The 64,504-nt window shown below is 66.6% G+C and overlaps 8 protein-coding genes and 1 long non-coding RNA gene across 10 annotated transcripts; 1 reads left to right on the top strand and 8 right to left on the bottom strand.

The window, feature by feature from the left end:
- The first annotated feature begins 1,957 nt into the window (after window positions 1-1,957).
- On the top strand, window positions 1,958-2,991 carry LOC120764313 (uncharacterized). Its single transcript, XR_005704203.2, has 3 exons — window positions 1,958-2,001; window positions 2,762-2,782; window positions 2,871-2,991. It is a non-coding gene; the product is annotated as an uncharacterized LOC120764313 (long non-coding RNA).
- Window positions 2,992-7,830: 4,839 nt separating this feature from the next.
- On the bottom strand, window positions 7,831-13,639 carry LOC120764162 (cilia- and flagella-associated protein 45-like). The gene is made up of 12 exons (XM_040087967.1): window positions 13,604-13,639; window positions 13,073-13,200; window positions 12,606-12,747; window positions 11,999-12,172; window positions 11,672-11,850; window positions 11,410-11,539; window positions 11,023-11,169; window positions 10,297-10,410; window positions 9,903-10,096; window positions 9,525-9,749; window positions 8,737-9,360; window positions 7,831-7,846 (listed from the first exon to the last, which is right to left on the bottom strand). Exons 1-11 carry the CDS (start codon window positions 13,637-13,639, stop codon window positions 9,282-9,284), a joined length of 1,548 nt encoding a protein of 515 aa, XP_039943901.1. The 3' UTR covers window positions 7,831-7,846; window positions 8,737-9,281.
- Window positions 13,640-14,142: 503 nt separating this feature from the next.
- Window positions 14,143-17,286, bottom strand: TAGLN2 (transgelin 2). Its single transcript, XM_040088224.1, has 5 exons — window positions 17,205-17,286; window positions 15,091-15,304; window positions 14,843-15,017; window positions 14,634-14,736; window positions 14,143-14,555 (listed from the first exon to the last, which is right to left on the bottom strand). Exons 2-5 carry the CDS (start codon window positions 15,280-15,282, stop codon window positions 14,414-14,416), a joined length of 612 nt encoding a protein of 203 aa, XP_039944158.1. The 5' UTR covers window positions 15,283-15,304; window positions 17,205-17,286; the 3' UTR covers window positions 14,143-14,413.
- Window positions 17,287-21,893: 4,607 nt separating this feature from the next.
- Window positions 21,894-35,872, bottom strand: IGSF9 (immunoglobulin superfamily member 9). Its single transcript, XM_058423769.1, has 20 exons — window positions 35,769-35,872; window positions 32,488-32,679; window positions 28,920-29,072; window positions 28,640-28,791; window positions 28,408-28,525; window positions 28,169-28,310; window positions 27,863-28,008; window positions 27,615-27,757; window positions 27,396-27,536; window positions 27,199-27,315; window positions 26,667-26,817; window positions 26,463-26,586; window positions 26,214-26,389; window positions 25,879-26,129; window positions 25,720-25,804; window positions 25,218-25,388; window positions 25,039-25,084; window positions 23,417-24,580; window positions 22,183-22,328; window positions 21,894-22,087 (listed from the first exon to the last, which is right to left on the bottom strand). The coding sequence occupies exons 1-20, from the start codon at window positions 35,854-35,856 to the stop codon at window positions 21,894-21,896; spliced, it is 3,900 nt and encodes a 1,299-aa protein (XP_058279752.1). The 5' UTR covers window positions 35,857-35,872.
- DUSP23 (dual specificity phosphatase 23) lies at window positions 35,770-38,556 on the bottom strand. Of its 2 annotated transcripts, none has more exons than XM_058423770.1 (4): window positions 38,410-38,556; window positions 36,800-37,072; window positions 36,010-36,122; window positions 35,770-35,898 (listed from the first exon to the last, which is right to left on the bottom strand). In XM_058423770.1, exons 2-4 carry the CDS (start codon window positions 37,067-37,069, stop codon window positions 35,871-35,873), a joined length of 411 nt encoding a protein of 136 aa, XP_058279753.1. In that variant the 5' UTR covers window positions 37,070-37,072; window positions 38,410-38,556; the 3' UTR covers window positions 35,770-35,870. The 2 variants fall into 2 exon arrangements, with proteins under 2 accessions (XP_058279753.1, XP_039944161.1); XM_040088227.2 differs by having other exon boundaries at window positions 36,010-36,191; window positions 38,410-38,548.
- A 1,443-nt stretch (window positions 38,557-39,999) lies between these two features.
- On the bottom strand, window positions 40,000-41,581 carry LOC120764161 (mucosal pentraxin-like). The gene is made up of 4 exons (XM_040087965.1): window positions 41,518-41,581; window positions 40,976-41,066; window positions 40,723-40,892; window positions 40,000-40,595 (listed from the first exon to the last, which is right to left on the bottom strand). Exons 1-4 carry the CDS (start codon window positions 41,579-41,581, stop codon window positions 40,000-40,002), a joined length of 921 nt encoding a protein of 306 aa, XP_039943899.1.
- A 432-nt stretch (window positions 41,582-42,013) lies between these two features.
- LOC120764160 (serum amyloid P-component-like) lies at window positions 42,014-42,883 on the bottom strand. The gene is made up of 2 exons (XM_040087964.2): window positions 42,820-42,883; window positions 42,014-42,634 (listed from the first exon to the last, which is right to left on the bottom strand). The coding sequence occupies exons 1-2, from the start codon at window positions 42,881-42,883 to the stop codon at window positions 42,015-42,017; spliced, it is 684 nt and encodes a 227-aa protein (XP_039943898.1). The 3' UTR covers window position 42,014.
- Window positions 42,884-44,450: 1,567 nt separating this feature from the next.
- Window positions 44,451-46,347, bottom strand: LOC131378718 (atypical chemokine receptor 1-like). Its single transcript, XM_058423756.1, has 2 exons — window positions 46,321-46,347; window positions 44,451-45,425 (listed from the first exon to the last, which is right to left on the bottom strand). Exons 1-2 carry the CDS (start codon window positions 46,339-46,341, stop codon window positions 44,451-44,453), a joined length of 996 nt encoding a protein of 331 aa, XP_058279739.1. The 5' UTR covers window positions 46,342-46,347.
- Window positions 46,348-47,460: 1,113 nt separating this feature from the next.
- On the bottom strand, window positions 47,461-63,770 carry CADM3 (cell adhesion molecule 3). Its single transcript, XM_058423755.1, has 9 exons — window positions 63,648-63,770; window positions 56,628-56,811; window positions 56,372-56,524; window positions 56,128-56,265; window positions 55,874-56,044; window positions 54,932-55,022; window positions 54,502-54,671; window positions 51,328-51,453; window positions 47,461-50,657 (listed from the first exon to the last, which is right to left on the bottom strand). The coding sequence occupies exons 1-9, from the start codon at window positions 63,768-63,770 to the stop codon at window positions 50,539-50,541; spliced, it is 1,275 nt and encodes a 424-aa protein (XP_058279738.1). The 3' UTR covers window positions 47,461-50,538.
- Between the last annotated feature and the right edge of the window lie 734 nt (window positions 63,771-64,504).

The following is a 64,504-nucleotide window of genomic DNA, read 5'->3' as shown; positions in this document are numbered from 1 at the left end:
GGCTTCAAGGAGGAGCAGTTTGGGAGCTCCTTCCTGCCTGGGGCTCCATTCCCAGGCTGCTCTTGCCGGCTCAGATCCTGCAGGGGAGGAGCGAGAATGGAAAAGCCTGGAACAGGATTTCCCCCAAAACCCACAAAACCCAAAGCGTCCCAGTCCCTCAGGACAGAAACCACTTGGGGGATATAGAACGAAGAAGCCTGGAACAGGATTTCTCCCAAAACCCAAGAACCCAAATCATCCCAAGCCCCCAGGACAGAAATCCCATGGGAGGGGTGGGGAGAAGGAGAGGGAGGGGGCAGCCCCCAACAGCTTCATCCCCCCCCAAGTGTCTCAGCCCTGTGGCAGCAATTCTGGGACCAAATCAGCCATTTTTCCAAAGGGAAAAAGCCGCAGTTTCCCATCCCATCCTAAAAATCTAAAAACGGAATTGAGGGCTCCCAAAGTGGGTGGGGCCGCGTTTGTAGAGGGGACAGGGCACCTCCCAATTTCCAACACCCCGGGGGTCGCTGTGTCCCACCGGGGAGAGTGGGGGTGGGCAGGGCCCCCCCCAGGAAAAGGGTTCGCAGGGTGTTCCACCCCTGGGACGGTGACACCACCCCCCTTCCCTAAGAACTGCCCTCCACAAGGACAGGACCCCCCCCAGCGGGAATGTGGCACCCCCGGGACAGGATCCCCCCAGGACGTGTCACCCCCAGAAGAGAAACCCCAACAAGAAAGGAACTCCCTGGATGTGCCCAGCCCCCCGAAACAGAACGGCCCCCCACATCTGAGTCCCAGCACAAACGGTCTCTTCCTTCTGCTGCAGGAAAAATGAAGTGAAAGCGTTGGTGGGGCACAGCTGGACACCCCCAGCCCCCACAGCAGAGATCTGGAACTTTCTGGGAGCCTCCTGTGGTGCCCCCCCTCACCCCCCATCCCACCCCAGCCCCGCTGGGCTCTGGGACTCCCCAAAATCTGAGGCACCCAGGGAAGGAGCTGCGACCCCCGTGCCCACCCCGTCACTGCACATCCAATCCCAATGCCCATTCCTTTGGGAACCCAAACATGGGACCCCAGTTCTTTAGGGTCACCCCTCCCTGGGACCCCCATGGTGGCACTCTCATTCCTCAGGACCCCCACTGTCCCAGATCCACCTTCCCTTCTTCCCATCCCATGGGCCCCCATTCCCCCAGGACCCCGACTCCCACGGGCCCCCATTCAGCTGGCACCCCCATCCTGGGGACCTGCATCCCACAACCCAAAGTCTCTGGGGCCCATGATCTCCTAAGAACCCCATTCCTGAGCCCCCCACCCATGGGGACCCCCATTCCCAGGCACCCCGGCCCCCTGAGCCCCCTCCTCAGGATCCCCATTCTCCGAACCCCCATTCCCTTGGGACAACACTCCAGGACCCCACTGCGGGGCTACCCCATTCCCTGGGACCCCCATCCTTCACTCCCCACATTCCCTGATTGCCCCAGTCCTGGGAACAGCCTGTCCCTCCCCGTGCCGCCCCCCCAATGCGCCACCAACGCGTGGAGACGGGACGTGACCTCGCTTCCTTCCCCTTTGGCCGAGGAGCTGCCACCTATATTCCCCTGGGACCCTCATCCGTGGTCTCCCCCCACCCAATGGGACCCACATTCCCCAGGATCCCCATCCCCTGGGTCTCCCCTTCCTCAGGCGCCCCACTCCCATGGCACCCCCATTCCCCAGGGACCCTATCCCTGGGCCCCCCTGCTCCTCTGGAAATCTCTCCTTAGCTCCCCACATCCCTGGAGCCGCCAGATCCCGGGAGCCCCGTGTCCCACCAGCCCCACCCTGTCCCAGAGAGTCCCCCCACATCCCCAGCCTGCCCCCCAATGCACCACCAACACATGGGAACGAGATGTGACCTCACTTCCTTCCCCTTTGGCCGAGGAGCTGCCACCCAGGGGACCGGTGGCCACAGCAGCGAGTGACAGCCAGTCCACATGGCCGGGGACACGGGGATGGCCGGGAAGGTGGCACTGCTCCTGTGGGGTGAGTGCCCCGGGCATGGGTCTGGCACCCCTGGGATGGGCCCTGGTGGGGCAGAGAGTGGTGGGGAGGGGGCCCAGGGGGGCTGTGGGGTCCCCTGAGGTCCCCAAGGCCAGCAGAGCCGGTGCATGGGCATGGAGTGAGTGTGACCAGAGTCATGGGGTGGCTGTGGGGACAGGAGTGTGGCAGCTGGGATGTGGGAATGAGACGCAGGGAGAGCAGTGCAGGGAAGGGGTTGTGAGAAACGGAATGTGGGGACAGGAGTGTGGGAACAGGAATAGGGGATAGGGATGTGGGAACAAGGATGAGGCGACAGGCACCTTGGAGACTGGGGACATGCAGGGACAGGGACAGGTGGACCTGCAGCATGCAGACAGGCCGTGGGGACAGGTGCCATGGGAATGGGATCATGGGCACAGGGCCGTGGGGATGTGGCTGTAGGGACAGGTGCCATGGGGCTGGTGGAGATGACCTGTGCCAGCACTGAGGGTCTGTGGTGGCACCACGTCCTGCCTCCACCCAGGGCGGCCACACTGTCCCCATGCCCAGGGAATCCGTTCCCAACAGATGTGGCTGTGGGCAGCTGTGACACAAACACGTCCCCTGGCCTCTCCAGACCTGTTGGGAACAATCCCCGAGCAATTTCATGAGAGAATCAGTGTCCCAAAGGGAACACTTTGGGGACGACTCCCACACCCTGCCCCCGCGTGCCGCTGTCCCCGCGGTGCCACCCCCACCCAGCCCTGTCCCTTCTCCCTTCCAGCCCAGACCCTCGGCCTCGCTGGTGAGTCCTCGGCAGATGCCCTGTCCCCAGCCCGCTGTCCCCAGCCCCGCGGTGGCCCTGGCAGGCTGGTGTCCCCTGTCACCCGCAGGAGCCCAGAGCACCCAGCTCCTGGTGGAGCCCCCCTGGACACCGGCGGTGCTGTGGGACCGGGTGACACTGACCTGCCAGGGCTCGGGGACAGCCGGTGCCACCACCTGGTACAAGGACGGGCAGCGCTTGGGGCAGGAGGGACGCGACCGCATCACTGTCACCGAGAGGGGCACCTACAGGTGTGACAGACCCGGCACCGGGCTCAGCCCCCCCGTGCTTGTTACGAATGGTGAGAGTTCTTTGTGCCCCCACCCTGGCACCTGCGGGAGCCCCGAGAGCTCTGGGTGAGCTCGGCTCCACGCGTCACACCCCTCTGGTGTGACCAGAGCCCGTCCCCTGCCCTCGGGGACATCCCAGAGCATCACTGGAGCATCCCCCGTACGCACCAGTGCGTCCCAGTGCGACGAGACCACCCTGTCGCAATGGGGGACCCCTGGTTCCTCCCGCTGCTATCGGGACCCTCCCGTGCCACAGCCAGCCCAGTGCTGCAGGTGCCGCTGTGGCCGCTGCTGGAGGGGGACACGGCGACACTGCGCTGCCGGGGCTCGGGGGACAAGTCTGTCACCGGGGTGACATTCTACCATGGGGACGAGGAGGTGAGGAGGATGTCCCTCCGTGGGACCGAGCAGTCCCTGTCCCTGTCCCCGCTGCAGCTGCACCACCGCGGCCGCTACCGCTGCGGGGGCTCGGTGAGCTCCTGGGGGCTACAGAAGTGGAAGGAGTCACAGCCGGTGACAGTGACAGTGCGCGGTGAGCACCCCACACCCCCACAGCCCCACACCCCCACAGCCCCTCCGCAGCCACCGGGGGTCACAAATCCCCCTCCCCATCTCCTTCCCAGAGCTCTTCACCGTGCCGGTGCTGGAGGGTCCCCCCGAGATCACCGAGGGGTCCCCTCTCAATCTCAGCTGCCTCAGCACCCCCAGCCCCCTGCGGCCCCGAGCCCCCCTCCTGCACCTCTTCTACCGGGACGGGCAGAGGGTGGGGGGCCCGCAGGAGTCCCCGCAGCTCCGGGTGCCCGCCGTGGGGGTCTCCGACACGGGGAGTTACTGGTGCCAGGTGCGCTCCGAGAGCGGAACCGTGCGGAAGAACAGCAGCAATGTCCACGTCACGGTGCGCAGTGAGTGCGGGGATGGGCACGGGGACCCCCAACAGCCCCCTCGGGTCCCCTGCCTGGGGACCCCCAACCCTTCCCTGACACCCTCCTCAGGTCCCTCATTCATTCCCGCACCCCTCCCCGGGTGTCCACATGCTCCCCCCACATCTCTCCCTGGCATCCCACACCCTTTTCCAGCTCCCTGCTCCATTTTCTGCTCTCCTTTCGCTACCTGGGTCCTTCAAACCTCGCTTCCCGCACCCCTCTCTGAGGAGCCTCTTTCTCTCCTCTGGTCCCCGTTGTCCCTCCCCTGGCCTCAGCCCCGTCCGTGTCCCCGCAGTGCCCGTGGCCAATGCCACCATCACCCCCGGTCCCCCGGCGCTGCGGGTGCGCGCAGGTGAGCCCGTGACCCTGCGCTGCTCGGTGCAGGTGGGCTCGGCCCCTGTCACCTTCACCTGGCTGCGCGACGGGCAGGAGGTGGCCCGGGGTCCCCTCCTGGAGCTCGGGGACACCGAGAGGCGACATTCGGGCACCTACCAGTGCGTGGCCACCAACCAGCTGGGACGGGACGGGCACCGCGTGTTCCGGGCGCTCAGCGCCGAGCTGGCCCTGGAGGTGACCCCCGACTCACCCTGGATCACAGGTGGGGTCACACGGGGTCACGGGGGTGTTCAGGACCCCCGGGGCTCAGGGTGACCCCGATGTGTCCCCCTCTGTCCCCGCAGTGGCTGTGAATGTGGGCAGGACCCTCCTGTTCCTGCTGCTGCTCCCGGCTGTCATCGGGGGCTGTCACTGGTGGCACCGCCGGGGTGGGTGACAATGGGGGGGGATGAGGCCCCACAAGAAGTGGGGGGAAGCCCCACAGACAGGGGGTCCCATTGGGGAATCACTCAAAGCTCCTGAGCTGGGGGGAAGCTGAACCCCCAGCGACCTTTGCTTGGGGTGCTCACAGGCTTGGGGACATTTCGGAGGGTCCTGGGGTCTCTCAGAAGGGTCCTTGAGGAATATTGGGGTGTCACTGGGAGCTCCTGGGGGCTTTAGGGAGGTGCTGGAGAGTCCTGCAGGGATGTTGAGAGATCTTCAGGGATCCTGAAGGAGTTTGGAGGGTTCCTTGCATTCCGTCCTCGGGGTTCTTGGGGGTTTGAGGGGTGCTCAGGGGCCCTGTGAAGAATCAGGGGTCCCAGGGTGGTTCAGGGGTCCTGGGAGGGGGGGTTTTGGAGTTCCTGGGTGTCTCAGGTGCTCTGGGGCTCCTCGGGGGTGGTTTGGGGTGCGGCGGGCTTGGACGTCCGGTAGGAATCGGTGCCTGATGGGGGCTCAGGTGTCCAAGGAGCGTTTAAAGTTCCCAGGTGGGGTTGGGGGCCCAGGGGACCCCACGATCACCCCCTCCCCTTTTTCTTGCAGCTGCCAGGAAATCCCAGCACAGGTGAGTGGGGGGGGGTTCCAGCCATCTCTTTTCCTTTCCCCCCCACTCCCCAAACCCCCCTCCCACACCCCCTTATCCCCTCAGGGACCCCCCGGAGCCCCTGGAAGCCCCGGAGGAGCGGGAGGCGCTGCACACCCACACCGTGAGCGCCCAGCGGGCAGGGGGTGAGTATGGGGGTGGGTGGGGACACCGACAGGTCACCCATGGGGGCCAGGTCCCCAAAACCGATGTCTCTTACAGGGCCCCCCCACGCTGTCCCCCCCAAGGACCCCCAGGTCCACGCAGAGCTGCCGGGACCGCTCGGGAGGCTGCAGGACACCGGTGACATCTACGAGAACCTGCCCTGACACTGGGGGACGCCCCGCGGCTCCTGGGGTTCTCCATCCTGCCCAACACCCCTCAAATCTGATCAGGAGCCAGGGGTCTCCTCAGGACAGCCTCAGCAAGGGACCCTCAGCCCCCTCAGGATCCGCCCCAAATTCCCAGCGTGGGCTCATCTCCCCCCCAGTCACACCCTCACCAAGGACCCTCATCCCCCTCAGGACACCCCAAACCTCACCAAGGGACCCTCAGGTGACCCCAAACCTCACCACACCCTCACCAAGGGACCCTCAGGACACCCCAAACCTCATCATACCCCTCAGCAAGGACCCTCATCCCCCTCAGGACACCCCAAACCTCACCACACCCTCACCAAGAGACCCTCAGAACACCCCAAACCTCACCAAGGGACCCTCAGGACACCCCAAACCTCACCACACCCTCACCAAGGGACCCTCAGTCCCCTCAAGACCCCCAAATTTCCAGCAAGAAATTGGGGTGGGTTTTTTGGTTTTTTTTTGGTTGGTTGGTTGGGGGTTTTTTTTGGTTTTTTTTGGGGTGTGTTGTTGTTGTTTGTTTTTTTCTTTTGGTTGCTGTTGTGTTTTGGTTTTTTGGGGTCTTTTTTTGGTTGGTTGGGGACTTTTTTGTTTGTTTTGGTTTGTTGTTGTTTTGGTTTTTTTTTTTCCCCTTCGTGTTTTCCGTGGAGTAAGGTTGCCACCTTCTGTTCGATACTCTCAGCGCCAGCGGCTCTTTTGGGTGGTTTTGGGGCACTTTCCTGGATTTTTACACGATTCCATCGCCGTCACGTCCTTTTGGCGGAACCTCGACCCTGGCAGGTTTGAGCTCCTGCGCAATCCTCCCGCGCTGATGTGAAAAACGAGCTTCGCTTTCTGAGAAAAAAATTTAAATTTGACAAAAAGACAACCAGGAGACAGAAATAAAGCAAAAGTTCTCGGCCAGGGTGCCGAGAGAGCACACCTTGACTCAGAAAAACATTCCTTTAAATGTACCAGGTTGTTAAATATTCAAAAAAAAAACCCTTAATGCATTATTCAAGCACTTCTCTTGAGTTCTTAGATATTCCCTTGGGTTTAGCCCCCCAACCTGTCCTATTTCACCAAATTAACATTTTAATACTCTTTGTAGATAAAGTCCTCGGTGGCGTCTCTTTGTTGTCCTGTGTCTTATTTTTCTCCTACCAGGGGATCAATAAATTCTTCCGTTGGGAACGTGGGGGTCCGTCCTTGTTATCTTCATTTAGATATTCCAAGAATGAGGGGAAATTCCGGATTATCTTTCTTTATTTTCCTGGTTTGGTTTCTAAAAAAGCTGGTTTTCAAAATTTGGTGCAGTTATGATCGCGGCCGGCAGGGGGCGCTGCGGCGAGCCCTCCCGGCCAGCAGGGGGCGCTGTAGGGATACCTCCCGGCCAGCAGGAGGCGCTGTAGGGATACCTCCCGGCCAGCAGGGGGCGCTGCGACAGAGGCTCGAAGCCCTCAGGGCGCCATGGCGGCCGCAAGGAGGAAGGTGAGGGCGTAGCGAAGGTGAGGGTGTTACCCCCGCACACTGACGCCCTTGGCACCAGCTGCCAGCAGCAGAGGAGGCGGCAGCGGCGGCTGGAATCCCCTCACAGCAGCGGGCACAGGTGGGGAAGGTGGGCAGAGTTCCATCGCAGTGCCGACTTGCAGCCCAGCAGAAGTTGTGTCCGAGCCCACAACCTCTCATGGCCCCGTGAGGCAACTCCTCCAGAAAAATCCCAAGTGGAAAGAACCGCTCCCCAGCCAAAACTCCCAAACCCCTCTCTCCTTCCCCAGACCGTTTTGTTGGTGTGCCAGAGCTATCAGCCGGCTCCATTGGTTTAACTCACTCACCACCCATCCACCCCAGAGGAGCCCCTCTCTCCCTCCTCCCAGTGCCTTCATGTTGACAGTGGGAAAAATTCACTCTGAAACCAAAACGCATACCGGGGGCTCTTGAGGGCTCAGCAGCTGTGGCTGAGCGCTCCCAGCTCTCCAGGTCACGGTTCATGCCAGGGATGGGGTCCTGCAGTCCCGGTCGGTGCCGTGTTGCCCTGTTCTGGTGGCCGTCGGTCCCTGTTGTTCTTGCACCCTGAGCAGCCCCACAGCAGAAGGGTCCTGGGAGAGCCCAGGGCAGAGATTGAGCTGTGGAATTGCCTCTGTCTCCACAGCAGCTCTGCCAAAGCCCAACGATGCCCTTGGGCTCCCTGAAACCCCTTCTCCTGAGGGAATCTGTGCCAAGGATTCCGGGAGCCTCAAGATGAATCCCAAGGGAATCCCAGCCAGTTTCGGCCATTCCCAGCTGGGGTCACTTCATCTCCCTGTTGGGATCTCTCTGTCAGGCCAGGAACAGAGATGGATTCTGCCCCTATGGATCTCGATGGCATCAGGGGGCATCGTGCCCTGGGGTCACCTAAAGCCGTGTGCTGCCGTGGCTCTGCTGTGCCAGGCTGTGGATCCACACAGTCCAAGGGATCCCAGTGTCCCTTTGGCCACCTGGCAGGAGCCAGGGCCCCTCTAGTCCTGCTCATGGCACTCGCTGCTCACTCCTTGTAAATATGACCTGGAGGTCCTTTCCAGAGAATGGGAAGCAACATCATCCCTCCTGTTCTGCCCACAGGGGACTGGAGCAGATTTAACCTTGCAGAATTTCCTGTGGTGGTGGTGGTTGTTCCTTTTAACTCCCATCCCTGTGCTGCCAGGGCACAGGTGGGTTTTCCATCCCGTTTCCTCTCCATGGTCCTGCAGGTAAACCCACAGGTTTGGGAGCACTGGGAGGAGGAGGAGAGCAGAGCAGAGCAAGAGCCCCGTGGAAAACACTGCTCAGAAAATGTCATTTGTTGAAAAACTCAGTCAATGCGTGTGCTGGTTTGAAAGTAAACCAGCAGGAGAAATGAACACCACACCTTGAGAGAGATTTCAGCTCAGAATTACAATTTCATAGAAAGATTACCATAAATGCAATGATACAGAAAAACTGGCTTAAAACCGCAAAGGCAGAGTACAACCTGTCAGTCAGGGTGGTGGATGAAGTCCCGTTGAAGTGATGGTTGCAGAATTGTCGGAAGCAGTGGTCCTGGGGAAGGTCTGGCCCTCCTCTAGGTCCCTCGAGCAGCGGTGGTGTCCCAGGTCCCCAAAGAGCCCAGGTAATGTATGGTCAGATTCAGGCAGGAATGTTCAATTCCTTCAGGACAGGGGATTTCACAATGGAATTCTGTATTCCTGAGGCTCAGGGGATCCTTGATGGCCTCCACAGGCTGCCCACGGGGACACTGAGCCATGATGGCCCAGGTGAGCCCTTAGGCTGGGTGTCCTCACCACAGCTGAGTCACTTTGGGAACACAGACACAGAATTCACCTCCTTCCCTTTTCTAACACCCAGCCTGAGGGGCCGGCTGGGAGTGACCCATCCATGAACAGATCAGCAGGATGCTGGGGATGGGAGCAGAATACAGCGTGGTTACACCTACAGCCTCGTCCTTGTAACCCAGGACAACGGAAATGGAGCCCCAAACCTGTGGGGAATCCCAGATGCTCCCTCATGAGGCTGGGCCTAGGAGGAGGCTGCACTGGCTCTGCTCTGAGCCCTGCGCTCCACGTGGGCACGATATTTGTCAGGAATTCCGGTGGCTCTGCAGAGGAGAGAATCCATCAGGCTCCCGATGGATCTGGCGCCCTGCAGCAGGGCCCGTGTGCTGGGGATGCAGAGGGAGCCGGGAGGTGGCCCGGGCTGGGACACCAGCAAGGACTCAGGGAGCCCAGGGAGCCCAGGAGAGCAGCGCTGGCAGCGCCTGACCTGAACTCCTGCAGCTTCTGCTGCCTGAGCTGGGCGAGGCGCTGGCGGCGCTGCCGCAGCTCCTGCTCCTGCTGCCGGCCCTCCTCAATGACGGCCGCCCGCTCCCGCTCCCGCTGCTGCTGGAGCTCCTGGATCTGCTGCCGGAGATATTGGGCGTGGGCGCGCTGCCGCAGCTCCCTCTGCTCCCGCTCCAGCTTCTCCCGCTCCAGCTGCTCCTGATGGGCCCTGCGGGAGAGCCGGGCTGGCTCAGGGACCCTGCCACGAGCCCTCACACCTGGCACAGCCCCCGGGCTGGCACCGGAGCCCCCAGAGCCACCAGCTGGCACCGGGAGCCCCCCGGCCACGGCCGCAGCAATCCCTGGGTCCCGTGGGCCTCACTTGAGCACCCTCTGGAACTCCTGGCGGTCCTGCTCCACCTGCATGGCCAGGTACTGCTCCTTCTGGGCCACCTGCTCCAGCCGGTCCTGCCTCAGCTGCTGCTCCAGCTCGGCCTTCTTCCGCGCCTTCTCCAGCTCCTGCCGGCGCCACTCCCGGTCTGCGACCTCCTGGTTCCTCTTGGCCCTCAGAGCGTCCTGCCCAAATCGGGGACACAGCCGGGCTTCCCTCAGGGGCAGCTCTGGAAGCCCTCGGCCACGGCTCTGGCTCTGCCGGCACCGCTCCAGGACATCCCCCGGCTCCGGGGGCCGCTCCTGCAGACCCCCCACATCCAGGCGCTGCCTCTCTGCCGGCCTGGGGACAGGGACGGTGACAGGGGAGCACCCGGGCCACTCACCAGCTCTGCCTGCCAGTCCTGGGCCTGCTCCTGCATGGCCCTGAGCCGCGCCAGCTCCTTCTCCTTCTCCAGGCGCAGCTGCTCCTGCTCGGCCTCCCAGGCGGCCTCACGCTCCTAAGGGGTGGGACAGAGCCCTGGGGTGAGGGACAGAGCCCTGGGGTGAGGGACAGAGCCCCGGGGTGAGGGACAGAGCCCCGGGGTAAAGGACAGAGCCCCGGGGTGAGGGAGAGAGCCCTGGGGTGAGGGACAGAGCCCCAGGGTGGGACAGAGCCCCGGGGTGAGGGACAGAGCCCCGGGGTGAGGGACAGAGCCCCGGGGTGAGGAACAGAGCCCCGGGGTGAGGGACAGAGCCCCGGGGTGAGGGACAGAACCCCGGGGTGAGGGACAGAGCCCCGGGGTGAGGGACAGAGCCCCAGGGTGAGGGACAGAGCCCCGGGGTGAGGGACAGAACCCCGGGGTGAGGGACAGAGCCCCGGGGTGAGGGACAGAGCCCCAGGGTGAGGGACAGAGCCCTGGGGTGAGGGACAGAGCCCTGGGGTGAGGGACAGAGCCCCGGGGTGAGGGACAGAGCCCCAGAGTGAGGGACAGAGCCCCGGGGTGAGGGACAGAGCCCTGGGGTGAGGGACAGAGCCCTGGGGTGAGGGACAGAGCCCCGGGGTGAGGGACAGAGCCCCAGGGCAGCTCCTGCAGCCCCTGCCCAGCCCACCAGGAGCTCGCAGCTCTTACAGCCTTCTGCCGCTGCTGCTCCAGCACCCGCTCGTCCTCCAGCCTCTCCCGCTCGTGCTGTTGATCCTTCAGCCTCTGGCTCTCCACGTTCAAACGTCGAATCTCGGCATGGATCTGCTTTAGTTTCTCCTGTTTCTGCTCCCAGGCCTGGAAATGCCACGCAGGGTTGAAGGCCACCAGGCTCAGTGCTCCTTCCTCCTCCTCCTCCTCGCTCAGGGCAGGCAGGCTTTGGCTCATCTCCCAGGGATGCCACAAAGTCCCCATGGGACCACAGCTCTGATCCCGCTGGCTGCTGTCCCTGCTCCCTGAGCGTGGCTGATGCAGCACTGCCAGACCCTTTCCAGCCAGGTGGAAACCTCCCTGCAGCCCCCTGTTCCCTGCTCCCACCTTCCGATCCTCCCTCTTCATCTGCTCCAGGCGCTCCAGCTGCCTCTGGCCCTCCTGGTACAGCTCCTCGGCCCTCAGCGCCCTCTCCTCTGCGTTCTGCTCCATCTGTTTCACAATGTCCTGCCTGGCTCTGCAGTAGGAGAGCACCAGGTTCCCCCCGGCTCCATGCTGCTCCCCAGCGTGGCAGCGCTGGCACGGACGGGGCTGGTGTGGTGGGAACGGGCCGGATGCCTGCGTGGGGAAGAGGGAGCCCTGTGCCCACCTCATCAGCTCCTGCTTCCTGTGGCGCTCCAGCTCCTCCTGCACCTCCGTGCCCTTGTCCCGCTCCATTTCCATCATCTTGTCCAGGCGCTTCTCCTCCTCGGCCAGCTCCTTGTGGATCATCTGCTTCTCCAGCACTTGCTTGTCCCGGATCATGTTGCACTTGGCACTGAGGAACAGCTGCGGGGACCAGAGGTGTCTGTGGCTTGGAGCCGCCGCGGGGCACAGGGAGCACGGAGGGCACGGGAAGGAGAGGAAGAGCCTGGCAGCACGAGGAGCAGGGGAGGCTCAGGCAGCGCCAGGTGACAGCGGGGAGCGCCGGCCCTACCGCGTTCAGTGCCCGCATCTCTTCATCCTGCTCCAGCCTCATCCTGGCTGCCCGCTGCAGCAGCTTCTGCTTCTCCTGCTGCTCCTGCTGCTCCTCCCGGTCACTCCCACGGTCCCTCTTGTCCTCCAGTTCTGCCTTTCTCTGCTCCTCCAGCTGGGCCTTTTTCAGGGTTTCCTGCGGGGACAGAGAGCGCTGCCCAGTCCGAGGGCTGGCCGGGCTCTCGCTCCAGGTGCCGCATTCCCGGCACAGGGTGGGGACGTGACGGGCTCCTGGGGCCCTGGCACGGCCGTGGGCACCCCTTCCCACATCTCTGGGCAGACACTCCGTGCCTTTGGGAGGCTGGAAGCGCTGGGCACAATCCCAGGGTTGCTGCCCGGCTCTCAGTGCAGCCCCGAGCCCTGCAGCCTTTGCTGTGCCCCAAACCGGGAGGGACAAAAGGGAGCCCCTCGGTGAAGCCCCCCACCCCAGAGCCTGGCCGTGGAGCAGGAAAGGAGGGAGCAGGGAAGGAGGGAGCAGGGAAGGAGGGAGCAGGGAAGGAGGGAGCAGGAAAGGAGGGAGCAGGGAAGGAGGGAGCAGGGAAGGAGGGAGCAGGAAAGGAGATGCCTACGAAAGCAGCGTCCTGTCTGGCTCTCAGGGTCTTCAGCCTGTCCCAGTGCTCCACCTCAGTCGGGGCTTGAGCTGATTCCTTGATCCTCTCATATTCCTTTTCCCCAATGATGAGACACGGCTCAGGCTTCTCCTGGGGAATGCTGGGGAGCACAGGGACAGAGCTCAGCGGCACCGAGCCCCCAGCAGCTCCCTGTGTTCCCTGAGCTGCCCGAGCTGCCCACTCGGCCCCGGCCAGCCCAGAGCAATGCGGGAAGCGCTGGGGAAGCCCTGGGCACCCGGCTCTCCTGATTTGGGGTGAGGCAGGAAGGGAAAGCGTGGTGAAAGTGGCACCAGGGGTGCAGGGGGGGCAGGATCCCCGTGGGTGGCCAGGGCACACTGCCAATCCCTGCTCCCCAGAGATTTTGGGATGGTGCAGTGACACCCACGAAGCCCCAAACACCCCTCAGAGCTTGGCCAGACCCTTACATGAGATCCCGGATCAGGTCCTTGGTGATGACTCGGATGGTCTTGAGCTTGGGCTTGACGGAGAGCTGCTCTCGAGGATGTTGTGGCACATCCTGAGAGATCGCGGCGGGGTCGCGGGAGCCCGTGACCTGCGGAAATAAAAAGTTTGAGGGACCCGATCCCCCCCACCCGGCGCTCCCCGGACAGCCACCGATCCCGGCAGGAGCTCTGGGCCGGGATCGGCCGCGGGGCTGCCGGGGACACTCCCGGAGGGGACAGAGGGGCCGGGGGGCAGCGGGAGGAGCTGGACATTCTGCGGGGGGTGGGAGGGCTGGGGAGCTCGAGGGGGAGACTTCGGGACGGACGGACTGAAATCCCGGCGGGGAAAGCTGGAGACTGCGGGCGAGGAGGGAGCCCCGGGAGGAAGCCCCGGCACGGAGGGACCGGGATCCTGTGCCGGCAGTCGCGGCTGCCATCGCGCTGTCCCGGAGCCGACCGTCACAACGTGGCGGAACCGACGGCTGAGATGTGTCTGCGACAGCGTGGCCGGACCCGCTGTCGCGATGTGTCGGGACAGATTGTTGCCATGGCGACACCCTAACAGCTTGCAGGGCGTCCGGGCACGGGCCGGGGCGGGGCGGGGAATTGGGGGTGGGGTCTCAGGCAGGAGGGGCGGGGCTGGGCGGAGCAGTGTCGCCGGTGCGCTCGCACCTGTCCCGTGTGCCGTGTTCCTTGCACAGACCTCCTTCAAGTGTCGCTACGTGAGCACGACACACGCGACCCCCCCTCTCCCTGGGGGTCCTGGGGGTGTCGCCAGTGGTGCCCCCTCCCCTCCCTGCCCCGCCCTCTCAAGCCCCACCCCTCTCATTGCCCCGCCCCATCAGCACCTTCCTCATGCCCCGCCCTGTCCCTATTGACCCCGCCCCATCGGTTGTGTCCCCGCCCCTCCACGTGGCCCCCGCCACCGAGGCCGTGGGGGTCCCTGCACCCTCAGAGCGGGGTCCCCCCTCGTAACCCAGCAGGAGCCCCCCCGCCCTCCCCCAACCCCAAATCACGACCCCATCCCCAAATCACGACCATCCAGGCCTGGAAAGAAAAGGAACTGTTTTATTGGGGCACAGGGGTTGCTCCCCAACACGCTGGGGGGGCCCTCCAGCAGCCCCCAAGGCACTGCGGCACTGCGGCACCCAGCCAAATAATAATAATAAAAAAAAATGACTTTGGTCCTGATAAAACTGGCGGGGGGGGGGGGGGGCGGCTGCCCGGGCCGGGGGACACCCGGCTGGTCCACGGCGGCGGGGGTTAAGGCAGTTTGGGGGGGGGGTCCCCGGCAGGCGGAGGCCTGGGGGGGTCCGGAGGGGCTCAGAGGATCTGGCGGGGCATCCCGTAGCCCGTCATGCCAGCCTGCGAGGCGCCCCGGTTGGTGCCCATCTGCAGCCCGATGACGCTCTGCCCCTCCTTCAGCTTGTCCTCGGAGAAGACGCGCCGGTTCTCCTGCGACTTCCTGCGGGCACGGAGAGGTGTCAGCATCCCCCCGGGACCCCACAGCCCGGCCTCCTGCTCCTGCAGCACCCACACCTACTTGGGGAACCAGTTGGGGTCTCCCACGAAGAGCCCGTCGCCCTTGGCCACGGCCAGGCTGCCCAGGTTCATCAGGGTCCTCTGCACGCACGCCATGTTCTTCCCTGGAAGATCCACAGCAGGCTCAGCTCCGTCTCCATCTCCATCTCCATCATCTCCATCATTTCCATCTCCATCCCCGTCCCACCCCACAGCCTCCGGGTCACTCACCTTCCCACAGATCCACGGTCTGGAAGATGTCGGTGGCCGCGATGCCGTAGCGCTCAGCCGCCTGCAGAAACTGCGAGATCTGCTCCATCTGCTTGAAGGCCATGGTCGATGCCTGGATTTTGGCCACGGGCGCTTGTCCCCGCGGGTGGAGGCTGTTGATGAGCCGGCACAGCACCTGCAGGCAGGGACGGGGGCTCAGGCGTGCGGCACCGTCACCCCCTGCCCCGGCTGGCCCCAGGGCTACTCACTGTGCCATCCTTCAGCCACTGCTGGAAGCCGTCCCTGCCGGGCGCCGGCTGCGCCACCGCGCTGCCGCCGTCACCGCCGCACTGCGCCAGGATCCAGCGCACCAGCACCTGCTCCAGCTCGGGGTCGTACTGCCGGTCGATCTTCTGCTGCACCTCCCGGCTCAGCCCGTACGATGGGCCCCGGTTTGCCATGCTGACGGCGGGGGGTGGGGGTCTGCAGGGATGGGACCCCCCATCAGCGGCACTGGTGGCACTGGAGCACCCAGCGTGGGACGGAGGGAGCCCCGTGACCTCGGCGTGGCAGAGCCCCATCCTGCCTGGACGTCCGGCACGGAGCCTTATCACCCGTGCCAGGCGCTGCCCAGGCTCTGCCCTCTTCCTGCCCAGCTGGCCGGGAGCGGGCGCCGGGTCTGTGCCCACCCAAGGGGCAAATGTCCCCGGGCAGGGTGGGCAGCACTGCGTCCCCTCTGTGCCCGAGCGGGCTCCGCTCCGAGCATCTCGGCCCCGCCGCCGCTCACGGACTTGGCAGGCGCTGGGGGCCGGTCGGAGCTTGTTTGCGGATCTCGCCCGTTTGCTCGGGCCTGGAGCCAGATCCGGGACTGGCGCAGGAGCGTGGGGCCAGGGCCGATGGCGGCAGCGTCCCCACCCCGGCGGGGCAGCCAGACCCCACCCCTGGCCAGGTGCTGCCTGTGCCAAGGTGCCGCTTGGAGCGGTGCCACCCGTGCTGGAGATTATGGAGGTTGTGCCCACGGGGGGACGTGAGCTGCGTGTGCAGCCAGGGCGTCCCGAGCCCGCTGGGTCCCTCTGTCCCCTCTGCCCTCCAGGGTCGTGGTGGGCACAGGGCGCTGCCCACCTGTGCATGGCCCCCATGCCCTGCCCTGCCCTGCCGCGCTGGCATTTGGGGGCACTGAGAAGCCGGAACACATGCAGGTGCCTTGCCTGTCCCGGTGTCCCTGTCGCAGCTGGGGACATGTGGCAGCTGCCGCCCGGGGGTTGCCCAGCTCACACCCGGGGGTGCCAGGCTCAGCTCGGGGCGGAGCTCGCCCCTGTCACACACCGGGCTTCAGGTCCAGGGGTGCAGTCACCAGGAGCAGCCCCAGGACGTGCTGCTGGTAGGGACAGGAGGAAAACCAACCCCGGCCAGGGGTGCCCCCGGAGCCAAAGCCTTGGGGCGCCGTGGGGATCTCCGGGGCGAGGCCTGGGGCACGGGAACCCCGCGGGGGATGGTGCGGGGAGCGCCCGGCCGGGGGCCAAGGCGTTGGGAAACAAAGAGGAGCTGGAACTGGGATCATTTCCCGACCCAGCCGGGGCTTGCCCAGGCGGGGGGGGGGTGGGACGGACACACCCGGACCCAGCCGCGCTGCCCCGGCGACCTCTGGACCCCGCGGCAGGGTGCTGCGCCCAACCCGACTGCGGCTGCGGACCCTCCGGCCATCGTGGGGGCAGCCAGGGTCACAGTTAGGGGGGCAGCCACCCGGGGGTCTCCAGAGACAGCCTGGGAACCCCTGAACTCCCTCCTAGGACCGGCAGGAAAGGGGCTGCACCCAGCCCCGCTGGGACCGAGCCACCCTGGGGACCCCCGAGACCCTCCAGTGCCAGCAGGGAGGGAACCTCAACCAGCAAAAGGCCACTTGGGGGACCCCTGACACACCCCAGGGACAGCAGGGAGGGGCTGTACCCAAGGCTCGACCACCATGGGGTCCCCAGAGCCCCCCGGGGCCAGCGGGGAGGGGACCCCGGGGGGCACACGGCCACCCCCGGCGGTGGCGGGGAGGGGACGGGTGCCAGCCCCTGCGGGCGCGCCCCGGGGCTCCCTGCACGGCGGGGCCGGAAGCCGCACCCGGGTCCCGTTTCCCGGGCGCGGCCGCGTGTCCCGGCGGCTCCGCGGGCGCGGTCCGGCCGCAACGGCCACCGGGGCGAGCGGGGGGGACAGCCCGGGGGACCCTGGGCGAGCCCCGGGGGCTGAGCGGCCGCTCCCCGGCCGCTCCCCATCTCCGCCCCTGTCGCTGTCCCGGTCCGCATCTCTCGCGTCGCTCCCGGTGCCCGGTACCACCCCGATCCATCACCTGCGCCCGGTGCCCGGTACCCGGTACCCGGTGCCAGCCCCTCCCTACCTGCGGCGCCGGTCCCGCGCTCCCGGGGCGGCAGTGCCGGATGCCGCCGCCCGCGCCCTTTTCACGGCTGATGTCACCGCGGCCGGGGGCGGCCCGGGACCGCCCGGGACCGCCCGGCACCGCCCGCCCCCGGGGCGGGATCCGCCGGGGCCGCGGCCAGGGCAGGGACCGAGCCGACACCGCGCCCCGGGGCAGCCCCGCCCCGAGGGGAGGACACGGGGGGACAGGGGGACTGTGGTGGGGACAGGGTGGCTGTGATGAGGACAGGGTTGTCATGGTGGGGACAGAGTGACTGTGATGGGGACAGGGTGACTGTGACAGGGACAGGGTTGTCATGGTGGGGACAGGGTGGCTGTGATGAGGACAGGGTTGTCATGGTGGGGACAGAGTGACTGTGATGCGGACAGGTTGGCTGTGGTGGGGGCAGGATTGTCATGGTGGGGACAGGGTGACTGTGACTGTGATGGGGACAGGTTGACTGTGATGGGGACAGGTTGGCTGTGGTGGGGACAGGATTGTCATGGTGGGGACAGGGTGGCTGTGGTGGCCAAGATGAGGATGGGGTGGCCACAGTGGCGAGGGGACAAAGGGGTTATGTGGGGACACTTGTGGCTGTGTTGGCCGAGGTGAAGATGGGGTGGTCATAGCGAGGAGGGAACGGCTGTGGTGAGGACGATGGTTACGGAGGGGACAGGGTGTCCGTGGTGGGGACAGGGTGTCTGTGGTGGGGACAGGGTGTCCGTGGTGGGGACAGGGTGTCTGTGGTGGGGACAGGGTGTCCGTGGTGGGGACAGGGCAGCCCTGCTAGCAGGGGGATACAGTGGCTTTGTGGGGACAGACCGGCTGTGGTGGCCATGCTGGGGTCAGTGTGGTCATGGTGGGGACAGAATGGCCGCAGTGAGGACGGGGCGGCCGCAGAGGGGATACAGAGCTTGTGGGAGGGACAGTGTGGCTGTGGTGGGGACAGGGTGACCACGGTGGCAAGGACAGGGTGGCTGTGGTGGCAGGGGGACACAGGGGGATACGGGGGCAGGGTGGCTGTGGTGGCTGAGGTCAGGATGGGGGATAGCTGTGGTGTTCAGTGTCACACAGGGCGGCTGCGGTGACAGTGCCACACAGGATGAGGGTGGTGGCTGAGGTGGGGAGGGGGTGGCTCCTGTAGGGACACGGTGGCTGTGGTGACAGGCAGACACAGGGCTCTGCGTGGGGACAGTGTGGCCGTGGTGGCTGAGGTGAGGACACGGTGGCTTTGGTGGGAGCAGTGTGGCTGCAGTAACAGGGACAGAGTGACCATGATGCGGACAGGCTGGCCAGAACCCCCCTGAGGATTTTGGGGGCGGTGGCTGTGGTGACAAAACCTGTCATGGTGGCAGTAAGGAACGAGGCTGTGATGGGGACAGAATCCCCACAGTGACACGTGGTGGGTGCCAGGGCCCTGCTGCGACGATGATGGGGACAACCAGGGCCTGGCTCTGGTGGCAGGGGGACAGCTCAGGGCTGGGGGGAGGACGTGACCTCCCCAGCACCCGCAGTGGCCCCGGTGGCGCCGGGAGAAACGATGGCGTTTGCACAAGTCCCGTCTCCATGGGAATCGCGACCAAAACAACAAACAAAACCTCGGCTCGAGGCCACCGGCCGCCTCCGGAACCGGTGGCAGGGCCACTGCTGCCGTGCCCCCGTCACCCCGCCCACCCCTCAGCACCCAGCTCAGCGCCCGCCGTCCCCAGCCCACCTGGAGCTCAGCTGTGGTGCCACCAGAGCTCGGCTGTGGACCAGCCCAGGAGTGTCCCCTTGCCCTGCCCGGGCCCCTCCCGCACCCATGGGTGCCACAGGGTGGGGCGCGTGTGGTCACTTTAGCCCTCTAAGCGTTGTGGGTGTCCCCTGGGGATTTTGGGTGGTGTTTCCTGTGGCTGTGGTGACATGGGTGGGGGACACATGGAGGAGGGGACCAGGGCAGGGAGTGGCACCTGGGTGACCCATGGGACTCGGGTGACATGGGGGGAACAAGGTCAGGGGGTGACAGAGAGGTGCAGGAACAGGGGTAGGGTTAGGGGGTGACAGGAGGGAGGTGACACAGGGGCAGGACCTGGGGGTGACAAACAGGTTTGGGGTGACACGTGGGGGAGGCCCAGGGTGACACAAGGGTGACGGGAACAGGGACACTGGGGCGGGATCCTGGAAGGTCTCAGCCAGAGGATGATGATTTGGGGACAGGACACCCGGGGGTGGCACAGGGCAGGAGCCAGGGGGACAAGGAGCATATAGAGGTGATGGGGTGTCCCGTTCTGGGGGGACACGGGTGGGGACAATGTGGGGGTCACCCAGGCAGGACCCCCAAAGGGCACAGTGGGGGTTGACACAGCAGGGAGGGGACCTTGGGGACAAACTCAGGCAGGGACATAACAGAGCAGGGGGCACAGTGTGATGTGGGGCAGGGCCGGGGGACAATGGGCAGGGGGACACGGGGGGGACATCGCAGGGGGACATCACGGGGGGGGGACAGGAGTGGGTGTGGCAGAGGAAGAAAGGGGGAAGTGATGGGGGACATGGGAGGACACGAAGGGAGAGTGGCAGGGGGGACAGGGGAACGTCACGGGAGAAGGGGGAACACGCGGGGAAATGACGGGGAGGGGACACCGAGGGACAGGGGTGGGTGTGACAGGGGACACGATGGGAACACGGGGTGGGTGTGACAGGGGACACGATGGGAACACGGGGGGACATGGGGTGGGTGTGACAGGGGACACGATGGGAACACGGGGGGACACGGGGTGGGTGTGACAGGGTGACACGATGGGAACACGGGGGGACACGGGGTGGGTGTGACAGGGGACATGATGGGAACACGGGGGGACAGGGGGTGGGTGTGACAGGGTGACACGATGGGAACACGGGGGGACACGGGGTGGGTGTGACAGGGTGACACGATGGGAACACGGGGGGACACGGGGTGGGTGTGACAGGGTGACACGGTGGGAACACGGGGGGACATGGGGTGGGCGTGGCAGGGTGACACGATGGGAACACGGGGGGACACGGGTGGGTGTGACAGGGTGACACGGTGGGAACACGGGGGGACACGGGGTGGGCGTGGCAGGGTGACACGATGGGAACACGGGGGGACACAGGGTGGGTGTGACAAGGGGACACGGTGGGAACACGGGGGGACACGGGGTGGGTGTGACAGGGTGACACGATGGGAACACGGGGGGACACGGGGTGGGTGTGACAGGGTGACACGGTGGGAACACGGGGGGACATGGGGTGGGTGTGACAGGGTGACACGGTGGGAACACGGGGGGACACGGGGTGGGTGTGACAGGGGACACGATGGGAACACGGGGGGACACGGGGTGGGTGTGACAGGGGACACGATGGGAACACGGGGGGACACGGGGTGGGTGTGACAGGGGACACGATGGGAACACGGGGGGACACGGGGTGGGTGTGACAGGGTGACACGATGGGAACATGGGGGGACACTGGGTGGGTGTGACAGGGGACACGGTGGGAACACGGGGGGACATGGGGTGGGTGTGACAGGGTGACACGAAGGGAACACGGGGGGACATGGGGTGGGCGTGGCAGGGGACACAGGAGGAAGAGACGTGGGGGACACGGGGAGACAGGGCCGGACGTGGCGGGGGGACACGATGGCCGGACGTGGCAGCGACACAAGGGGACATCAGCGGGGGGACACGGGGTGGGCGTGGCAGGGGGACACGATGGGAATACGGGGGGACACAGGGTGGGTGTGGCAGGGGGACAAAAGGGGGACGGGACGAGGGGGACAAAAGGGGGACGGGGTGACCCCACGGTCCGTGACCCGACGTGACCCCCGCCGGAGCCCACGCGCGACCCCCGGTGATGTCATCGTCTGTCCCCGCCCCCCGTGACGCGCTCGCGAGCCATGGCCATATAAGGGCACGAGCGAACGGGCCACGCCCCCCGCGCGCGGGGCCGCCACCAGGCCACGCCCACCCACGGGTGGGAGAGGGGGGAGAACGGAGGGGGGGACACGGGGGGAAGGGGGGGGGGGCTGCGGAAAGCGGGAGGGGACAGGGACATCGGAGAGGGGACAGGAATGGCGACCACCCGGACAAGAGGGGGAGGACACCGCTGGGGAGGATCCCGATAAGATGGGCGGGGGGAGCAGGAAGATGGGGGGGTACCGGAGCGTGGGGAGGGGGGGGGGAACCCCAAGGGAGGATGAGGGGGAGACATGAGGAAAGTGGGACAGTGAGGAAAACGGGGGTACGGAGCGATTCGTGGGGGGACACGAGAAGATGGGGGGCAGAATCGAGGCTGGGAAGATGCGAGTGGGGAATGGGGGAGCTGTGGGGCCAGGGCGTGGGGAAGATGGGGACAGAGGAGAATGGGGGGAGCCCGCACGAGGGTCCGGGAGCGGGACGAGGTGGGAGGGGGACACCGAGAAGGTGGAGCGGGGGTAGGATGGAGACGTGGGACACAGGGGCCGGCAGGGAGATGGGTGATGGGGCGGGTGGTGATGGATGGGGGGGGATGAAGGGGGTCACGGGCCCTGCAGGGAGCACGAGGAGGGGAAATGGGAGAACCCCGGATGCCTTGGGGACGCTGGGCGCGCCCCCCCCGCCAACAGGAGCCAGAGCTGCTCTCACGCCTCTTTATTCCCCTCCTGCCCATCCTTTCAAACCCCTGACCCGGGGGTCCCTAGAGCAGCGTGGCCAGCTCGAAGCGCTCGGAGCAGCACCCGCGGGTGCCCACCCTCTGCCGCCGCTGCTGGGCCCCCTCCCTGCGCCGCCGCGCCCCCGGCCCCTCGGGGCGGGGGGTCTGGCCGCGCTCCGGGGGACCCCCCGTCCCCAACGCCTCCGCTGACACCGAGCTCACCGGGGCCGAGCCGGGCTCTGCAGGGAGATAGGCAGCGTCCGGCCCCGCCGCGGCACCCGCCGGGGCGGCCACGGGGCCCGGGGCACGGGGGGCGCGGGGGGGCCGCACTCACTGTGCCGCTGCAGGTCCCGCAGGGCGATGGAGGAGCCGGGCCGGGCCGGGGCCGCGCCCCGGTAAAGCTGCAGCGCCTCCAGGAGCTCCGACTCCAGCGCGAACTCCGCGTCCCACTCGTAGTTCTCGTCCACCGAGGTGTTTCTCCTGCGGGGAGGGGGGCGAGGGGCACGGCCCGAGGGCGTGAGACCCCGGAGATGGGTGTGGGACCCCCGGGCATGGGCCCCAGGGGAGACCCCAAAAAGTGAAACCCTGGGGATGGATATGAGAGCCCAGGGATGGAAGCCAGGGCACAACCCTGAGGTGTTGGTCCCCAAGGATGAATGTCGGGAGAGACCCCAAGCTACAATTCCCCAGGGATGGGTGATGGGGGCAGATCCCAGGGATGGGTGATGGGGGCAGATCCCAGGATGGGTGACGGGGGCAGATCCCAGGGATGGGTGTCGGGGGCAGATCCCAGGATGGGTGATGGGGGCAGATCCCAGGATGGGTGATGGGGGCAGATCCCAGGATGGGTGATGGGGGCAGATCCCAGGGATGGGTGTCGGGGGCAGATCCCAGGGATGGGTGTCGGGGGCAGATCCCAGGGATGGGTGATGGGGGCAGATCCCAGGGATGGGTGATGGGGGCAGATCCCAGGATGGGTGATGGGGGCAGATCCCAGGGATGGGTGTCGGGGGCAGATCCCAGGGATGGGTGTCGGGGGCAGATCCCAGGGATGGGTGTCGGGGGCAGATCCCAGGATGGGTGTCGGGGGCAGATCCCAGGATGGGTGTCAGGGGCAGATCCCAGGGATGGGTGTCGGGGGCAGATCCCAGGGATGGGTGATGGGGGCAGATCCCAGGATGGGTGATGGGGGCAGATCCCAGGATGGGTGATGGGGGCAGATCCCAGGGATGGGTGTCGGGGGCAGATCCCAGGATGGGTGATGGGGGCAGATCCCAGGGATGGGTGTCGGGGGCAGATCCCAGGATGGGTGATGGGGGCAGATCCCAGGGATGGGTGTCTGGGCACTGCCCTGAGGGACGTGGGGACACGGCAGGGAGCTGGCAGGGATGCTGGGTCGTTCTCTCGGGACAGGGACAGTGCGGGGATGTCCCCAGGGCACTGCAGGGCTGGGAGGCAGCGAGGTGGCTCCGTGCCAGGACACCCCATCCCAGCTCCCTGGGACAGGCCCGGAGCTGCCCCGGCACGCTCCAGGAGCTCATCCCCAGCGAGCCCTGCCCACGGCTCACCTCTTCCCGGCGCCAGGATCCATCCTGCCCCGTCCCTCCTCTGCTGCCGAGCCCGCGCTGTGCCAGCTGCCCCCGTCCCCGAGGGGGGTGCCCAGGAAGGTGCCCCCCAGGGATGGTGCCAGCGAAGGGGGCCGCAGGAAGGAGCCGCTGCCCCGGCCGCTGCTCTGGCTGGTCAGGCTGCCCCGAGGGAGCTTCTCCGGGGCCGCAGCGTCCGGCGGCCGCCCCGGGGCCTCAGTCCGGAGATGGGGGGCGGCGCCGGGGCTGGGCCAGGAGGGGGAACCGGGCAGCGAGGCCTTGGCGGGGCCCACCAGCGGCCGGGGGGGCTCAAGGAACGCGGCGGCGGCGGGTGGGGAGGTGGCGTTGGCACTTGTGTCAATGCAGTCCGGGCACAGCGTCCGCCCCGTGCGCGGGGGGCTGGCGGGGGGCTCCGGCCGGGCGGGGGGCTCCGCCGGCTCCTCGGGGGGGGGCCAGTCGCCGTCCACGCACATCTCCTTGAAGAAGGGCAGGCTGAGGTACTGGAGGATCCCGCTGACGGCCGGGGGGCCAGCGGACACCGGGGGGGCGGCGGGCGGCTCGGGGGAGCCCCGGAGGGGCGGCGAGTCCCAGGGGGGGCCGTGGCGGGGCCCGGGGGGCTCCTGGCCGGCGCTGTAAGGCAGGGTGGCGGAGGCCACGGGGCTGACGTCGGTGATGCTCAACGCCACGGCCTCGTCCACGGGGCTGCTGCTGCTGCCGTAGCCGAAGTAGCGGCCGTGGCGGTGGCTGGAGGCCCGGGCTCCCCGGTGGGGCTGCCCCGCGGGCCGGGGGCGCAGCGAGACCCCCCCGTGCCACATGGGTTCGTCCTCTTCCTCCTCTTCCTCCTCGTCCTCCTCCTCCTCGGCGGGCAGCTGGCGGTAGGGCTCCAGGGGCTCCCGCCGAGGGTCCGGCGGTGGCCGCGGGTCGGTCTCCACCACGAAGCGGCCGTCGGGGCCGCGGCAGATGCGCTCCAGTGGGACGTGCTCCCGGCCGTGGCTCTCGTAGCCGGGGTAGCGGGAGCCGGCGATGCTCAGCCCCAGGCTGGTGCCGGCTTTCTCGCCCCACAGCAGCGTCCGGCGCAGGCTCCGGCACGGCGACGGCTGCAGCTTCAGCTTCACCGTGCTGTCGGGGCTACCAGGGCCACGAGCGTTGCTGCAAGGGAGAGGCGGCAGCTGCGGCACCCCCAGCCGTGCTCCCGGGCACTCACAGCCCCGCTCCTGCGCTTCCCGATCCTTTTTCCAGCCAAAAGCGGCCAGAGGGAGCCCAGGGGAACCCCAGCACCCCACACCTCACACCCCTGGTCAGTGGCAGCAGGGGGTGGCTGTCCCCAGCCTGTCCCTGTGCCCCCAGCCGGTGGCAGAGGGATGATGAGGAGGGCAGTGGGATGGGAACGTGGCATGGCCGGGAGTGGGATGAGAGGGAGTGGAACCGGAGGAGTGACAGGGCAGGAGTGGCACAGGGAGGGAACGGGATGTGGAGGAGCACAGCACAGCAGGACAGGGACAGGGAGGGAACGTGGCATGGTGGGAGCAGGACAGGGAGAGAGTGGGATGGAGGCGATGACACGGCAGGACAGCGAGCGAGCGTGGCAATGGCGTGGCGTGACTTACTGTGGAGGTGGGAGCTTCTTGCTGGGGGAGAAGACGAGTGGTGGATCTGGAAGGCCATGAGAACACAGTGGGGGGGGATCACACGGCGAGCAACTCAAAAGGTGATGAGGAGGAGACGGCGGCGCCCACTCGGTCCCCACCCAGGCCGGCCCGGCCCTCGTCCCCCGCCCCCCCCGTACCTTGGCGGCGCTTGCGGACGCGCGCGGCGCGGCGCCGGTTCATGATGCAGGCGGCCGTGGTGCTGAAGATGACGGCCACGCTGAGGAAGCAGATCCCCCCGATGACCCCCGCCAGCACCGGCTGCGGCAGCAGCTCGGGCAGCTGCGTGCGGGACGGGTACACCTCCATCCCTGCCACACACAGCGCGGCCCGTCAGGCTGGCACAGCCCCCCTCGTGTCACCAGCGTCACGGGGACGCAGCAGAGCCTCAGCTTCTGCGTCACCGGGGCTGCTCTGCCCTTGGCGGGACCAGGAGAGGGGATGCTCTGGTCCGTGAGGCTGAAACCAAGGCAGATCTGTGGCTGCTGCTCCAGCTTTAGCCTTGGGGGTCCCGCTCTGTCCCTGACCCCAGTTTAGCAGCGGGGACGTGGAGGTGGGAGCAGAATGAAGGGGGTTCTCCTTTGGGGATTTGGACGCTTCGCCCCTCTGGTTTGTGTCCCCGGCGTGGCAGCCCAGCCTTACCTGCCGTGGAGACGTTCACCGTGTTGCTGGGGTCGCTGATGTAGCTGCCAGCAAAGGCCACCAGTCGGAACTCGTAGAAGGCGTCCTGAGGGGACACGGGGCCCTGAGCCACAGCGGCCACCAAGCCCTAACCCAGCCCAGCACCCGGCCAGACCTCACCTTGATGAGCCCTGGCACCAGCACCTGAGTGTCAGTGCCGGGGATGGAGCGCTCCAGCACCTCCCAGCCGCCCTTGTCCTGCCGCAGCTCCAGCGCGTAGCCGCTCAGGGCCACCGAGGCACGGGCGGGGGGGTCCCAGCGCAGCAGAACCCCCCGCACGGTCTCGTTGGCCGTCAGAGCCTGGGGTGGGGACAGGAAGACGTGCACGGTCATGGCCGGCGGCTCCGGAGGCACTGTGGTCACTGGGAAGCCTGAGGAGAAAGCGGCACAAGGTGGGAACGGGAACGTCCCGAGCGCTTGGGGGCACCGGGGGTGTTCTGGGGAGCCGCCCTCACCCCTGGGCACGGAGGTGACGATCTGGCTGAAGGGGCCGCTGCCCAGCTTGTTCTGGGCCAGGACGCTGAACTGGTAACTGGTGTCGGGCTGCAGGTTCTCCACCAGAAGGTGTTGAGCCCCCGCCGGCACCGACAGCGACACCCAGTCGTGGTGCGCCCGCGGCGGGTGCCGCGCCCTGGGGACAGGAGGGAGCCGTGAGGCCGGGGCTGAGGGCCCCGAGGGGGACACGGCAGGGGTGGGGCACTCACAGCGGCGTGTACCAGACGCTGAACCTCTGGAAGTAGCCTCCGTCAAAGCCTGGCTCCCAGGAGATGTTGGCTGCCAGCAGCAGTGGGAGCACGGAGACGTTGGTGACAGCGTGGGGGCTGGTACCTGGCGGGCAGCAGTGTCACACCGCGGGGCTCGGACCCAGCCCCGGGTCCATCGCAGCCCACCAGCGACGGGCAGCTCACCCAGTACGTGGACAGAGGTGGCAGTGGTGACACTGGCCACCTGGTTGGTGGCCGTGCATTCCCAGACTCCGTGCTGCTCCTTGATGAGGGGGTGGAGGACGAGGCTGCTGTTCCCATCCACCTGGGCACTGCTCTTCCCCACGCTGCCCACCTGTGGGGCAGGGACACGCTGATGGCGGGGTCACCACCAACCCAGCCCCGTGCAGAGCTGGAACCGTGACACCGCCACGCTGGGGACAAGGGGACTTGAGAAGGGGGACGTGAGCCACCGCCCTGGGGCTGGTTTGGAACAAGGGACAGGGGTTTCACTTCTGTGGAGGGCAGCCAAGCAAAGTGACCTTCGGGAGCCATGTGATGGGACCCCAATTTGGGATGGACCCCAGCATTCGGTGGGGACATTCATGGGACAGGAATAGCCACAGGAGGGACGGAGGGACAAGGACGCTGCCCCAGAAATGATACCCTGGAGGCCAAAAGCAACCTCTGTCCCCAGTGGGGGCTTAGCTGGCCCCCCCAAAGCAGCAGCCCCTACCTTCACCCAGGTGATGGAGGGGGGTGGATCCCCACGAGCCGCACACGGGATCACCAGCTCCCGGCCCACCTCCTGGAAATATTCCTCCTTGGGCCGCACCGTGAAGGCGGGAGGGTCCTGCAAGGCAGAAGGACGGTTTGGGGGGGTGCTGGGCAGGGGGTGCAGAGCCAGGAGAGGACCCCCGAGGGGCTCCTGACCTTCAGCAGGACGCGCGTGGGCCGGGACTCGCCGGCGGTGCCGTAGCTGTTGTAGGGCGTGCAGCGGTACAGCCCCAGCGCGTCGTCGTTCCCCGTCGCGATGACGATGGAGCCGTCGGGCTGCAGGGACCAGCCGGGGAGCTGGGAGAGGGGAAGGGGTGAGGAGGAGGGGTTCGGGAAGGATTTGGGAAGGGTGGTGAGGGGCGGGAGCCGCCGTACCTTGTCCAGCTCCAGCGGGCGCCCGTCCCTGGTCCAGGTGACGGAGAGCAGCGGGGGGTTGGCTCTGGAGGGGCAGCGGATGACGCCCCGCATGCCCTTGGGCAGGTGGGTCTCCGGGAGCATGGTGGTCACCTGCGCTGGGTCTGCGGGGACACACGGGGCTGGGGTCCCCACGGGGCGCCGCTCTTCCCGCCACGGCCCCCACAGCGGGGACCCCAGCGGCTTGGGGGTGCAGGAGGGGGCCTTACAGAGCACTGTGACGAAGGCCGAGGCAGAAGGCGGCTTCCAGAGCCCGTTGCTGGGGGTGCAGGTGTATTTGCCAGCGTCCTCCGGGGTCGTTCGCTGCAGCAGGAGGCTCCCGTCCACCAGGACGCGGACCCGAGCCTGGAGGTGGCTGGGAGGGGATGGGACAGCGGTGAGTGGCACGGTTGGGACCGTCCCTGCTGCCCTGGGGTGATGGATTTACCCTCACCACACACCCAGCCCGTCCCTGGCACTCGGGGCCAGGTTTGGGGGGCACAGCAGCCCCGGTGCCGTCCCCACTCCTGCCGTACCTGAGGTGGAAGACGTTGCTGCTGCCCTGGAACCAGGTGTAGGTGAGGTTCCCCGGGTACGCCTCAGCCTGGCACGCCAGAAAGGCATCTTGGGAGATGTTGACGGTGACGTTCTGGGGTGGCACCACGATGACGGGTGGCCCTGGGGTGCGGGGCAGAGGGGCAGTGAGGGCTGGGGACAGGGGGACGCTCCCAAAACTGCGTGTCCCCGTGGGATGAGGGGCGTCAGCTGTCCCTACCCTGCACGAGCACGCGGGTGGTGTGGGTGGCGGTGCCCTCCTTGCTGGACGCGTGGCACGTGTAGGTGCCCGCGCTGGCGCGTTCCACGGCGGCGATGCTCAGCGTCCCGTTGCTCACCTGCAACGGCACCGGCTGTTGGTGGACGGGGTGCTGGCAGCAGGCGGGTGCCAGCGCAGTGGGGCCGGGCACTTCCTCTGCAGCCAAGCGCTAAAGCCCGTTTGTCACCCTCACCTGCAGCGTGTCCCCGCTCTGGACGGGCTGGTCACTCCTCTTCCAGGTGACAACAGGCTGCGGGTTGCCAACAGCCCTGCAGGTGAGGCTCAGCGCAGCCCGGTCCCGCACCTCTACGTACGCAGGGGGGGTCTCCAGGAAGGTGGGGGGTGCTGGAAGGCAAATCCAGATCCAAACCCTCACCCCCACATCCGGCTCAGCTCAGCGTGGAAGCCCAGCGTTTCCAGTGCCGGCGCTGGGAGACGCGGGCGGAGCGGCTGAGGGTGGGACGGGCCGGTACCGTTGACGGTGAGGTGGATCCAGGTGCCGTTCTGGAAGTCGGCGTCGGTGCTGTGGCGGTCGAGGAAGAGCACCCGGCACTCGTACCAGCCCTGGTCCTCGGCCCGCAGCAGGTCCAGGCGCAGCGAGGCACCTTCCTCCAGCCGCACCCGACCTGCGCGCCCGGCAGCGGCTCAGGGACTGCCACAGCCCCGGAACACCCCCTCCCCCGGGACACGCTCTTTCCGGGGCACCCTGTCCCCGGATCACCCTCTCCTTGGGACACCCTCTCCCCGGGGCATCCCCTCCCTAGGTCGTCCTCTCCTCGGGTCACCCCCTCTCCTCGGGTCACCTCCTCTCCCCGGGTCACCCCCTCCCCAGGGCGTCCGCCCACGCTGGCACCACGGGGTGCTGGGAACGGCGGTGCCAGATGTTGGTGACACGGAGAGGAAGCGACAGTGGCTCTGTCACCCGCCCCCGCGGAGGGTGGCCTCGGCGGGCTCCCCCAGCACGGCGGGTCCAGCGTCGCTCCCCGCGGCCGGGCAGGACTGGTCCCAGCACCCCTCTCCCGAGCCCCTTTCCCCCTTTCCCGAGGACTTTTCCCCCCCCCGGCGCTCTCACCCTTCGGAGCCCTGCTAAGCCCCGGCACCCCCGCACCGGCCCCGCTCCCCGCGGCACGGCGGGGTCACGGCGAGCCCCCGTTTTCCTCGCAGGAACGAGCTCTGCATCTCCCCGGGGGGGACGCGGTGCCCGGGGCTCCCCCGGGCCGTGGGGCGCTCGCCCCGCGCCAGCCCCACGCCCCGCGGCCTCTTTGATGAGGAGAGGGATAAGGGCCGGAGCGAGAGCGGGCGCAGCCCGTTAATCCCCCGGGCTATTATCAGAGCCATAATCGGCTCAGGATGCAGCGGGCAATTGGCTCAGCCCAGGCTGGGGTGCGCGGCCAGCGGCCCCCAACGAACGCACCGGCACCACCTGGGCACCACCTGGGCACCCTCTGTGCGGGGCACCCCCTGTCTGGGGCACCCACCATCCCGGGCACCCCCTGTGCGTGACACCCACCATCCCGGGCACCCCCTCTGCGTGACACCCACCATCCCGGGCACCCCCTGTGCGTGACACCCACCATCCCGGGCACCCCCTGTCTGGGGCACCCACCATCCCGCGCACCCCCTGTCTGGGCACCCACCGGCCTGAGCATCCCCTTCCCTGGCACCCCCCTGCCCTGAGCCAGGTGCTCCCGGGACACCACGGTGGTGTCACAGCCCTGGCACCGGCAGCACCGGAGCAGCCCAGGATGCTCTATCAGCATCCCCGGACCAGCAGCTTCCCGAGGGGTTCCCGACGCAGGAATTTTTGGGGAGCCCCGCTGCCGCCTCCGCCCGGTGTCACAGACACCCCCCCGAGGCACCGGAGTCCCGGCTGGCACCGCACGGGCGCCGCTGGCAGCGGGATCGGGATTCCGCCTCCCGCCAGACGAGCCCGGCAAGGATGAGGAGGATGAGGAGGAGCGGCAGGAGCCGGGCAGGCGGGTTTGGGCACCGAGATCCACCCTGAGCCGTGCGAGCCCCGCACACGGACACGTGCAAACCCTGCCCACAGCGCTCAGAGCTGTCTCTGCCTTCACCCCACAGCTGTGGGACGAGGGGTCCGCCAGCCCTCACCCCAGACCTGGCTCCCACGCCGGGCCCTGGGAAGTGGGACAGCTCTTGGAAGCTTTGGGAAGCTCTGGGAAGCTTTGGGAAGCTCTGGGAAGCCCGGCCCCGCCAGCAGCTGCCGGCCCCCAGCCCCAGGCGCGGCGGGAGCAGCCGGCTCCCGAACAAAGGTCCCTTTGGAAGGGATCAGAGCGGCCTGGGGACGCCCCCTCAGCCTCCCCCTAATCCCCCTGTGCCGGCCCCAGCCCCCTCCTCCTCCTCCGCCGCCCTGCAAAAACAAAACCCTGCGGGCCAGCATCCCCCCGCGCCTGGCAACCGACATTCAGCGGGACACAAAGGCGGGTGGGGGGACACGAAGGGGGCTGCAGCCCCCGCCACGCGGCCAGAGCCGGGCAGGGGGGGCCTGAGCCACGCCAGAGACCACCGACCCTGTCCTAGGGCAGGGGACAGCGGCCCACGACACGGCGGGTGGCGGCGGCGCCCCGGGGAGAGCCCACCCCAAGCGCTGTCACAGAGGCAGCTGCAGCCCCAGGACGCCCCAGATCTCCCCAGGAGGGACACAGGTGACAGCGGCGGCCCCTCTGGGTGACACCCGATCCGATCCACCTGGGAAGCGCCGGAGGGAGGGAGCTGGCGTCGCCCTGCACCCGCCGCCCCGTCCCTTCCCGGCGGATGCAAAACAAGCCAAGCCGCCCCGCTGCCATGGCGACGGCCGCCAGCCCCCCCCCCTGCCCACCCACCCACCTCGCCCTCATTCCAGCCACCAGCCCCTTCCCCCAGCCCTGATCCCAATCTGCTCCCGCAGCCCCCGGGGCCGCGCTGGCGGCGGGGGCGAGGGGACACGGGGGGGGGCTGCGGGCAGCCCGGGCGGGACACTGCCAGCCCCTTCCCGGGTAACCGGAGCCGCGGCAGCCCCGGGGCCCCGCGGCGCTCAGGTAACAGGAGCCCAGCCCCGGCCTCCCGGCAGAGCAGGTGCTTCGTCCCGCCCGGAGGGTTCGGTTGTCACCGCTGGTCTCCCAGAGTCAACTCGGAGCTGCTGGAAGCGTCCCCCAAAATCCGCACCCTCCCGTTTGGCCAGGGAAGGGGCAGCAGGAGAGTTGGGTGTCCCAAGCGAGGTGATTTTTAGGCAGGGGACAATTTTGGCAGCAGGGTTTGGGTCGTGATCCGCCTCCCCCCCGCCCCCCGAGGAAGGGTTCCACGCAGGGATTTCGGTGCGTGGCTGGCACAGAACGTCGGGGTTGGGCTCAGCCCAAATCCCCCACGGGCCGCCAGCACTCCCTACCCCAGGGGACACTGCCGTGGCCTTCCCGTCCCTGCTCGCAGGGATCCTCTCGCTGGCATTCCTCCGGCTCTGCCAGCGCTCACTTTAAATACCCGCTAAAGCAGCGAATATCCCCCTCCCACGCCCAGCCCGTCCCCGGCCCAGCTTTGCTCCAATTAGCAGCTCCCCCGAAATCCCCTCCTCAACCTTCAGGCGACCCGCGAAGGGCCGAGGCGGCGCCCGCAGCCCCCCGGCACCCCCGGTGACACCGGACCGGGGTGACACGGCCGGGGCAGCGCCGGGCCGCTCCGTCCCGCGGGAGATGCTCCGGCAGCCAGAGGCCACGGGGGTGGGCTGGGGGGCGCTTCTCCCACATTTTGCCAGGCTGGGCAGGGATCTGCATCTCCCCCCCTCCCGCCAGCTGGGGACCCCCATCCCTCCTGCCATCCCTGGGGACGGGGATTGGGACTCACCTGCTGCAGGGACCTCCCTGGCCCCTCACCGTCCCCTCCCGCCCGCCGAGACCCCTGGAAGAGCCCCCCCAAGTTCCCCGGCAGTGGGTTTAAAGTGGTCCAACAGCAGCAGCACCGGGTAGGACCCAACCACAGGGAGCGGAGACACAGCACAGCCCGCGGGGACCCCCGGAACCCCCGGTCCGCCCCTTCCCCGCGACTCACCCGCGTACTCGGGGTCCACGCGCGGCGAGTAGAGCCCGAACTTGATGAAGATGGGGAGCACGAAGCCGAAGCGAACCCACTCGATCACGTAGAGCGGCGGGCGCGCCTCGTGTGCGCCCAGGAGCCCGCAGCCCAGCACCGCGCTGCCCCCGACGCGCCCCACCACGGCCCGGGGCTCGCTCCGGCCGCTGCCTGCGGGACCGGCAGCGGGGTGAGACGGGAAACCCGCCGGGATGAACCGGGATGAACCGGGACGGGGGCGGGACGCACCGGGACCCTTCCCCTACCCCCGGAACACCCCGGCGCTGGCCAAACCCATCGCACCGCGACACACCGGGACTTTCCTCCCGCCCCCGGTGTCCCCAGATGTCCCCCCACCCCCCGCCTCCTCCCGCCTCCCCGGAACCCGGCCCCGGCCAGACCGGCCCCGCCGCTCCCCCCGCGCCCCGGGGCGGCCCCTCACCCCCGGCTCCGGCGAGCAGGCTGAGGACGGCGGCGCGCAGCCACCACCGCATAGCCCAGGCCCCCCCTGCGGCGGCTCCCGCGGCGTCACCGGGGCCCGAGGACCGGCGGGCTCTGCCGGGCAGCCCCGGGGGCACCGGCCCCGGGCGGGGGGCGCGGGGGGCTCCGCGTCCCGCCGCTCCTCATGCCCGGCCGGCCGCGCTCTCGGCTGCGCTCGGCTCTTCCCGGCTGCTTTCGGCTCTTTCCGGCTCGGTTCGGGTCCGTCCGAGTCCGCTCGGCTCCGGCCGCCGCCGCTGGGCGGCCGCAAACAAACCCGCGACGCCGGGAGGGGCCGCCCCGGCCACGCCCCCCGCCGCCCGTTGCCGCGGCGACAGCCAATCAGAAGCCGCGGCTGGGCGCTTCCCCAGCCGGCCAATGGCGGAACGAGGCAGAGGGAGCGAGGGATGCTGGGAAGTGTAGTACTCGGAGGGGGGCATGGGGAGCGGGGGGCATGGGGGGTGACACGGCGGGATCTGGGGGGGACAGCGAGGAGGACATGGGGGGACACATGGGGGATCACGGGTGGGACAGGGAGGAGCGCCTAGAGGGAGGACACGAGTGGGGCACACGGGTGGGACACGGGGAGGGGCTGGAGAGGACACGCGAATGAAAAACACAGGCGGGGCACGCGGAGGGGACACATGGGGGGGATATGGTGACACACTGGTGGGACTGGGGAGGGATGGGGGGACACGGGGGGGTCATGAATAGGACTGACACATGGGTGGGACACACGAGTGGGACACACGTGGGAGACTGCTGGGGGACACGCGAGGGGATACAGATGGGACCATGGAGGGGACACACGGGCAGGACACGCAGGTGGGACAAGGGGGAAAACACTCCTGGGACACAAGTGGGACCAGGGGACACAGAGGGGACACAGGGGTGGGACTGTGGCGGGTCAAAGAGGGGACACATGGATGGGACATGGGCAGGACACGTGGGTGGGCGTTGCCGTGGGGTTTGGGTGTGTGATCCCCCCGTGGGACACAGGGACACGTGGGTGGCACTGGGGGCCGTGACAAGCAAGCCCAGCCCCATGTCCCCTCTGTCCCCTCCGCGTGTCCCAGCCCCTCCGTGCCAGCGCCCCCCGCTCGCCCTTCCCCATCCCAGCTCCCGCTCTCTAATCCCATCCTAAATGGGATTGGGGGACACCGGTGCCATGTCCCCATCCCGCAGGCTGAGCCGGAGCTGGGCTGCTTGCCAGGCTGGGGGGACAGGAGGGGGCACAGGGGACAGGGGGGACATCCTGGTGGTGTCCTCGGCGCAGAGCCGGGATCGAGGGACGAGCAAAACCCACACGTGTGACACCAGCCCGGCCACACGAGAGCCCCGGGAGCGGCGTTGGGGCGATGCCCCCTCAGCCCAGCCCCCCCTGAAGGGGGTGGGGGGTCCGTGGAGCCCCCCCAGCCCGGCCTGGCCCAGGGGACTCTGAGGACAGCGCGGAGTCAGCGGAGTTAAGGGCAATAATTCTGCCGTAAGCAGCTTTCGGCCGCTCCGGCCCATGTGCTCCCCCGAGCTTAGGCTGGACATCGCTGTCCGGCCCTGCCACCGCGGCCACGGCGTCCCCACATCGTCCCCAGCGTGTCCCCATCGCCCCCACGGAGCCCCCACGCAGGGCTGGGCTCCCCAAACTGGCTGTGCCCCAGGCACGTGCCCCTCACACGGCCCCGTGCGCTGGTGCGGCCTCACCGCGACATCGCCTGGGGGACATTGATGTCCCCAAAACGCCACCATGGGGCACTGGGGCAGCCCCGGAGTTTTGGAGTCACCCCACATCCTGTGGTGAGACCCCTTCCCAGTTCGGGTCACCTCTGGGAAGGGCACAGCTGGATTGCCAGCGGTGCCCGGTGTCACCACCCCGGTGTCACCACCCCGGTGTCACCACCCCGTCCCCCAGCGAGGACGGTGACATTGTGGAGTTCCAAAGGAACTTCTGGGGACCGTGGAGCCGCTGGTTGAGGCGCTGGCCCCAGCTGTGCCCGGGGCGCTCCCAGCCATGTGCCACCCGCCCGGAAACGGGGACGGTGACGCTGCTTCCAACCAGGATTTAAATGCCACCAAGGTTAGGAGCAGCTGAGAAGAGATTTCCAGGATTGGATTTTTTTGGATGGAGATGCCTCAATTCCGGCTAAGCTACACTTTAAGCATCAACGTCCCGGGTCGGCCCCCGGGCAATGACACGGTTGTCACCCTCCACGTGGCATCAGGGCACTGGCGGGTGACAGCTCTGGGGGTGCTCTGTAGGGGATGAAATGTGGCCACTCACGGTCTCCAAAGGACCCCAGAGCCAGAACCCCCGAGCTGGGATCCCATGGGACCCCACACCCAGGACCCCAGAACCAGGACTCTGAGGAACCCTAGAACCAGGGTCCAGAGCTGGGACCCCAAATGACCCCAGAACCAGGACCCTGAGACCCCAGAATGAGCACCCTAAAGGATCCCAGAGAGACCCCAGACCCACAACCCTGGAACCAGGACCCTGAGGGACCCCTGAGCCAGGACACAGAGCTGGGACCCCAAAGCCAGGACTCCAAAATCAGGATCCAGAGCCAGGAGCCAAGAGCTGGAACCCAAGAGATCCCAGAGCCAGGATCTCAAACAACCCCAGAACAGGGACCCAGGGACCCTGGAGGAACCCCAAACCCAGGACCCCCGAGCCATCACCCCAAGGGACCCCAGAGCCAGGATCCCAAATCCCAGGATGCAGCTGCCAACCAAGCCGGGTCTGAGGGTGCCCAGCAGGCATCCCCCCGGTGTGAACCCCAAATCCAGACCTGGAGGGAAGCCACAGGCCAGTCCTTTAATGCAGGAGGGGACAGACGGGGCTGGCAACGCCCGGCACTTCGGGATGCCCGATTCCATGGATCCATCCGTGCTCAGGTCTCCTCGCCGTCCTCCCCAGAGCTGCGGAGGCGCAGATGCCACCGGTGAGCCGGGACTGGGGACATTTGGGAGCCACAGCCAGGGGAGGGGACCCCCACGGTGACAGGGGACCCCAGGGAGGGTGGCACCCACCGCAGGCACTGGCAGAAGCGGATCACGGCCCGCTCCTGCTCGGCAGTCTCGATGGAGCCCGGCCGGAGCCGCCGGATCTCGCGGATGGCGTCGCCGCCGGCCAGGTGTCGCTCCTTGCACAGGTAACAGGCCAGCAGCGTGCCCGTCCGGCCGTGGCCCAGCATGCAGTGAACTGCCACGGCCTGGGCGCGGGGACACGGCGGCTGGGTGGCACCGCCGGGCCCCGCCGGGCCGCCCGCGGGTGACGGGTGATGCCCACTTCGGCACTGCCTCCATGGAACCTCTGCCTCACCCCCTCCCCTCACCTTCCCAGGCGCGTCAGCCCCCAGGGTGCCACCGCCCCCCGCGATGTCACACCCACCAGGTGTCACAGTGCGTGATCCCTTCCAGGTGTCACCCTCCCAAGGTGTCATTCCCCAAGGTGTCTCTCACCCCACTAAGGTGCCATTCCCCCCGGGATGTCATCTCCCCCCAGGTGTCACCCACCACCACCAAGGTGCCACCCCCCAAATGTCCCTCTTCAAGGCGTCCCTCCCCAAGCATCTCCCACCCCGAGGTGTCACCCCGCTGAGGTCTCCCCCCACCAAGATGTCACACCCTCGAGGTGTCCCCCACCCTGAGATGCCACCCCTCTCAGTGTCCCCCAGGTGTCCCCCAGGTGTCTTCCCTCGTGTTCCCTCCCCTGCTGTCACTTCTGGTGTCTCTCTTCCCCCAGGTATCCCCCTAGATTTCCCCCGCAGTGTCACCCCCCAGGTGTCACCCCCCCAGTTGTCACCACCCCAGCTGTCACCTCCCCGCGGCCGTTGGCCTCCTCCACGATCCTCAGGAAGCTCTGGATCTGCTCGGGGCTCGGCGGGGTGAAGTCGGCCACTCGCAGGCGGTGCAGCTGGATCTGGGGACAGCAGCCGTGGTGCGGCGGCGCCCGCTCGGTCAGGGACACCAGGTGCCGCACGCCGCGCTCCCGCAGGTACCGGTAGTGCCCCGGCTCCCGCGGCATCGCCAGCCCCGCCAGCCGGCCCTCGACCACCCACGAGAAGTTGGGGGGCTCGCACGCCCCCATCGCCTGTGGGGACAGGGGACGCTGCTGCTCTGGGGGGGGCAGAGCCCTGGGACATCACTGCCGGGACCCCCAGGGTGTATCCCCTGGGATCCCCCAGGTCAGGACCCCTGGAATCCCCATTTCAGGCCCCCAGGGAAGATCCCCTGGCCAGCTCCCCCTTGGGACCCCCATTTCAGACCCCCAGACCCCCCAGGTCAGGCCCCCGTGCCCTCTCTCCCCCCAGAGAACACAGCCAGGTCAGGACCCCCAGGACCCCCTGGCCATGACCCCTGGGACTCAGAGTTCAGATTCCCTGGATCCCATGGCCAGGACCCCCAGGACACGCAGATCCCCCATGTCAGGATCTCCAGGACCCCCAATATCACCCCCAGCAGAACATGACCAGGCCCCCAGTGACCCCCCCAATTCAGATCCCCCAGGACCCCCAACACCCCCTCCCCAGTAAATGTGGCCAAGCCTCCAGGATCCCCAGGACCCTCTCCCCTCCAAGAACATGGCCAGGCGCCCAGGGACCCCCAGTTCAGTCCTCTGGGACCTCCTGACCAGGCCCCCATGCCCCACAAGGTCAGACTCCCTGGGACCCTCATCTCAGGACCCCAGACCCCGTTACCACCTCCCCAGGACCTCAGCCAGGACTTCTGAGACCCCCAATTAATGCTCCCCAACACCAACCCCTGGAGAACACAGCCAAGCCCCCATTCAGACCCCTGGGACCCCCAGCTCAGGCCCCCCAACACCATCCCCCTGGAGAACCCGGCACACCTCCAGGAGCCCCAGTGCCACCCCCAAAACCCCCTGGCCAGGACCCTTGGGACCCCTAAATAAAGCCGCCAGAGCCCCAGCTCAGACCCTGCCCATCAGGAACCCCAAAACCAACGCCCTGGAGAACCCGGCCAGACCCCCCAGGACCCCCAGACTCCCCAGTTCAGACCACCTATCTCAGACCCCCCATGTCAGGATCCCCGGGAGCCCCAGACCCCCAAAACCACACCCTGGAGAACGCGGGCAGCCCAAACTGCCCTGCACCCCCTGGGCAGACCACCTGGGACTCCCAAATAAAGCCCCCAGACCCCAAAGTCAGACCCCCCCCAATGAGACCCCTCATGTCAGGACCCCCAGTCCCCCCCAAGAGAGCGTAACCGGGTCCCCTAAATCAGACCCCCCCTCATCGGCCCCCCGGGCCCACGGTTCAGCCCCCCGGGCCCGTGTGACCCCTCCCCGCTCCCCACGGGCCGCAGCTCCGGGCCCGAGCCCCGCTGGGCCCCGGCCCCGCTCCGCTCCCTCCGCCCCGACCCCGCCGCTCCCCGCGGGACCCCCGCGACCCCCCGGCCCCGCCGTACCGGGGAGGCCGCACGGGGCGGAACGGGGACGGGCGGGAGCGGATCTGGGGCGGAGCTGGGCCGGGGCGGAGCTGAGGCAGAGCTGGGCCGGGCTGAGGCAGAGCTGGGCCGGGCTAAGCCGGAGCTGGACCGGGCTGGGGCCGGAGCTGGGCCGGGCTGGGGCCGGAGCTGGACCGGGCTAGGCCTGAGCTGGGCCGGGCTAAGCCGGAGCTGGACCGGGCTGGGGCCGGAGCTGGACCGGAGCTGGGCCGGGCTAAGCCGGAGCTGGACCAGGCTGGGGCCGGAGCTGGGCCGGGCTGGGGCCGGAGCTGGGCCGGAGCTGGGCCGGGCTGGGGCCGGGCTGGAGCGGAGCTGGGCTGGGCTGGGCCGGAGCGGAGCTGGGCCGGGTTAAGCCAGAGCTGGGGCCGGGCTGGGGCCGGAGCTGGGCCGGGCTGGGGCCGGGCTGGAGCGGAGCTGGGCTGGGCTGGGCCGGAGCGGAGCTGGGCCGGGTTAAGCCAGAGCTGGGGCCGGGCTGGGGCCGGGCCGGAGCGGAGCTGGGCCGGGCTAAGCCGGAGCTGGGCCGGGCTGGGGCCGGAGCTGGGCCGGGCTGGGGCCGGAGCTGGGCCGGGCTGGGGCCGGGCTGGAGCGGAGCTGGGCCGGGTTAAGCCAGAGCTGGGGCCGGGCTGGAGCGGAGCTGGGTCGGGAGAGGCCGCAGCGAGCGACGGAGGCGGTGCAGGCGGTTCCGGGGGTGACACAGGAGGGACTGGGGACACGGGGGAGGTCGGGTGGGTGTCAGGGAGCGAGGGGAGACAGGGAGGGGACGGATCGGGACACGGGGCTGTGGGACACGGGGCTGAACCCCCAGGACAGCGAGCTGGAACCCCCGGGACAGGGCTCTGAATCCCCTGGGACAGGGGCTGAGCACCCCGGCGCTCTGGGACTGAGGCCCCCGGGACACAGGATTGCCTCTCCGGGGATGTGGGACTGACTGAGCCCCAGGGGCTGCAGGACATGGAGCTGAACACCTCAGAACTCCAGGGCTGCACCAGCGGGACACAAGGCTGGACACTCTGGGTACATGTGGGACGCGGGGCTGTGGGGCTGAATCCCCGGGATGCAGAGCTGGATGTCCTGGGGCTCCAGGGCTGAACCCCCCAAGGGCTCTGGGACTGCACCCCCAGAGCTCTGGGTCTGAATCCCCCAGGACTTGGGACTCTCCCCCACAGGGCTGAGCCTCCCAAGGGCTCCGGGACTGCACCCCCGGGGCTCTGGGACATGGGACTGAGCCTCCCCAAGCTTGGGGACACCAGGGCTGCCCCCCAACAGAACCCCTGGGTTCTGCCCCAGTGCCGGCCCCACCGTGCCCGGGGGCTGCCAGGGGTGCACAGAACCCCAGCTCAGCCCCATGTCCCCAAACCAGAGCAAGGCCCTGGGCTGGGAGCCCTTCCTCCCCTTCCCTTCTGAGCCTGGATCCATCACCTGAGGCCCTCACCGCACTCCCCCAAAGACCACCAGCACCCCAAAAAACCCATTTCTCCGTTTATGTGACATTGGGGTGGCTTTGGGGGAAGGGGGTCACACAGCAGGGGTCGGGGACACCCCCACACGGCCTCAGGGCTTCAGGTACACCTCGCCCACGATCTCGTAGGGGAAATTCCTCCAGCCGAAGATGGGGGTTTGCTCGGGGTTGTCGTACATGGCCGACACCACCTCCGAGCCGGAGATGCCCGTGTCCCACATGTACACGGACGAGATCTCCCCCACGAAGGACTGCTGGGCGTCGAAGCCGCCCCCGAAGCTGTCCTGGTCCTGCCCCAGCAGGATGGACGCCGGCACTCCCACCGTGTAACCCTTCTGCAGCCCCTTCCTCGGCCAGGGCTTCCCGTTGAACCAGAACCCCACGATGCCGGTGGAGGATTCCCAGCTGACGCAGACGTGCTCGCTCTGCCCGAGAATTACGGGCACTTGGAAGAACAGGAGCTTGTCCCCCACGGCGAGCTCGTACTGCCCGGGTCTGGGCTTGAAGAGCAGGATCTCGTTGCTCTGTTTTCTGGTGGCGTAGGAGAAGAGGCTGTAGGGCCTCGTGAGGTCCGTGAAGGACCTCAGGCACACGGTGAAGTTGTCCAGGGGCTGCTTCAGCCTGGCCGTCACCTGCACGTGGGCGGTTTTGGACTCTTGGGGGAACACGAACGCCGAGCTCACCAGGTCTGGCGGGGGCGAGACAGAGGTGGCCTCCAGCGTCAGCCCCCGGCTGCGGCACGGGGCGGTGAGGACGGGCTGCGGGGAGCGGGGGGCAGCCCGTGTCCCCGGCTGTCCCCTCGGTGCCATCCCTACCATGTATCCACAGGGTGTAGGTGGCCACGGCCCTGCCCTGGAGGCTGGTGGCCGTGCAGGTGTAGGTGCCCAGGTGGGTGTTGTTGACGGAGGGGATGAGCAGGACTCCGTCGGGGCTTTTCTCCAGGGGAACCGGGCTTCCTCTCTTCTCCCACAGGAACTCCTGGGGCCTGCACCGGGCCGGGGTCACTCCAGCGCCCTGCCCACGGCCGGGGCCGTGCCAGGGGGTGGGAGGGAGGCTGGGGGCCCTTACCAGGGGTCTCCGGTGACTTGGCAGGTCAGCATCAGCGGGTGGTACTCAGTGGGTGCCGGCGGCTCGGCCCAGATCTCGGCCCTCTTTGTTTCTGCAGTGCCCAGAGCTCAGCCTGGGCTGGGGGGGGGGTCTCCCTGCCCTGCCCTTCCTTCTGTGGGACCCCGGTGCCGAGTCCCTGCTGCCCCCCATTGCTGTGCCCCCACTGCATCCTCGGGGTGTCCCTTTGCTCTCTTGTTGTGCCGCCGTCGCGTCCCCTCCTCGCCTAGACCCCTGTGCCCTGCACGGTGCCGCTGCGATGAGCTCTGGGTGCCCCTTCTACGGCACAGCTCCTGGGGGTCCCCCTGCGCTCCTCCGTGGGCCCCCGTGCCCCCCTTGCAGAGCTCGGGGTTGCCCCTTTCACTGCACGGGTGCATGGCCCCCTTTTGCCCTCACCCTGCACCCTTTTGGGGCACTCAGGGTGCCCCACAGCCCCCACAAACCCACCGGCACCCCCCTTTCCCCCCATGTCCCCCGAGGGGGTCCCGGTGTCCCCCCGCCACTACCTTGCGGGGCCGCGGGGCTGAAGAGCGCGGCGAGGATGAGGAGGCAGAGCCACGGCCGCGCCATGGCAGCGTGGAACCCGGCCGCTGTCACCCGCTGTGGGACCTCGGAGCTGCTCAGGGGCTGCTCAGGGGACACCCGAGGGTGGCAGCGACCTTCGTCCCCAGGGCTGCTGGGCCCTCAGCCCGGGGATGGTGCCTGAGCGCGGGGCCGGGTTTTGGGGACAGTCCCCAGGGGAGGAGCTTTCCCGTTCCTGGCTCCATGTGGGGCTGGGCACACGCCGTGGGGCAGCTCGGGGGGGCGTGGGAAGGGGAACGGGTGCCCCGGGTGTTGGTGGCACCCAGAGGAACCCTGTCCCAAGCTGGGGAACCTTCCCCGTGGCGGGCCGCGGAGCTGAAGGGTGCTGTGCGATGGGTGCTGGGGAGGCGGGTGCGAGTGATGGGGGTGAGGAGGGGACAGGGGGGCACTGAAGCCACCCCCGCCGCAGACCCCGCGGCCCTCAGGTCCCCAGCGCCTCCCGGAGCCGCGGTTTCACCACCACGTCTCCCTTCACCTCGTAGCTGAGGCTGTTCCAGGCCAGCAGGGCGGGCGGCAGGCGCAGGGACAGGAAGGCAGCGCGCATCTTGTCCGGGGACAGCCCCGTGTCCCACAGGTAGACGTCGGTCAGCTCCCCCGAGAAGGAGTTGTAGAGGTCGAAGCCGCCTCCGAAGCTGTCCTGCTCCTGCCCCAGCAGGATTGCGGCCGTGGCCCCCACGGCGTAGCCCCTCTGCAGCCCCTTCCTCGGCCAGGGCTTCCCGTTGAGCCAGAACTCGGCGATGCCGGTGGCGGATTCCCAGCTGGCGCAGACGTGCTCCCAGTCCCTGCGGCCCTCGGGGACGCGGAAGGTGACGAACTTGCCCCCCACGTAGAACCGGTACTCCTCGGGTCTGGGCTTGAAGAGGAGGATCTCGTTGTCCTGGGCTTTGGTGGCGTAGGAGAAGAGGCTGTGCGGCCGGCTGAGGTCGGTGTAGGAGCGCAGGCACACGGTGAAGTTGCGCAGGGGCTGCTCCAGCCGCGCCCGCAGCACCACGTAGGCGTCGCTGGGATCCTTGCGGAACACGAACACCTTTCGGTACAGGTCTGGGGACAACACAGGGGACGTGGTGGGAGGTTGGGCTGTCCCCCAACCCTCTCTGACCGTCCCCGAGCTTTCCGCTGTCCCCCCGGGGGGACGCCCCGCTCCGGCATCCTCCAGCCCCGCTGACCGAGGGTGATGCCAGAGCTGCTGCCACGCTCCCGTCCCCGCGCCCCGCTGTCCCCCCTACCTTCCTGGGCCAGGATCCCCGCGAGCCCGGCCAGGACGGGCAGCCAGAGCTGCAGGTGGCCCATGGTCGGTGCTGGAGCCGGGCGGGAGCGGCGCTGCGGCCGGGTTTATGTGCCCGAGGGTGGGAGGGGACTGGCGGGGGTGGGGGGGACGTGTCCCCACGATCCCATCCCCTGGCGTGCCCGGGAGGGGCGATTTCATGCCCAGGGTGGGCGATTTCATGCCATCACGCGGCCGTGATGCCATCACAAGACCTTGGGTCACCCGCCTGCACGGGGCTCCCCTTGGAGCCGGGCGTGTCCCCCCCAGCCCGGGTGACAGGGACACCGCAGCCTTGGGGACAGTGGGGACACCCCGGACACTCAGGTGTCCCCGCTCTGGGCAAACCCCCGTGGGAGGGAGCTGGTTTGATTTGGGATCATCCGAGGGATGCAGGGAAGGGTGTCCCTGGCCCCCCCCTGCCCTGCCCCACAGCTCGGGGGCACATCTTGAGCTGTGGGTCACATCTCTGCTCTCCCTGTCCTGCCCGAGGGGACAGAGACGGAGCCCTGGACACCGTGTGGCCGAGTGTCCGGTGTGCTGTCCGTGGTCCCAAGGGGACGCGCAGGTGGGAAGGGGGAAGCTTTTTCCTGCCCCAGGTGACGCTGCCGGGCTGAGGGGCAGAGTCCGGGCTGGGGGCGTAGGGTCCCTGCGGGGGTTTGGTGGATCCCCGGGTTTGGGGGCGATGCGGGCTCGTTCCCAGCGGTCAGTCCCGCAGTTCAGCGGGGCCGAGCCCCCCAGGTCGCGCACGGCTCGGCTCAGGCGGAGCAGCCCCGTTGTCCCCCCGTGTCACACCCTGTGACTGCCCACGCGCGGCCCTCGTGGGCTCCGGCCCCCGCTCCCCCCCCGGCAGGCTGCGCCGCTTCCTTAGGAGCTTTTCCTGCCAATTTGGAAGCGCGAGGAGCACACGCCCCCCGTTTCCCGTCCCCTCCCCGGGCCCCCCATCACCAGTCCCATCCAGTCCATGAACTGGGCTGGACCAGCGCCTCTGGCCCTTGTATTTATTGTGTGTTATTCCCACTGGATCCTCTCGGCTTGTCAGGAGAGATGGAAAAAATCCCATCACTTCCGAAATCTCCCCCTGAACTGGGGTTGGGGCCGGGGCTGAGCCTCGGGGATCCCCCGGGAGCCTGGGGTGACCCCCCCCAGGCCAGGCCAGGGCGTTTCTGCATTGGGCAGTCGGGGGGTCCCGTCCCGAAGAGGGGCTGAGACCCCAAGGGAAGGGACAGAGGGTGGGGGGCACCGAGCTGGGCATGGAACAGAGGGAGTATTGAGTGTGGGACATTCTGTGGGGCTGGGGGACACTGTGGGGCCAGGGGTCAGTGCCCAGGGGCTTGGTGGAGACCAGGGCTTGTGCCAGGTGGCCAGGGGCCAGGGCTGGGTAGCCCAGGCCAGTGCGGGACGGGCCGGGGTTCGATGCTGGGGCATCTGAGGCTGGTGCAGGGTTGGGGGGCAGAATTCTCTGCTGGGAGGCCGGGGGTCAGTGCTGGGTGGCCAAGGTCCGTGCCCGAGGGTTGCCCAGAGGCCAGGGTCCGGTTTCAGGGAGCCAAGCCTGGCTCCGGGGGTCCAAGCCCGGTGCCAGGGGGCCGAGGCTCAGTGCCGGGGCTCCACCTCCGGCGCCGCGGGTGCGCCGGGCTCCGCGGTGCAGCTCCCCGAGCCCGGCAGCCCCCGGCAGCGCCGGGCGAGCAGCAGCGCCAGGGGCCCGAGGCCGCAGTGCAGCACCCCCAGCCCCTCGCTCAGCCCCAGCGCCAGGTCGAAGTGCTCGAAGGAGCCGCAGGTGGGCTCCAGCAGCCCGGCCTGCAGCAGGAACTCCCCGGCCAGCCCCGCTCCGTAGGGCCCCCAGAGCCCCAGGAAGAGCCAGATGAGCCCGGCTCCGGCCGCCCAGGTGGCCCTGAGGCGAGGCAGGGCCAGCGCGGCCAGCAGCAGCCCCGCGGGCAGCAGCAGGCAGAGGCACAGGCCGAGGTGCAGCAGGTACGCCGGGGCCAGGATGCCCACGCTGCGCCGGACGCAGCTGCTGCCCGCTGCCACGCCGCTGACCAGAGCCGCCGGCGTGGCCAAGAGCAGCGCCGCTGCCCACAGGGCCACGGCCAGGCGGCGGCTCCGGGGGTCCCAGCGAGCCCAGGCCGTGCCGCAGGAGCCGCTGGCCACCAGCAGTGCCTGGGCGAAGAGGCTCCAGTGCCACAGGAGATGGGTGAGGCGACACAGCCCCGTGCCCAGGTGCCAACCCCGCGCCACGCCCGCGGCCAGCGCCGGCAGCAGCGCCGCGAACAGCGCCGTGCCCAGCGCCAGCTGCGCCACCAGCGCCCGGCTCCGCGGCCACCGCCACGCCTGGGGACGCTTGGCCAGGGCCACCAGCAGGGCGCCGGTGCCCAGCGCGGCCGCGGCGCAGGTGGCGGCCAGGAAAGGGGGAGCGACGCGCTGGAAGAGGGGACAGAAGCGGTTGTGGCAGGGGGCGGCGTCGTAGTCCGGGAAGGTGTCGTTGCTGTAGCTGCCGTCGTAGAGGGAGGAGAGGTCGCTCATGAGTTCCTCCAGGTCCACGGAGCCCTGGGTCTCCAGGATGCCGGGGGTCTGCGGGTGGCGGGGACGGGCGTCAGGAGGGTGCCAGGTCCCACAGCAGCCCCCCGAGCCCGGCCACGGCGGGGATCGCGGGCAGCCCCGGGCCGGGCGGGGCGGGGCGGGTTATCAGGGAGGGACACACTGCGGGCACGGGGGGCATGGCTGCGACATGGCTGCGACATGGCTGCGATATGGCTGCGATGTGGCTGTGATATGGCTGCGACATGGCTGTGACATAGCAGTGACATGGCTGCGACATGGCTGCGATATGGCTGCGACATGGCTACGACATGGCTGTGACATAGCAGTGACATGGCTGTGACATGGCTGCGACAGCCAGGGGTGCGTGACGGGGGCGTTTTGTCACGGGAGGGACACGGAGCCCTGTGGGAGGATGCAGAGCCCTGGAGTGTGGACACAGACCCTGGACAGTGGGTGCAGACCCCACAGAGCACTCACCAGCAGCACCTGCTCTGAGCTGTGGTCCTGCTCAGCTCCGGGGACCCCAATGACCCTGCTCAAAACTGGGACCCCCAAAACCCTGGTCAGAGCTGGGACCCCCAAAACCCTGGTCAGAGCTGGGACCCCAATGACCCTGCTCAGAACTGGGACCCCCAAAACCCTGGTCAGAGCTGGGACCCCCATGACCCTGCTCAAAACTGGGACCCCCAAAACCCTGCTCGGAGCTGGGGACCCTCAGGACTCTGCTCAGTGCCGGGGCCTCCTGTGACCCCACTCAGCACCAGGGATCCCCCAAACCCCACTGAGCACTGGGGATTCCCACGGTCCTGCTCAGCACCAGGGACCCCCACGACCCCGCTCAGCCCCCAGGCCCCCCCTCCGTGGGGATGTGACACCCCTGGGCGGCAGGGACAGGAATTTGGGGGGGGGGGGGGGTGTCACTCACCACGGGGACACAGTTGCCCATGACGGTTCTCCCACGATGGCAGCGGCTGCTCTGAGTCTGGGGGCTCCGCCGGGTGCTGGGGGTGGCACCCGAGGCTCAGGGGCGGGGCGGGGGTCACCCACACACCGGTGCCCACCTGCCTGGGGGTGTCCGGGGGTGACTTCTCGGCTCTCCCAGCCCGGGCTCCGCTCCAGAGGGAGCCGAGGACTGCGGGCAGGAGATAAGAGCTGCCCCCAGAGCCGCCCTCCCGCCTGGCACCCGGCGGAAAACGAGGAATGCCGCTGCCGGGAAAACGGCGGAGCCGCCACGATTTCTCGAGCAGGAAACGATCGGTTCTTGGCAGGACAACTTAAAATTAATTAGGAATTGTCTTTCCAGGCTCTCCGGGGATGCTCGGGGGCCGGCAGCGCGGAGCCGCATCCCGGGGATGCCGGTGGGGTGTGAGGCAGGTCCGGGGAGGGGTTTGGGGTGCAGGACGGGGCGGGGGTGGGCACTGAGGGGACCCCGCGGTGCCTTCCCGCGCCCCTGGAGCACGGAATTCCCCGGCTCTACCTCGGGAGGAAGGAGGGCTGGAAGGAAGGGCTCCCGGGGGTCATCCTGTGGCGTTGGTGACGGGGCTGGTGGCCTTGGTGGCCCTCAGGTCCTATGGAAACATCCCCGGAGAGGAGCAGGGCTGGGGGGGGCTCCGGGCTTGGGAATGAGGTGGTAATTTGGGAGGGGCTGGGGGGCTCTGAGAGGACATTTGGGGTGAAAGGGCTGGGGTGGGGCTCTGGGAAGTGACAGTTTGGGAGAGGCTCCAGAGCAGATTTGGGGGGGAAAGGGCTGAGAGGGAATGTGGGAATTGGCAATTTGGGATTGAGGGGCAGATTTGGGGGTGAGAGGGCTGGGGATCTCCAGGGGTTGGGATTCGGGTTACGGCTCTTTTGGGGGAGGTGCTGAGGGTGATTTGCTGGGTCTGGGGGCCGGGTGGGAGGTTTGGGGTCTCCATGGTTGGGGGAGGGAGGGCAGCCCAGGGCTGCTGTAGTTTGGGGGCTCAGGGGAGGTTTGAGGGGGGCTGAGCTCTGTGTCCCCTGACCCACAGACCCCTCACCCCAGCTCCCCCTGACCCCCCAACCCCGGAGGCAGAGAGCCAGGCAGGTAACGTGTGTAATCCAGATATATTTATAGGATTATTTTCCGAGATTAGCACAGGATATTAGAAAGGTTATAAATTCACATCGACGGTCGTTGGCTCCCTTTATGTACAGACAAAAAACACAGCACAACAACACAGCCCAGCCTCTGCCCCCCGGCCTCTCCAGAGCTCCCCAAAATATGGCTTTCGTGTCTATTGAGAGTTCAGTGCCGGCCGGGAAGCGGCCGCAGCCTCCCAGGGCCCCGCTGCCTCCGCTGGGCTCCCGAATCCTCCTCGCCCAGTTCGGATTCTCCCGGCCCAACCCCGTGACCGGGTGGACGTGGGGCCACCAAGGAGGAGCCCCCCCTCAAGGACAGGGGGGTGGCCTGGGCTCTCCCAGACACGGTGACACCGAGCCTGCCGCCTCCCCCTGCCCTGATGTCACACCAGCCTCTTGTAGCTACAGCACGGGGTCACCAAGGCCCCGAGGGACAAGGACGGACCCCACGCTGTCACCCCCCACGTCACCTGGACGCCCTGCTCTGCCCACCCCCGAGGACTCCACGCAGTGACCCCAAAAGGGACTTTGTCACCGCACCCCGCCCCCAGGCAGGGTCACCGGGGACTCGCTCGCGCCAGGTGGCTTCAACACCGTGACCTGGCGTGTCCCAGGCACAGCTTCCACCTGGAATCCTCCCTGTCACCCCACGGCCTCTCCCTGCTGTCACCTGGCGTTCCTGTCACCCCCCCCCCAGGTGTGACACAAACCTCCTCCACTGCTCCGGCCTCCACCAAACCCTCACTGGCACAAGTGGCCTCAGATGGATTTTCCGAGCCCTCCCAGCCTCTCGGTGTGACCCCAGCGGGTCCCCAGGCACCCCCAGGTGACACCGAGCCCGTCCTCCAAAGCTCCCCGCCTGCCCTGCCACACCCCAAAACCACCAAAAACACAAAAAAACCCCACCGTGGCGCCTCAAAACCACCAAATCCAGGCTGTTCTCCCTGCCACCGGCCCTCGGAGCAGCTCTGGAGCGCTGGAACCAGCGAGAAACTGAATTCCAAGAGGGAAATCCCTCCCTGTCCCTGCCAGCTCCCACCTCCCAGGGAACACCGAGCCCACTCCCCTCCCAGCTCCCGGGGCTCTGCCTGGGATCCCTGCAGCCCCCGAGGAGATGGAATTGTGCTCGGAGCACGTCCGGCTGCTTTTATTTGCGGGAATGACTCGGTCGTGGGGACCTCGGTGACAGCGCTGGCAGCCCCAGGATTTATCCCCCAACCCTGGGGGCTCCAGGACCAGGTCCCCCAATCCAAGAGGTGGGAAGGGAGGAAAAACACCCCCCTAAAAAAAACCCCAAACCGGCTGTACCCAAGGAAGGCTCCGTGTCGCGCTCCCCTGGCAGTGCCGCCGCTGCTCCTGACACGCAGCTGAGCCACGGGAGCCCGGTCACACCTCCGTGTCCCCAACGTCACCTCCGTGTGCCTGTCACCGAGCTGGGCCTCCTCTGCCTCACCCACAGGTGCCAGGTGCTGGCAGGGGTAGGAGGGGGTGACGCTTCCAGCCCCGTGGAAGAGGCGGTGAAATTCTTCCCCCGCCTCCCAGGTGAGGTTTCCCACCCCACCCCGAGGATTTTCGTTCCTTCCCGAAGGGTCTCCTCGTCCTCCAGACCGCCCCCGAATCCATGGGGTGACCTCCCAGGTGAGGTTACCCCCTGCCAAAGGGCTCCCCTGCTCCGGACAACCCCAAATCCGCGGGGAGCCCGGCTCAAGGGCGGCTCCTGCTGCTCCCCTGGCGTCCAGAGCGGGATGTGGGATCCCAGGAAAGCTCATCCCAGGCTGGGGCTGAGCTAACGATGCCGGGGGGATCCCCCCATGCCTGGAGTGCCTGGTTTGAGGGGGGCCAAGCTGGGGCTGTGCCGGAAAAGTGTTTGTGGTGGTGGTGAAAGAGGCAGGAGGAAGGGCGAGGAGGAAGGATGAGCCCCCACCCCACCAACCTCTGTGGGGACCCCCGAACTCCCCAGACCCCAAATCTGGTTATTTTGGCCGCCGTTGGTTGGGGCTTTGGGAGCCGAGAGGAAAATCAGCCCTTTCCAAGCTCATCCCTTGCCCTGGGAAGGGGCTGGGGAGGGAAGGGGGGCAGAGAGACCCCGGCAGAGCCCCAGCCCTGCTCCGGGGCTCCCAGGGAAGCAGCCCCAGCCCCGGGAGCGCTGCCTCCTGCACTGAACATCTCAATAGATGGTTAAAATCGGCATTTCCAATCGGAGAATTTAGGAAAAAAAAAAAAAAAAAAATAAAAAAATAGTTAAAAAAAAAAAAAAAAAAACGGGGCCTTTTCCTCTGGATTCGCCCCCACCCCCCAAAATAAACCTCAGCCCTCCCCCCTCCCGCTGAGGCGGGACCGGGGAGCTGTGGGGGGCTCCCGGTGTCTCCGGGGGTCCCACCCTGGGCTTTCACCCCTTTTCACACACTGACTGCACGAGGACAGCTCTGCTCCTGCATGGACACTGCTCCACAAGAACCACCAAGGATAAAACCGGGGCAGGGTCTGGCTCCGCTCCCAGCTGGAGTCACCCCGGGCACCGGCGGGGCGACGACGGGGACCAACCCGAGGTGCCAAGCTCGCCCCGGGAACCCGGAGCTGATTTTATCCTTGGACGTCAAAGAAACCGAAACGGAGAGAAACAAAGGGAAGAGCTACATCGACCCCAGCCCCAACACCCCAACCAAGGGCCCGAAGCAAAGAGCAGCCACAAAACCAAAGCAAAAGGTCCAAAGGAAGAAGGAAGAAGTCGCTCACTCACGGGTTGGTCTGTGGGTTCGGGGCGTGGGGATGGAGGTGCAAGCAAGCAAACGGGGCCGGGGCTCTCGCTGTCGGAGTGAACGATTTGTACAAGTTCAAGAAGCGCCCGCAGCGCCTCGAGGCCGGTGGCTCTCCCTGCTCTCTGTCCCGCCATCCCTCTGTCCGTCCGTCCGCCCGTGCCGGGCGCCAGAGAAAATCTGTTGGGTTTTGTGGGGTTTGTGGTCTGGTTGCCGTTGCCATCGGGGTTCTCTTGGCTCCATTTTTCGCTCGCTTGCTCGCTCGCTCTCTCTCTCTCTCTCTGACCCCTTTAGATGAAATATTCCTTCTTGTCGTCGCCGCCGGCCTGGCCGCCCTCGGCGTTGATGATGGCGGTGTCGGCGTCCGGAGCGTCGTCCGAGCCCTTGGCCTCGTGGGTCAGGTACGTTCCTGGAGAGGGAGGGTGGGGACAGGGCTGGGGGTCACGGGGGGGCTCTGCCAGCGCCCCCTCCCACGCAAACAGGGGGAGGCTGGGCTGCCTGGAGGGCTCCATTGGGCTCGGCTGCAATGGAAAAGTCACCGGGATGGGATGGGATGGGATGGGGTGCAGACTCCCTGGGGGTGCTCCAGGCTTTTGTAGCCGTGTCCAGTTGTGGAGTGACCGCTGCCAGTCAGGCTCCTGCCCACCCCCAGCCCTCCTGGAAAAGCTGAGGGGGGGTCCCAGCTGCCCCCGGAGCAGGGTGGGGGGGCTCTACTCACACATCATTACAGGGGGTGGCCGATGGCGGGGTGTCACCGTGTCCCCAGGGCTTGGGCACAAACCTGCTGGGCATGAAAAGGGCAGGTGGAGGGAGAGGAGGAGGAGGAAGGCAGAGGGAGCAGCAGGTGGCGGGGGAGATGGGGACAGGGACAATCCCGGGACAGCGGAGCAGAGAGGGAGAACCGGGACGGGAGCCGCCTGCCGCAGCTCCGAGCATCCACCGGGACATTCCTGCCATTCCCACGCCGGCGCTGCCACGGGCAGGACCCCCAGAGCCAGGGGGGGCTCAGGAAGGGCTGCAGGACCAGGAGCTGCCCCTCTTCACCCCCGTGCCCACCCTGCAGCCCCCCCAGGCCGTACCTTTGTGCCTGATCAGGTAATGTCCCAGCACGATGAGGAGGCTGAGCAGCAGGAAGACGATGACAGCCACCACCCCGCCGATCATCGCGTGGTAGGTGCTGGTGGTCGAGGGCACCGGGCTGGCGTCTGCCCACGCAGGGGGAGAGAAAAGAGAAGGAGCTGAGAGCCTGCAGGGGGGCAGAGGCCGCTGCTCCCCCCGGCTCGGGGCTCCATCCTGTGCCAGCAGCTCCGTCCTGCTCTGGATCCTGGGAGCGAGAACGGGGAAGGCGGCGGGGGAAGCAAAGGGGAAATCCCATCCTCCACTGTGGGGTTTTGGCCCCGAAAAGGGGAGGATGAGCAGGCTTGGGTGCAAGGTGACATGCAGGCTGCAGCCCGAGAGGTGATGGCAGCCCAAGGACCCCAAAGCTGGGCCCAAGTCAGCCACAGCCTGTCCTGGATCGGTGCTGGAATCCTGTGCCAGCCCCGGAGCACGGCCACGAATCCTCCTGCCGCTGTGCCCCGAGGCACATTTGGAAAAGGACGAGGTGGGGGAGACACAGGGCAGGCAGCAGGACAGAGGGACAGCACGCGACACGGACACACAGGACAAGGGGCGGCTCGGGGAGCTGCTGCCACAACCCAGCCGGGAACAGCCCAGGGCTCCTCCTGGAAAACGCCCAAATCCACCCACAGCAAGGGGCTGGAGCAGGGCTGGGCGCCTGGCAGGGCTGTCCCCGGGCCAGGGCTGTGTGACCCTGGGGACATGGGGACACACACAGCCCTGATGTGTGACACATTCCATGGGGACACAGCGTCCTCCCGTGCAGCTTTCTCCGGCCGGGCTGGGCAGCAGCAAAGAGACAGAAAAGGAGCTTACGGTACCTTGGATGAGAGCTGGAGTGAAGGATGGAGCGGAGGCCATGGAAGCATGAGAGATGGGCTGGGAAGGGCCTGGCGGAGGGGCTGGAGTGGAGTGAACGTGTGGGGTGGGGAGCTGGGGAAGATCTGGGGAGGACAACAAGAACACAGGACACAAATCAACGCCGGGAAGGGGCCAGCGAGGTGACAGAGCCCGGCGGGGGGACTCTGGGTGCGACCCTCGGCGGGTCCATCCGTGACCCCACGGGTGCCACCAACTTTTGGGCACGCTGTGACCATCCATCTTCCCCCATCTCCTGTCCTGCCAGACCCTGGTTACCCCCTGAGGGAGCCTGGGGCCGCACAGAGGGCAAGTGTCACCCACCACGAGGTGCCACCTGCACTCCCCTGAGCACGTCCCCGGGGACCACGGGGTCCCTCGGCCGGGGTGGCACCGAGGGGGGCAGGATGGAGGGCTCAGCTGGGCACGGAGGTGGCTCCCAGTGCCTGAGACACGAGTGGCTTTGGGGACAAAAGCGGGGATTTCACAAAGCCTGGACACGGAGCTCGTCTGCTGTGATGGGTGGTGACACCAGGTGGGGCAAGGGACAGCAAGAGGCACCCGGGGTGAGCTCCTGGATGGGTGCAGAGAGCTCCGGGTGCTCACAGGACACCACACGGGGGACAGGGGGGACGCACAAGGGGGGACAAAGGAGTGACTGGCCAGGCTGAGGGAGGGGACACAGGGGACAAAGCGCCCGAGGTGCCACTGCTGCCATGCAGGGGACGGATGGTGAGTGCCCGAGAGGGACAGAAAGGAGCTGGGAAAGGGAAAAGCCGGAGCACTGGAACAGGGAAAGTCCCAGGCGGGGAGGGAGAGATGGAGAGAGGCTGGGAGGAGAGCAGGGACAGCCCAAATGCAAGGAAAATCCCAGGGAAATGGGAGCACGTCGTGTTGGAAGGGCTGGGAAGGGCACTGGGAGCTGGGATGGCAGCTGGGGGTGAGAACTGGCAGCACCACACAGCACAGACAGCCCTGAGGTGTGACACTGGGGACATGGACACACACAGACAGCCCCACCTGTGACACTGGGGACATGGGGACACAGACAGCCCTGAGGTGTGACACTGGGGACATGGGGACACACACACACAGCCCTGAGGTGTGACACTGGGGACATGGGGACACACAGACAGCCCCACCTGTGACACTGGGGACACACACACACAGCCCTGAGGTGTGACACTGGGGACACACACACACAGCCCTGAGGTGTGACACTGGGGACACACACACACAGCCCTGAGGCGTGACACTGGGGACATGGGGACACACACACAGCCCCACCTGTGACACTGGGGACATGGGGACACAGACAGCCCTGAGGTGTGACACTGGGGACATGGGGACACACAGACACACAGCCCTGATGTGTGACACTGGGGACATGGGGACACACAGAGCCCTGAGGTGTGACACATAGCATAGGGACACACACATAGCCCTGAGGGGTGACACTGGGGACATGGGGACACACACACACACAGCCCTGAGGTGTGACACATGGCATGGGGACACACAGACAGCCCTGATGTGTGACACTGGGGACATGGGGACACACACACACAGCCCCACCTGTGACAATGGGGACATGGAGACACACAGACACACAGCCCCATGTGCCACAGGGACAAGGGGACACACACACACACAGCCCCCTGTGCCACAGGGACACACACACACACACAGAGCCCCTGTGCCACGGGGACACACACACACACACAGAGCCCCTGTGCCACAGGGACACACACACACACACAGAGCCCCTGTGCCACAGGGACATGGGGACACACACACAGCCCTGCCCCATGTGCCACAGGGACAAGGGGACACCCCCCCACACACACATAGCCCCTGTGCCACAGGGACACACACACAGAGCCCCTGTGCCACAGGGACACGGGGACACACACAGAGCCATGCCCCATGTGCCACAGGGACATGGGGACACACACACACACACACATAGCCCCTGTGCCATGGGGGACACACACACACACACAGAGCCCCTGTGCCACAGGGACACACACACACACACATAGCCCATGTGCCACAGGGACATGGGGACATGGGGACACACACACACACAGAGCCCCTGTGCCACAGGGACACGGGGACGAGCAGAGCGCAGTCAGGCCAGGCCAGGGCACAGCTCCACGCACGGAGCAGCAGGAGCTGCCCCTCCCCAGCCAAGGCCGGGTGCCGGGGGTGGCACGGTGACACTCCGGGCACGCCGCGACCCCTCCAGCCGGACGCTCCGGCCGCGCCGCACTCACCGCTGACGTCCAGGTTGTACTTGGCCACCACGCTGCCCATGGAGCTGGTGGCCGTGCACACGTAGGTGCCGCTGTCACTCTTGTTGAGCAGAGGGAAGATGAGGACGCTCTCGGAGCTGAGCTGCAGGGGCGCGTCGCTGCCTTCCTTCTCCCAGAGGAATTCCTGCGGGCTGAGGAGCGCGGCGGGGATCAGCACCCCAGGATCCCGCAGCACACAGAGCGGGGAAATAAAATTGAGGGACGAGCCAAGGATGGATCTGCGGCTCCGGGAGAGGATGAGGGAGCTTTGTCTGCTCTGCCTGGCAGGGACACCCCAAACCCGGCCAGCGCCGCTGCCCAGCTGTGGGGTGTGGGAGCCTGGCAGGGCAAGGGGAGGTTGGCCAGGGCCCGAGGAGGAGGAGGAGGAGGAGGGAGGTGAGGAAGGCCTTACATGGGGTTGCCCTGCCCGTCGCACTGCAGCTGCAGCTTCTCCCCCTCCCGCGGGTACTGCGGGTGGGGCTCGATCTTCGCCGTCGGCTTGTCTGGAAAAGGGGGAGAGGAACAGCGTGGTGAGCGCCTGGTTACCCCAAATCCTGCCCTGGAACCCCAAATCCTGCCCCTGGTATCCCAAATACTGCACCTGGCACCCCAAATCCTGCTCCTGGAACCCCAAATCCTGCACCTGATACTCCAAATCCTGCTCCTGGAACCCCAAATCCTGCACCCGGTACTCCAAATCCTTTCCTGGCATCCCAAATCCCACCCCCGGAACCCCAAATCCTTCCCTGGCACCCCAAATCCTGTCCTGGCTACCCCAATTCCTGCCACTGGCACCCCAAATCCTGCACCTGACACCCCAAATCCTGCCCCTGGAACTTCAAAATCTTTCCCCAGGATCTCAAAACCTGCCCCTGGTATCCCAAAACCTGCCCCTGGAATCCTAAAGCCTGCCTCAGGAACCCCAAAATCTGTCTCTGGAACCCCCAAATCCCACCCCTGGAACCCCAAAATCTTCACCTGGAACCCCAAAATCCCACCCCTGGGCTGGTTCTGGATATGCAGAGCTGAGGGCTGACAGCACCCAGGGGTGGGGCAGCACCTGGGGGGTGCTCCCATGTCCCTGACCCCATCACCACCACAGGGAACAGGCAGGAAAAGGGAATGGGGACAGGATGAGGGAAGCGGAGCAGGGACAAGTCTCTGGGAGATGGGGACAAGCAGGACGAAGGGACGGGAGCGGGAAGCTGAGGGTGCGTTCAGGGAAGCGTCACCACGCACAGGGAGCGTCACTGTGCCCCGCGTGTGACAGGCTGCGTGTCCCCGGACACACCAGGCCACCCGTGTGGGGTCTGCTGACCCTCCATCCCCTCCCCCAGATGTCCCCCGCACGTACAGTGGACCTGCAGCTTCTGCGTGGTCGACCTCTCCGAGTTCTGCAGGGACTCGTGGTCCACCGTGCAGGTGACCTCCACCTCGTTGTCCTCCTTGGTGACGCGGAACTCCACCCTGCTGGTCACCGTGAAGGTCTTGCCGTTGGGGTCCTCCACCACCTCGGTGCCCGAGTCTGCGGGGACGGGGGACGGTCAGAGCCCAGCGCCCCAGGGTGTCCCCCAGCTGTCCCCCGACCCTCAGGACGAGGCCACCCACCCTTGATCTCCCTGTTGCCCTTCCTCCAGCGCAGCTGCGCCGCGGGTTTGCTGCCGGAGGAGCGGCAGATGAGCCGGGCCACCTTCTCCTCGTCGATGGGCTGCTCGTGGCCGAAGATCTGGGGCTTCTGGGGGATCCCTGGAGAAGGAGGAGGAGACAAAACCCACAAATCTGTGAGCCGGGAGGTGACACAGCGAGGCAATGGGATCCGGGAGCTGAGGATGGGACCGTCCCCGTGTCCTACCCAGCACGGTGACCAGGGCCTTGGCCGTCCTCACGGGCATGGTGAAGATGGAGCAGGTGTACTCGCCCTCGTCGGCCAGCACCACGTCGCTGATGCTGATGGTCAGCTCGTTGGGGGTGGATCTCTCCAGCTGGATCCTGTTATCCCGCAGGGCTGAGGGAAAAGGGACAACGGGCTCGGTGCCACCACCCCCTCGGCTGGCTCTGCCCGGGGGATGTCACCCTCTGAGGCGGACGCTGCCTCGCGGGGTTTTTACCTCGTTTTTCCCCGAAGTACAGGGTCTGCTGGGCAGGGTTGGACCACTGGAGCGAGGAGTCATCGGGATCCTCCACCTGGCACTTGAGCACCACCGTGCCCCCGGCCACCACGGTCTCGTCTGACGTCGTGGGCTGGCTCTCTGCGCAGGGATGGGGGGAGTTAGGGGGGGTCCTGGGTGTCACCTGCCCTCAGAGCATCCCCGAGCAGCCAAGGAACAGAGGTGTCCCCAAAAACCGTCTGAGCACAGCTCTGCGCGTGCGTCCCTGTCCCTCTGCATTTTTCCCTGTGATCCCGTCCCCCCAGCAGGGAATCAGGCTGGGATCGGTCCTCCCACCCCAGCTGCTGTCCCCACGGGTGACAGGGACACGAGCACGGCCCCAGGGCTGCCGGGGCATCCCGACACGAGCAGATCCCTGCGGATCCGGGATGCGGCAGCAGAGCCTGGAGCTGGAGACACCCACCGCGCCCTGCCCCGCAGCCCTGCGGCTCCCTGCCAGGCATTCCTGGCTCTGGGATGCTCCATTCGCCACCTCCGTCCCGGCAAAGCCACTCCCAGCTCATGGACACACCTGCGGGGTGTCACTGTCCCGCTCCCAGCGCCACTCCCAAGGGGAAGGAATTGCTCCGTGTCCCTCCCCAGGCTGTGTCCCCTCAGCTCCTCCTCCTCCTCCTTCCCTTCCTTCGGGCTCCTGGAGGAGCGGAGCAGCCCAAGGGCAGGGAAGAGCAGCTCCAGGATCAGATAACCCGCACTGTCCCAAGGACAGCTATTTTTGGGAAGCTGCCGTGCCAGGGAGTGGAGCTGCAGAGGGACAAGGGGAACGTGGCACAATCCCCAGGCCCAGCAAAGGGAGAGCCAGGAACACGGACAGCACCTGAATTTCCTCATTTTCCACACAAGGTGGGAAGGGAAATTTATCCTTTTGCTCCCATCGGGAGCTCCCCAAAGCAGTCTCAGGAAGGTTTTGGAGGAGGGCAGGACAAGCTTGCTGGCCTTTCCTGTCAAACTCCAGAAAGGCTGGGCTGGAAGCGCCTGAGGAAGGAATTTTAGGAAGGAAATCTCCCCTGTGAGGGGTGTGAAACCCTGGCACAAAGTGCCCAGAGATCCCTGGATGTGGCTGCCCCTGGATCCCTGGAAGTGTCCAAGGCCAGGTTGGACGGGTCTTGGAGCAGCCTGGGACAGCGGGAGGTGACTGTGGATGAGCTTTAGGTCCCTTCAACCCAAACCATTCCAGGATACCATGAGTCGCTCCCTGCCCAGAATTTCCAGAGAAGCATCAAAGTGGGATTGAAAATATTCCCAGCACAATCCCCAGGAACCTCATCCCTTCATCCCCAGGAACCTCCTCATCGCCAGCGCTCAGTTTCATCCTCACTGTCCGAGTTTTTCCTGCTCTTTGCTCTTCCCTGTCTCATTCCCGGCCCTCTCCAGGCTCTGGCACGGTGGGAGCTGAGCAGGGACCCCCACGCTGGGGATGGCACGGGATGAGCAGCACCCCAGCAGGGGACACGTCCCTGCTGTGCCCTGGGAATCCATCCCTGGGCTTGTTTTAATTTGGTTAACGAGCCTTCCTCCTGCTGCACCGTAATTAGGGGATTAAGCCTTTCCAAGCCGCCGCTGTCCGAACTCCAGCTCGGACTCAGCCGAGGACAAGGGTCCCGCACCCACGCAATTAACACAATTACCACCCTGCCCCGGGCCTGGCCTCGTTAAGGAATTAGTGCGGGAAGAGGTTAAACACATCAAGGATGCCACGGAGGGGAAAGACCTCTCCTTGCGCCCCGGGACCCCACGCTCAGACTCCAAACCCCCCTCTCCCATCCCAGGGCCGTGTCTGCCTGTGCTGCGTGGGGGACACGGCCCCAAAACCCCCCCGGAACGACCCCGAACCCCGGGGGCTCCGCGCCCCCCGGAACAGATGGGAATGGCTGGGATTTAACCAAACCCCCGCAGCTGGAACCTGCTGGAAGTGAGAGAACAGGGGCAGAGCCGGGGCAGGAGGGGGCACAGCACCCCCAAAGCAGCAGGAGCCGCCCCGGGGGTCTCTCTGGGCACAAGCTGCCGTGCCAAGCTTCGGGTGGAGGCTCCCAAAGGCATCGTGGAAACACAGAATTCCAGAACGGTTTGGGCTGGAAAAGGACATCAGTTCCAACCCTATTCCATGGGCAAAGACACCTTTCCGCTATCCCAGGCTGCTCCAAGCCCCATCCAGCCTGGCCCTGGATATTTCCAGCGCTGGAGCAGCCACAGCTGCTCCGAGCGCCCTGTGCCAGGGCCTGCCCACCCTCACAGGGAGGAATTCCTTCCCCAACTCCCAACTCCATCCGACCCAGCAGCACCGGCCTGACACAGCCCTGGGGGTGTCCTAGAAGGAGCCGGGGGTCTCGGAGCAGGGACTGTCCCCTGGGTGCCACCCCCGTGCAGCCAAGCTGGCACAAGGAGCTGGGACAGGTGCTGGAAGCTCCGGGAGCATCCGCCCTGCCCGTGCCAGCGAGCGCTGCCAGCTCAGGGCTGCTGCCACCTGACAGGGCTGGCACCGTCCCCTCGCCTCCCTCCGTGCCACTGCCACGGCCAAAGCACGGCCTGGGGGCCGCAGGGACCCCTTGAGCCACTGCTGCTGTCACCCCAGGGTGACACGGAACCATCCAGAGCGATGGCACAGGAGGGCTCCGATCCAGCCCCGGAGCCAGGGGCAGGCAGAGCATCCTCAGCTCCCCCAAAACCAGCCCAGAACAGCTCTGCCAAGCCCAGAGCTGCCGCCCGTGTTGGTTTGTGCTCCCCGTCGGTGCGGCGGAGCCGGGGAAGCGCCGCGCTCCAGAAAAATCAATATTCCATTAATTACACTTTCGCAGAGGGGCTGCATTCATATTTATGAGGTGGGGGGCGGGAAATGATGTGGAAAAACGATGTCGACATCCCTGCTGCTCCTGGTGCCCAGCATGAGGGTCCCCATCCAGCAACAACCGTCCCCAAAGCTCGGCAGCTCTGGGCCTCCAGCCCCAGGATGCTCCCACAAGGGAAAATTGATCCTCTGCGTGCCAAGAATTCAGCAAGACAGCCACGGTGCTGCCTGTCTGGAGCAGCTTCACCTGGAGCAACCTCAGGGAAGCGGGGAGAGGGGCCTGGGAAGAGCCCAGCAGCCGTGGGGGGCGAGAGTAGAGCTGCAGGATCTTCTCCAAGAAATGTCCACCCCATCCCAGCTTTTTTTTTTCCAGGCTGTGAAAGCATCTCTGTGGCAGAAATAACCCGAGGGAAAACCACCCACTGCTCCAAGCCCTCCAACGCCTCTGGTTTACAGTCACGTCCTAAAAACACTTCTCATTTCCCTCCTTCTCTCCCAAAAAGCCACTTCTCATTTCCCTCTTTCTTTCTCAAAAACCCCCATTTCTTATTTCCTTCCTTCTTTCCCAAAAAACCCCTTCTCATTTCCCTCCTTCTTTCCCCAAAAACCCCTTCTCATTTCCCTCCTTCTTTCCCCAAAAAAACCCTTCTCATTTCCCTCCTTCTTTCCTCTTTCTTCTGGGTTCAGCATCACAAAGATCCAATTCATCCCCGTGGGCACAGATGTTTTCCAAGGCGCTTTATTCTCCTCTCCGAGGACTTTGTGTCCCAGTAATTCCCTCCACAGCTCCAGCCCCAGCCCCGGGTGTTTTTCCTGCGGGGATCCACGTGGGAAGCAGCCCTGGCAGAGCGGGAATTTTGAACTCGGGGCTCAGGAAGGCTCAGACATCTGCTGTGCACATCCCTCGCAGGCTGATTTTAGCAGGGTGTGAATCCACAGTCTGGAATACCCAGAGTCCAAATCCCAGGCAGCTGAGTCGCTCCAGATTTCCCAGGAGAGGGAAACCTGCTCCTGTTTGGGTGCATCTGCTCCGTTCCACCTCGGCTCCGGCGTCACCGGCGCTGTGACAGTGACAGGACTCGTTCCCATCCCTCTGGGAGCTGCCAGGCGCCTCCTGCAACTCCAGGGCCGGCTCCTTCCCCAATCCAGCGGCATCCAGACGTCTCTTGTGGTTGCAGGGTCCATCCAGACCGTCCCCAAGAGGCAGATCCGGGCAGGGAGCAGATGGAGGCCAGGCTGGGAGCGATCCAGGCCGATCCAGGACAGGGCTCCACGTGGGGACATCCCTGTGTGGTGTCACCTGGCTGTGCTCTGGGTACAGCCAGGAGCTGCAGAATCCAGGCTGTTCCTGTTTTCCCCGCAGGGATAAATCCATCCAGCGCTCAAAGTTCCCTCTGGCAGCTCCCACCTTTGCACCTCCAGCCCTCACAGCCACTCCCTGCGAGTTTGTCCCTCCCACAGGGTTTGATCCCAGGGTGACAGGGACTGTCACAGGAATGCAAATGTCCCCTAAGTGTGGGAAACACAGCCCTGAGCGTGCTCCCAGCTGGGCTCTGCCGGGACAGGGATGCTGGCACCTGTCGCTGCTCCAGGGCTCCCTGTGCGGGAGATCCAGAGGTTAACGGGGGTATCCAAGCTCCCAGCAGGATGGGATCTCAATCCTTGTGAGGGAAGTGGTGACTCCAGGGGTTCACACCTTCATGAAACCCCAAATTCCAGAGGATTTCTCTGTAAGCGAGCATTCCTGGGAAGGGGCGCAGCAAGGGGATGCAGCTTCTCATCACCTCGTGCTCTGAACGCTGGGGATGGGCCCCAGCAGCCCCCAGGTGCAGGGTCCTGGTGTGAGGGGCACTGACACGACCCCGGGCGCCTCTGAAGCCGCATCTGTGACCAGAGGGACGCTGCCACCTCCTGCCAGACCTGCCCAGGGGACAGCCGAGAGCTGCTGGTGGCACCTGACCGGGGGTCAGCAGCTGAGACACAGCCAGCAATTACCATCAATCAGCAGCTCCAGAGAGGCTGATTCCAAGTGCTCTGGGACCACGGGATGCTCCTCTCCTCCTCCTCCTGCAGCCCTGGCTGGATGCTCTCAGAGCCGACATTCCCAGAGTGACTCCGGCTCCATCCTTGCTGTGCAGGGCTGGGAAGCAGCTTCTCTGCTCCTCTTCCTCCTCCCTGAACCCCCCAGCGTGGGAGCCCACGCAGCCCCTGCTCTCCCAGCGCCAGAGGAGAGCTGGGATGGGATCAGGGAGCTGGGGAACCTCTGGGATGGCTCCACTTGGCCCCATTTCCACATCCACACCGCACTGGTGCACTCTTCGCTCAGGAAAAGGCGGTGGCACCCTCAGGAAATCCCAGGACAGCAGGATCACCTCCTTCCAAGGCCATCCCACGGCTCTGAGGGTCTCCTGCCACCCCGCCAAGGCTCAGAGCTGCAGCAGAAGAGCCAAGGCCCAGCTGGTCACACCCCGAGTGCTGGGAGGGGGCAGAGCAGAGGGAAACCCCCCCCCCCAAGCATCCTGCCAGCCTTTCCCAGTGTCCCAGCTCCCCGGGGGCCCCCAAAAGGAGAGAATTCCCCCAAGACCCGGGGGCACAGGGCAGGGTGACCCCTGTGGCAGCGCCCTCCCCCAGCGTGACAGCCAACAGCTGAGAACTCCTTTTTTTTTTGAGTGGGTTTTTTAGCTCCTACCCTAAGGCCAATCTCCAACATGACTGTTGCCAAGGGAACGAGCTCCGTGCTTTGACAGTTCTGTTTTAAGGATCTCCCTGCCCAGCGAGGTGTCTCAGCCCAGCTGGATGCCCTGGCACGGGGTTTGGTGGCTCTGCAGCCGCCCCGACACCAGCGGCAGAGCCGTGTCCTGAGGAACTGTCACTCCCCACGGCACGAGGATTAAACACACGGGGTTGTGTAAGAGGATATTCATAACAGAACCCAGGGATGGGGAAGCCCTGGCAGCTCTGCTCCTCTCCTGGGGGACAGCACAGCCAACGCCTCCTCCTGACCTCCCAGAAACTGAATCATGGAATAGCTGGAGCGGGAAGGAACCCACGAGGATCCTGAAATCCAACAGCTGGCCCTGCACAGCCCCACCAAACACAGTGTGGGCCTGGGAACGTTGTCCAAAAGCTCCTGGAGCTCTGGCAGCCTTGGGGCTGTGCCCATTCCCTGGGGAGCCTGGGCAGTGCCCAGGGGGAAGAACCTTTCCCTGAGATTCAACCTAAAACCTCCCTGGCACAGCTCCAGCCATTCCATCAGGTCCTGGAGCAGAGACTCCCCGCATTCCAACGGATGCCCAGGAATGTGCTCCACATCAGCTGTGGCCCAGCAGGTCGCCTCTGCTGCTGCTGCAGAGTGTTCTGTCCCTTCTGGAGTCCTCAGAATCACGGGGAGACAAAAAAAAAAAAATAATCCAGAACCCAAAGCTGGTGAGACTTGGAGAGGCAAAATGGAGCCTCCAGGAGGGCCACGAGGGTGCAGGTGTTCAGAGAAGCTCAGAGCAGCTGCAGCCGAGGCTGGAGCACTGCAGGAACACTCCTGGATCCATCTCCCCACGGCTTCAGACCAGATCAGAGCGGGATTCTGATGGCAGCAGGAGGGAGAACAGAGCTGCAGCCCTGGACACCAGCACAGACATCCCAAATCACATCCCAGCTCTGGAAACAGCTCCCCGGGTGTGTGGGGGTCCCAGCAAGTCTGAGCAGCACCTGGCCCAGAGACCTGCTGCTCTCCCTGGCAGTGGCCACTCACAGCAGCAGTGTCAGGACTCATTTCCCTGAAACCACAGCAAAAGCAGCAGTCTGGAAAAGCTGAGCCTGCCGGCAAACGCCGTTTGAGGTGCTGCAGGCGAGGAAAAGCATCTGCAGCCGACGCACTGCCCGGAGCGTCACCCGAGGACGGGGCAGCTCCCGGGACGCCGCAGGGACTCGGGGAGCTCTCAGCTCCGCTGCTCCCCAGCCAAAATCCTGGGAAACGCTGCTGCTGCCAGGCCTGCGCCATCCCTGCGCCCTCCAGCACGTCCAGACACCGCAGAGCCTCCGAGGGAGCCGCAGCATCCAACACCTGCCCGCGGTCCCTGCGCCCTCGGCCGCACCCCGGCGTGGGCAGAGCGTGACGCCGGGCAGGTGACTGCAATGGTTCAACACCTTCCTGCCCAGCCCTGCTCACGGCCTCGGCTTGCCCGCCTCCCTCCGCTGGCACCGGCTGCCTTCGGCTTGTCTGGGTTGGTGCTGTTGGCACCGGGGCTGCCCAAACGCAGCACGGAGCAGAGCGTTCCTGTCTCCAGCGCTGCCTGGTTCCTCATCCTCCCCCAGGACAGCCCCGGGGGGTAGGGGAGATGTCGGGGAGGGGGATGGAGAATCTCAGCCCCTCGCAGGCGGCTGGAGGAGCTGGGGCACCAGGGAGGTCACTCCCACCATCACCATCCTCTCAGCTCAGCAGAAGGGCCTGAACTGGAGCAGATGGTTCAAGCTGAGCTGCCCCAGTAACTGGGAGGAGGAGGAGGAGGAGCAGATCCATCTGACTGTGGGGGTGTCACAGCGCTGGCTGCACCTCCCAGGGCCCGCGGAGCCACTGAAGAGCCAAAGCAACGAGGACTCCACTGAATCTCTGCAGAACCAACACTGAGGGGTCTGCACAGCCAAGGCATCACCAGGGCTGGACAAACAGCCTGGAGAGCAGCTCAGGTGGAGAGCAGGCTGGGCAGGGGCTGCCAGGCCAGACGCTGGCACAGCTGTGCCCAGGAGAACGAACCCAGTGCCACAAGCAGAGCCCACCAAGCTCCCAGCTGGCACCACCACCAAAACCACCTCGGAAACGCATCCACGTCCCGCCCCATTCCCTCCCTCCCACTGCTCCTGTCCTGCAGGGACCTGGATGGGCACGAGACACCCCGGATTGGTGTAAAACGAGGTTAGGAACCAACGCAGGGAAAACAAACAGGAACAGCTCTGCTGCAGCTCGCTCCATCTGGCTGCGCGGCCGCCGTGCCAGCGCCAGGGCGACTCCCCAGATGCAGCCGCCTCCGGTTCCTCCGGC

The sequence above is a fragment of the Hirundo rustica genome, chromosome 29 (genome assembly GCF_015227805.2).
Source record: "Hirundo rustica isolate bHirRus1 chromosome 29, bHirRus1.pri.v3, whole genome shotgun sequence".
Taxonomy (NCBI): domain Eukaryota; kingdom Metazoa; phylum Chordata; class Aves; order Passeriformes; family Hirundinidae; genus Hirundo; species Hirundo rustica.
Note: the sequence above shows the minus strand (reverse complement) of the source record. Positions and strands in the feature narration are given on the sequence as shown.

Excerpts from the sequence above, each read along its gene's own strand:
- LOC120764162 (XM_040087967.1), bottom strand. The coding sequence starts at position 13,639 with ATGGCAACAATCTGTCCCGACACATCGCGACAGCGG. Across the intron at positions 12,748-13,072 it reads GACCTGATCCGGGATCTCAT|CATTCCCCAGGAGAAGCCTG; the intron begins GTAAGGGTCTGG and ends TGTGCTCCCCAG. Across the intron at positions 10,411-11,022 it reads AGCAGCAGCGGCAGAAGGCT|GAGCGTGAGGCCGCCTGGGA; the intron begins GTAAGAGCTGCG and ends CCCACCCCTTAG.
- TAGLN2 (XM_040088224.1), bottom strand. The coding sequence starts at position 15,282 with ATGGCAAACCGGGGCCCATCGTACGGGCTGAGCCGGGAGGTGCAGCAG. Across the intron at positions 15,018-15,090 it reads AGTGGCTGAAGGATGGCACA|GTGCTGTGCCGGCTCATCAA; the intron begins GTGAGTAGCCCT and ends CCCTGCCTGCAG. Across the intron at positions 14,556-14,633 it reads GACCCCAACTGGTTCCCCAA|GAAGTCGCAGGAGAACCGGC; the intron begins GTAGGTGTGGGT and ends CCGTGCCCGCAG.
- IGSF9 (XM_058423769.1), bottom strand. The coding sequence starts at position 35,856 with ATGGAATCGGGCATCCCGAAGTGCCGGGCGTTGCCAGCCCCGTCTGTC. Across the intron at positions 26,587-26,666 it reads CACCTCTGTCCACGTACTGG|GTACCAGCCCCCACGCTGTC; the intron begins GTGAGCTGCCCG and ends GCTGCCCGCCAG. Across the intron at positions 25,085-25,217 it reads CGTCCGCAAGCGCCGCCAAG|ATCCACCACTCGTCTTCTCC; the intron begins GTACGGGGGGGG and ends ATGGCCTTCCAG.
- DUSP23 (XM_040088227.2), bottom strand. The coding sequence starts at position 37,069 with ATGGGGGCGTGCGAGCCCCCCAACTTCTCGTGGGTGGTCGAGGGCCGG. Across the intron at positions 36,192-36,799 it reads AGGCCAACGGCCGCGGGGAG|GCCGTGGCAGTTCACTGCAT; the intron begins GTGACAGCTGGG and ends CCCCGCGCCCAG. Across the intron at positions 35,899-36,009 it reads CGCTTCTGCCAGTGCCTGCG|CTCTGGGGAGGACGGCGAGG; the intron begins GTGGGTGCCACC and ends GCGCCTCCGCAG.
- LOC120764161 (XM_040087965.1), bottom strand. The coding sequence starts at position 41,581 with ATGGCGCGGCCGTGGCTCTGCCTCCTCATCCTCGCCGCGCTCTTCAGC. Across the intron at positions 41,067-41,517 it reads CAGCCCCGCGGCCCCGCAAG|AAACAAAGAGGGCCGAGATC; the intron begins GTAGTGGCGGGG and ends TGGGCACTGCAG. Across the intron at positions 40,596-40,722 it reads CTACACCCTGTGGATACATG|ACCTGGTGAGCTCGGCGTTC; the intron begins GTAGGGATGGCA and ends CGCCCCCGCCAG.
- LOC120764160 (XM_040087964.2), bottom strand. The coding sequence starts at position 42,883 with ATGGGCCACCTGCAGCTCTGGCTGCCCGTCCTGGCCGGGCTCGCGGGG. Across the intron at positions 42,635-42,819 it reads GGGGATCCTGGCCCAGGAAG|ACCTGTACCGAAAGGTGTTC; the intron begins GTAGGGGGGACA and ends TGTTGTCCCCAG.
- LOC131378718 (XM_058423756.1), bottom strand. The coding sequence starts at position 46,341 with ATGGGCAACTGTGTCCCCGTG. Across the intron at positions 45,426-46,320 it reads TGGGCAACTGTGTCCCCGTG|ACCCCCGGCATCCTGGAGAC; the intron begins GTGAGTGACACC and ends CGCCACCCGCAG.
- CADM3 (XM_058423755.1), bottom strand. The coding sequence starts at position 63,770 with ATGAGGAACCAGGCAGCGCTGGAGACAGGAACGCTCTGCTCCGTGCTG. Across the intron at positions 55,023-55,873 it reads GCAGAAGCTGCAGGTCCACT|ACAAGCCGACGGCGAAGATC; the intron begins GTACGTGCGGGG and ends CCCCTTTTCCAG. Across the intron at positions 54,672-54,931 it reads GACGGGCAGGGCAACCCCAT|CCCGCAGGAATTCCTCTGGG; the intron begins GTAAGGCCTTCC and ends CGCGCTCCTCAG.